Below are 72089 nucleotides of genomic sequence, written 5' to 3'. Positions count from 1 at the left end.
TCCTGGATATGAGGATAATACTCATCTGACCCGTGCTGCCGAACACATGCTTTTGTCTGTTCTTTGAAATACCGGTAGGGAATTATTAAAGTCGGGTTTAAAAATATTACTCCAGGGAGTATTGACTAGTTGCTGAGATGCCGTTTGATATCTAATTGTTTTCAAGGTGCTGGTAAGAAGAAATTCATCTACTTCATTCTCAACGCTGCAGGTAGAATAGCAGACCAACTGACTCGGGTTCAATGTGTCAAGACCTATTAACTCAAGTTCATTGTTAACCATACTTTCACTTTTCCCTAGTCACTCCCTGATTCATTGTTTCATACATAGCCAGACGCTAGTAGTTGACAACAAAATAGCCATTCATTCCTTCAATGGTGATTGCTTACAGGCCTTCAGTGAACCAGAAACACCCATGAACTAGATCCCCTAGATCCTAACAAGTCAATCAACTGATTATAGAAATGATGAAAGGGGCTCCTGACAAACAGTAACAGTCCAGGATGAGTTCCTATGCAATAAAAACCAGATTGCAGAAATCTACAATTCAAGAACAGAATACGTGAAAACAATCAAAGTTGATTGTTTTTCTAAGCAGAGAATGTTAGAAATCATCCTATTTTAGCATGTAAACATTTTTTTCAGCTGCATGATTATACTAGGCCACAGAAAGATATGACTATCCCCTTTTAGCTATTATTTTAAAATTTTAAAAGCTCTTCTGAGAAGTCCTATAGCCCTGAGTATTTCTCCATAGACTTAAAACTCTAAAGATGCACAGGAAAGCATAGTGGTTTAAATATTTGGGCTTAGAGGCAGTGAGACTTAGGTTCAAATCCCAGCTCAACCACTTGCTAGTTGTGTGACCTTATGCAAGTTTCTTAACATTCCTAATTATCAGGTGCCTCATCTCTGAAACGGTGGTAGTAATATTAGTTTTAGTGTAGAGTTGTGAGAATTGAAGATAATGAAAGCTTGGCACTTAGCACATTGCTTGCTTGGCCTATAGTAAGTGCTTTCAATAAAAGTTAGCTGTTATTATCCTTGTTATCACCACCACCGTCATCCTTATAGTCATTACCAATATGTGATCCTCAATCACATACATGGAGAAGCTAGAGAATAGGGAGGAAGTTTTCAGGTAGTTCTTGAAAAGTAGACAGTGACATTGTAGCCAGGACTAAAAAATGTACTAGATTTTAACTCAGAATGTCTAAGTTCAAATCCCAGATCCATATGACCATTAGAAATTACTTAGCATCTCGGGTGCTCAGTTTCCTCACTGGTAAAATAGAGATAATAATAACATATTTGCAGATTAAATAAGATAATGACACTAAAAACATCAAGCCCAGTACCTGGTCCACAGGGAGCAAACTTTCTTTCCTTTGCCCTATGACTGTCTTAGGGCCCTTGCCCTTTGTCTTACCCTTGTTTATGACTATCACCACCTACAGATGAGGTGAAGTTGGCAAACCCCAATTACGGATTCTATAGGGGAACATGGCTTCATGACTCTGGTCTTTTTATCCCATAATCCCGAATATAAAGAAGGCACTCAGAGGTTCTTTGCTAAGAGAAGAAGGCAGGTTATAGTGGCTGAAACACCTTGGGGAAGGCAGGCCCTGGAAGAACGAGGGATACCAGCAAGTTGGGCCATGAGCTACAAATTTGTGTAGGGGGCCAGAAGATATGAGATGGCTGGAGGACTGGGACCTGGTGTTACGTGTGATCAGTGCCCCCAACTTGGTGACTCGTCCTAGCTTTTGGCAGGCTAGACTGATACACCATTATTCAGCGAAATTTAAAGGCTCTCTGAAATAGGCAGCATTTTCTCTCCAGATGTATTTTGAAAAGGTGGCACAATTTGGACAGAACTTATTTTCCAACCTGAAGCAATATTTGCAGAGTGTGCTAAGTATTTATGTCAGTAAACATGTCTGTGTGTGTGTATGTGTGCGCGCGAGTGTGTGCGTGCATAGAGTACTCTACCACACGATGCATGCACAACACGCTCACACATGTAAGTTAGTTGTCTTAAAATGAACAGTTATTTGTTTGGGATATCACCCCAGAACTCTTCACCAGCTAGGTGAAGCCTGCTAGGTTTGCAGAGAGCAAGGTCAATACACACTATATTACTACTTAAATAACTAGGTCTTTGACACCTCCGCCAAACAAAACAAAACCAAACAAACCTACAACAGCTTCTAACCCCCACCCCCAAATACCACACTGAATGCTTTACCTTAAAGCCCTGTGCCCACAATGCCCATCCGGCTGGTCCTTATCTTCTGAGGAGAGGGAAAGCGTGTTCGCCCCCTAGTGGTTCCAGGGCAGTAATTGCACTTCCAGCCCTCATGTTTAAGTCACTCAGTCTGTGGTATTTTGTTATGGCAGCCTGAACAGACTAATACAAACAGGAAAGCTCTTTAACGAAATTTCTATAACCAGACCATAACACGGTTCTAAATTCCAATGAAGGAGGGAGGACAGAAACTAGTATGTATTGCAAGCTGACGAATGTGGCAGCACTGTGCCAAACGCTTCTCAGACATTCACTAATTGTCTTCTTATCTATTAAGCTCTTGTAGTTATCCATTCAAACGCCCAGGGATGAATCATTGCCCCCGTAGTCCCACTAGAACTGTCCCAGCTGCTGGCTATCAGTGATTTCATGGGGAGGGGAGCTTGAAGTCAATTTGTCACTAGGTGAGATGAAATGAGGCAGTACACAGCTCTCCCGTCACCCCGGGTGTTGCTCCTAAATGTCCCCATAAACATCTGCAAGCACCCGGGAGTGAGCACTGTGCCTTTCACGCTGTGTTGGATGTGATGGCCTTTGTTTCATTTTGATCAACAAAATTTAGTGAGAAAACCCGACTTCCTGTGAGGAATGAGCCAAAAGCAGTGTCAGGTTTTCGTCATGAACCTTGTCTTTCCCTTCAATAACAGGCATCAGACCACCTGCAAAAACATAACCACAATTACCAAGGACTTCTTAAAAAATAAATACTCACTACAGATTTGTGAGGGAAGAGAGGCTGTTGCTCCTGAACTCCAAGTGGGCCAATGGGAATCTTTTCATCATTGATCACAGAAGCGAGTCACGTGGGGAAGAGTAGGAGCAGTGGGGCCTTGCATCCCACGCGGGACTCTACTGGAGCTCTGACCTTGAATTCTGAGTGCGTGGACCAGTCTCCAGATATGAGGCCTTGAGCAGGAAGAGGCCTTAACTTCTTCCTATCTCAGTTTTCTCATCTCAAAATTGGTGATGATAATATCATAAGTATTCAAAGAGGTAATACATACAACACACTTTCAATAGTACATACGTACCAAAGAATAAGTATTCAATAAGTGTTAGTGGCTGTTAGAAGAGGAAAAGTGATTATTTAAAAAATGTAACCTCTCTCTATACACCAACAAAAATTTTACAAGATTTTTTTCTACAGCTTTTTTATTTGTTGGTTTACTTTAAAACTATGGAAAGTACACGTGGCAAGAAGTATTTTAAAATGTTAACATTTTTCCCCCGTGTTTCCTTAAGAGAACCCCTGCCTTGCCCCATTCAGTTGGAGGCCCTGACTGAGCCAGGTAAGGGTGAAACTGGAGAAAAGGAAAAGAATGCCTTTGGTGACTCCAGTCAAAGTTTTGATTTGTAAATCTTGGACCAGGACAGGAAGTCCATGAATAAACATTAGATTTGGGAGATTGTAAGGTAATATAAGAGGCAGTTTGCCTGTCCCAGAGGAGCAAAAAAATTATCTGGGTAGAAACGCAAAAAACAGAACTGAGAAGGTGCTCTGTGTTCTGCCCAGCCCTGCCTCAGTCCCCAGCCAGCCCCAGGGAGCAGGAGGTGACAGAACCCACAGGAGGGTTTGGGGCATGTGGGTGGAGCCCAGGAGGGCAGCAAGTACTGTGCAGCAAGGTCAAATGCAACGGCAGGTTGGCTGCAGGTGTCTCCAGGTGGCTAGGGCTGAGATGGCCTCACAATGTTCCCTGTTCCCTACAAGGCTCGTGGGGCAGCCAGATATTTCCCAGAAGGGCATAGATGTCCTGAGAGAAAACCCAGCCTAGAGAAACTCTGGACCAGTAAGCCAGTAAGGAGGCTCCAGCATCAGTCTGGTCAACCAATTCCCTTGGAGGTCAGATAGGAATCAGGGAATCTTAGCAAGGACCATGTCAGTGATGAAGACCTTGGGGACTCCCTGCCTTCCTTGCCCCCCTCCTGACCCAGTGCCACCATGAAAGCTTCTTGGAATTTACCTAAAACGCTGGATAAAGAAGTGGAGTCCTAAATTGGCTGAGCCCAGGACCACCAAATATAAGGATGCAGATTGTTCATTGCAGAGACACCCAGCCCAGGGAACAGGCAGAGACGAAAATCTAGTGTGAGTTTTACCATCATACCACCTGTGCCGGTGCAGGGCTCCGTCAGCCTGGAGGTGTCCTTTTTCCATTTTCCACAATGATGCCATAGGCTAGTGGTAGATTGACTGAGCAAACCTTGATTTAACAGAGATCCCTCTGAATTGACTGAAAAGTTTTCACCGCAAGCAGATTGGGGCTCACAGTAAAAATTAATATGTAGTATATAAAAATAAAGCTACATTTCTTGTACATCTGAGTCTGTGGCCTGTTATTCATGACCACTATGTAAAAAAATACACAAAGAAACCCACTCCCTCCCAAAAAACTCACCTCTATTTGTATTTTGGTCAATATTTTGGTATATTTTCTTCCAGTATTTTCTCTATGTAGTTTTCCCATAACTAATGTCACAAGGAATATGCTCTTTGGTCTCATGCATTTTCTACTTAAAATCATATCATAGGGGAAATGATATAGATAGGGCATCGCAACCTTGTCTGCATTTTTAAAACACCGAAGGTGCTTACACAAATGCCAGTCCCCAAAGCCATACCCCAGACAATGGAATCAGAAACTCAATATGTCACCAGGTACCAGAATCATTAACTCAAGGGACAACTGTATTTAGAGTAGAGAAGATGTCTGAAGACTGAATCTTTGAGAACTCCTAGATCAGTACTTTTCAAACGTGAATGTGGTATGAATCACCTGGAGATGTTAAAATTCAGATTCTGATTCTGCGGGGTTGGGGTGGGGCCTGAGATTCTGCATTTTTCACAAGCTTACAGGTGATCCACTCGTCAGTGGATCACACCGAGTATCACAGGCTTAGAGGTCAGAAAGATGAAGAAGAACCAGAAAAATAATTTATATTTTAAGCATTTCCCCAAGTTATTAAAAACGTTTTAACTATTATTTTTCATATTTACATATTCATAGAATGAATAGGCCGTATATTATAACTATTCCCCTATTGCTTGTCATTTAAATAGTTTTCAATTTGTTATTATAACCAATGCAGTGATAAACTTCTTTGTGCATATTTCTTTGCCCCCAGTTTTTAAAAGAGTAACTAATAGAGGAAAATAATGAAGGTGGTAAAGCAGGCCCAGTGAACCACAGCCATCCAAGGGACAAAGTTCCCTCCCAGTATGGCCAGTGTTACTACCTTATGTATCCTCAGGCAAGCTGCGCAATATATTCTTTGCCTCAGTTTTCTCCTTTATAAAATGGGCTTTTTCTTTTCTCATACCCTTGGAATAAAAGAAGTTCATCAAGCAATCTGCAACTCAATACTTCCTTCTGTGGAATTACTGTGTTATGAAATATTTGTCATAGCTCAGGGACAATGACTGGGTGTGCCAATTGGAATCCCTGGGGTCACCCTACCCCAAAGCCAGTTACCAGGTACAAAATCACTGGTGTCAAAATAATAAACAAACACTGGGACTTGGCCCACCCTTGGCGGCTGGATTTCAGTGCCAAGGGCAGGAGATCTGAAAAACATGAAAAGAAACAGCTGAATTCCAGGACACTCCTTCAGATAAAGTTTCCTTTAAAACATTTGTACCATTCTCCATCAATATTTATAAAGTGATGACTAGCTACAGCTACATTCCTCTTGGGTTATGCCTAGAACACACCCATAATACCTGATCAAAACAGTTGTTTGTTGTGGGAGGGGGATGTGTTTATAGGCAAGCTTCTTTCAAAATGAGGAACCAGGTCAGCCCCACATAGCAAAAAATAAAATCAGAATCAGCTACATGAGCACAGAAAGATGAATGCAATTTTTTTAAGGACAACAAGATGTGGTAGAAAAATTACAGGATTCAGGATCCTGGCTTTGAGTCCCAGATTGGCCTCTTTCTAGCAGACTCGGAACAAGTTAACTATTTTGAGCTCCAGTTTCTTCCTCATGAGGTACTATGGAAGTATAAATGCAGAAAAAATACAGCTTTTCTAGGAGTTAATGGATGTTTCTGGCCTTTCAAGCAGCAGAAGGTTAGAAACATTTGCCAACCTGTTGCAGATTAAGGCCCTTTAGGGTTTCATCTTGTGTTCTTGATCTGATCTTTGAGAAACACCGGAAATAAGGCCCTCGGTAGGTGCCATTGGTGCCTGGAAGTTCCAAATGACTCATCTCTGGGTTTGAATTCTCATCTCTTGCTTGTGTTAGAATTGCCTGGGGAGGATTTTTTAAATGCCAGTATCCAGGCCCCACCTCAACCAACTAAAGCTGTGGTCTGGTATTGTTTACAGAGCTCTCAAATGATTCTATCGTACAGTGTGAGCTCAGAATCACTGAGTTACAGTCTTAAGATACTGAAAATCCAAAGTGGCTAAAACTGTAAGTCATTTTCCTTCCAACAATCCCAGTGTCAAGTAATTTATCCCATTAGCTAGTCAGTTCCCCGGCAGTGCGGTGCAGGAAGGGACATAAACAGGTGATTCTGGCCCTCCAGATGATATACAACAGAGAAAAGCCCAGAGCACCATAGAAGCAATGGACCTCTACAAAGAGTCGGGGGAGGAGAGGCAATGTGACAATAAATTTGTTGATCCTCAGCATCATTACCGTGTATTGAGTCACTAGCAGGTCCCCGTACTATATGCCAAGCATTTCACAAACAATACTCATGTGGAGGCTGGAGACGGGTAGGGGCAGAGGATGTGGAGTAGTAAGACAGTGCAGCTTTTCTGGAAAACAAGTTGGCAATACATGCAGAAAGCTCTCCAAATATTCACATTCTTTGGCCAAAGAGCTCCATTTCAGCGTGACTATCCCATGGAAAGGGTCACAGATGCAAATGGTATTCACAAAGATGGTCATTGCAGCATAGTTTATAATTAGTCAGAAAGTGAGAATAACCTAAATACCCAACAAATGGGTGGTGATTACATAAATGTTGCTACGTTGTACACTGGAGCATAATGCAACCATTAGAGATGTTTTCCTCTATGAATAATTTTATGACAAGGTACAATTTATACTATACAATATCAATGAAAACAAAGGATTTTAAAAAGTATCTACAGTGTGATTCAAAGTTGCCAAGAGTGGCAAATAACGGTAACACTTTTATTGAGCAAGTTATGGTGCCGAGGAGTCATCCTGTTTTGGTTTGTGCACTAAGGCTTGAGTGTGCCTCCTCTATCCAAATAAAGCCAGGCAGGGAGGCAGATGTAAATTGTCAGCGGAAATGGGAAACAAATGACAACTGATTTGTAATACAACCAAAATATTTGTTTCACAAGTTTATCCACACTACTGGAATCAGGTTCTCTGTGGGTGTGAAAAAAAAAAGTGGAACTGAGAAAGAAAGGGAGATTTTCAGAGGGGAAAACAAGAGGAATCGGAGAATGGGAGGGGGGAGCAAACAGAATTAATTCCATTTCGCCTTGCTGAAGGAATTTCAAATCTCCCAGAGTATTGCAGAACCTGGTCTTTCTCCCACAGCCAGGTTTGCTTTGAGGATGTTGCCATTTTCTGACATTTTGCATCTGTTCTGGGACAACCTGAGCAAAACTGACCCCACCACAGTTTTCAGTCCCACGTTCTCCTGCTGAGAGCTTCCTTTTCCCTCCTCAGTCCCCAAAGCCAGCGCCTACAGTCCTGGGCTACCCACAACCTTCCTGTCTCCCGCCTCTGGGACAAGACTCCAGTCCCAGATCGGACAGTCCCAGCCTTTTACAATCTGAGACTGCTTTTTTATTTTCATTTTTTAAAAAGGAGGGAGGTAGTGGGGTGAAAGGCCTGCCCTCCACTAGAATAGTCGTGCTTTCATAGTCCGTTGACTGAGGACATAGAGAATGACTAAAGCTACCATAAATTCAAAACTGATTTTTAATGAAGTTGCATTTTTAAGAACCATAACAGCATCCCCCTTCTTTTGAAAAATGGAACGTGTGGGGCATTTTATTTATGCAGACTGCAGACAATGTTGGATACTGAAAAGGTTTCAAGTCCAGACAGGTCAGGACTCTTCGACCTGCCTAGCACTTCTCCTGTATCTGTCATAAGGATGAAAGGTGATATTCATCCTGATGCTCACATCCTGTCCCTTTTAGGAAGCCAATTACTAACCCTCCCAGGTAACTGTCCTTTCAACCAAAAGGGAGGACACTATTGAGCCTGTACTGAGTTCCAGGCACTGTAGTATAAAATATTCTTATTTTCTCCATTTTACAGATGGGAAAACTGAGGGTGAAGAGGTTAAGTTAGTAAATTGTGGAACTGGGATTTTGTGACTCCCTGTAACCTATCTGAGTTGTCCAATGGATCACCCTCCTGGCCAGTATAAAATGGCCTTTTATTTATAATGGGAATGTGGGCACGTTAGCAGAACTATTTTGCAAATCACACCACAGATGTGGGCATCTATATTTTGGGCCTGGTCACCTCAGGCATTTTGGGCTGCTGGGCCAAGCTATTTTAAATATATATATATATATATATATATATATATATATATATATATATAATAATGATAATTATGATGATAATTCTTTATTGTGATAATTACATAATAAAGAATATAAACATGATATAGCATAAAAATAAGGTAGTTGTTTCAGTTCTACAGTCTGGAAAGGTAGGATTTAATGAGGGCAGCAAAATTGGAATTATGGAAAGCTCAGCCTCAAAAAATACAGGAATTTGAACTTGTGTTAGGTTACTGTGCATTTGAATGTAAAATTGCTCTCCAAGTATTTCAGAGCCAGGCAGATGATTTTTTTTCAGTCTAAAACCTAACTGGTTAAATTAAATCAGGTTTTGAGGGCCTTTGAGAATACCAATGTTCTTTAAAGATTTCTTATAATCCAGATGTTTAACTCCTTGTCCAAATCTCTTTGATCAGAGTGAACTCAGCTGGGAATATATCAAAACGCTTCTTTCCTATGAGGTTTTTCTTTTTCTTTATCACATCCTGGTTCCTATTAAGTCAGAGCCCTCCCAGTGACTTGTCCCTTAGCACAATGCCTCTCTTGTTTCAAGGCTGATCATATGTACATTTAAATTAGTTATGAGTTCATAAAAATTGCACAAAGGATCCGACTCTCTTCTCCAATGTAAAGAGGTGCCACTGTTCTCCAGCCTTTGGGATCATCTGTGCTTTCAATGGCCGTACAAAATAACTGTAAGTTAAGGAAATACCGGGCACTCCACAAATTGTATGGGAGGACTCACATTGTGGTGTGGCTCATCAGTCACATTCCACTCCAAACCTCCACTCCTGGTCTCATTTTCATACCCCACCCCCTCTCCTCATCACTGCTCCTATCAGCTGCTGTCCTTTTCATTATTACTTTGCCCCCAATGTGGACACCCTACCCTTTCCTCATTCTGCAGGCAATGCTGTTTACTGAATGTTTGAAGGTAACAAGAATCATAGTACAGATTAAGAAAAAATCAAAGTTAGATAAGCTACATTAGTGTTCTTGGATTTCCTTGGGGATCCTGGTATTGCTTTGCCAGCTTGTTTTCTTGCCATCTGTAAGAAGTGGAGCAGAAGGTGTGGAAGAATCAGAATAAAGCCATCATCACAACTGCAAGACCAATTTTATGTCCCAAATGAATCCCAGGACTCATGCAGCCCAGACTCACATGGCGTTATATGCAAAGGAACAGTTTAGGAACCAAAAGATGCTTCAACCTCTAATTGCATCTGTTGAAGGATATGAAAGCCATTTGGTCCATAGCCCACTGAACCTTTCTCCTCTCCTCTCTTCTCTTGTTCTCTCACCTCCTATAGGCATCCTGGAGCTGTCATTCTCTAAAACTCTTTACTCCCAATTCTCCTCCATGACTCTTCCCAATGCCCAGCCAAAATGCATTTTTTAATCTATCTCCTTTTTCTTTTAAGTCTTTATTGTGTACATCAACTTAGCCTCTCAGTCTTCCTTTAGTTTCTCTGTTTGCCCAGTTCCAGGATTCAGCACTATAAAAAGAACCTGGGAGTTGACCATCAAGCAAGAATCTCCCTTCACCTAGAAGCTGGAAAGGGGAAGAGGAGCAGGAATGGTAGAAAGAAGGAGAAATCTGAAAACATACACATTGATTATTCCTGTCCCTGTTATGCATTTATATATATATATATATATATATGTATGTATATGTGTATATATATATATATATATATATATATATATATATATATATTTTGCTATAGTTCAGTGGACACCGCCACCCTAAGAAGTTAGGAACATGGCAATGACTTGTTGGAAAGCAGTATCAGCATCGTCTATCTAGCCATGGGGGAGCCGGTAATAGAGCAGTGGTTCTCAGAGTGCAGTCCCTGGACCAGCAGCATCAGCATTGACTGGGCGCTTGTTAGAAGTACAATCCAAACCTCCAGAATCAGACACTCTGGGGTGGAGCCCAGCACTCTGTGTTTCAACAAGCCCTGCAGGTGGTTCTGAAACAGCGAATGTTTGAGAAGCAGACTTTTTCTTCAGGGCCTGCACTTGTCTAGGCCAAGGAACCCACTGAACTTGCTTCCTGGTCCAGCCCTGCCTCTTTCTAGCTCTATGTCCTCCATCAAATCAATTAACCTCCCCAAGCCTGGAAGGAGACCACATCGAGCTTTCTGCTACAGTGTCCCAGGACTCCTTCTCCTGTCAAAGTCTGGCCCCAAAAGGATGATCTCTCTTGGTTCCCACCCACAGGACCTCAATGTGCTTTCTTTCTCCCTCTCTCTTTGGAGAGCAGCTATCACCTGCTGTGTCCCTTGGGGTACCTCTTTCCCAAGTTTGGGGACCACTTTAATAATAATAATGACAATAATAATTCCCAACCCCTCTGTGATAGTGACATTGAATGACAGCCCCAGAATCCACATGGTCTGCTCGTTCTTGGCCAATAAGAGGATCAAATTTGCTTCCCTAATGCAAGGATGCTCCGTGAAAATCAGCACCCTTGGAACTGGGGTAAAGCACTCTGAACACACATAGAAGTTCTTTTAGGTAAATGGCTCACCTATAACAGGAAGCAGACCCCAGAAAAAGATTAAAGCAAGGAGCTGAAACCATGTTTCAACTTTAAATACATTTCTCTTTACTCATCTATTCCTAACCTCTCCTTTTCTCCAACAAGCTCCTAATTATTATTATGGATTGGAGTCTTCAGCAGTGATTTCTTTCGTTTTGAATCATTTAAAACTTGCTCTAGAAGTTCTGTCACTGGAGAGTGCAGCCTTACCCCTTTGCCTATTAGTGCCAAAGCAGAAGGATTGTGGTGAGCCAGAGGACTGTTTCTGCTTGGTGTCTGATACTCTGAGCTCTGGACTTTTCAGGAGAAGGTGGCAATGAACCCTGGCCAAAGTGTGACACCTCCTTGGATGCATAATGAGCCAGACGCCACAAAGGAAGAACAAGGGTACAGTCCCAGGATGCCGAGAGATACACCAGGTACTGACTAGCACATGTGCTGCAAGGAAGAAAGGCAGGAAGGTGAAAATCATCTCCATGCTCTGGAAATGTGCTTACACTCTCCTAAACAAATGCTTCCTGAGGATCGTATTAAAATGTACATTTTGACTCTGCAGCTGTGGAGTGGCCCTGAGATCCTGCATTCCTCACAAGCTCCGTGCAGATGCTGGTCCTACTGGTACACGGACCACATAATGAGAAGCGAGAACATAGCGCCTCCATTGCTGAGGTCCTTGGCTAAGAGAAGGAACGATAAAAACACAAGAGCTTCGTTAGCTGGGAGTAACAGTAAGCATTTCTGCTGAGCGTTATCATCAACCCAACAGTATAAGTTAAAATATTATCTTACATGGAGTCTGTTTTCACCTTTTTTCAGAAAAAAATATATTTTAAGTAGTATGTATGTGCTGTTGTTTTGTGTGTGTGTTGGTGTGTATTATATTTCCATTTTCTTAGATAAGTTTTTGCCTAAATGCAAAACTAATTTCAGGGAGCATGATATAGGCGGACAAATATTATTCCTAGCCAGGATAGCAGTTCAGTAGGTAGAGCACAGAGTTTAGAACCAGACGAATAAGGTTCCCAGCCTCTGCCACGTTGATCACTGCTTCTCAGAATTCTTGAGAGGGTGAGTGCTTGGAAATCATGGTGCTTCTTGAAAGGCACAATGGATGAAATACTTATATAGTTTACGTAATGATATGATACAATTTACTGGCAGAAAATCCGGCTCTAATAAATGAATGCAACAAAAATAACAACCTGCCTGCCCTATGTCTGTTTGGAAATGAGCCCGCTTTTATTATGGGTAAAATGAGGGTAATAAACCCTACCTCACATATGGAGACCTCTGACCCTTCAGTTAGAACTCAAGACACACCGAAGATCTTTGCTATCAGTACTTGTGTCGTGATCACCCTAAGGCACACCTCACGGCAACCATGACTTCCCCTGCGACTGGCTACCATTTATTTAGTGTCTACCGTATACCAGAAACTCTGCTAAAGGCCTTGTAAACATCTCATTCAACTTGACAACAACTCATCTAGATAAGTATTTTTATTATCTCTGTGCTATAGATGAGGGAACTAAAGATGAGAAAGATTAAACAAATGGTTCCCTGATAGAGTTCATCAGTAGAGTGTGCTCCTCACTCATTTTTCAAGGGGCCACTTACCAACCCATTCTCCCAACTCTTTCTTCCATGCTAGGAATTTGCTTTCTTCATCAAGAAATTAACAAGAAATGTAGCTTTTGACCAAGAATGTCTCCATGGCAGCATTAATCTTGTCTGAGTCACAATCCCTTTGATCATCCATTGAAGGCCATAGACCCTCTTCCCAGAAAAACACACATTAGCAAACATACCATCTTGCATTCAACTTCAGGGGGTTCGTGGGTCCCAAGCAAAGAACTTCTATCCTACAGAGTTTAGGAAGACAAAGAGGGCTTTTTAAGGCTTCAAGCTGAACTGGACCTGCTATTCCAAGCACTGTTCTGAAATGTTTTCCTTAGCCATTTTCCCGACCATTTTATTTTTCAAATATTTATGTTGATAGAAGATTAAACAAACCCTAAATGTCAAAAATATTCCCTGGCTCCAGGGTGCCTATAGAGTTTCCAATTTTTTTTAGGCATCAGTCATCAAAGAGACTATCTTTTTTTATTAGTAGACAATATCGGTTCAGATTAGTGAACATCCAGAGAACACTTGTTTCTCTTTCTCTTGGTATTTGAATGAAATAAGATATTTAAGTAAAACAACATATTGCTCCCTCCTGGTTTTTTGACATAAGAAGAGACTTGAGCTGTTGACAAAAAATACAGAGGTGAGAAATACAAAGTTTGGTGGTTTCTATAACCTCCATAAATACATATATATGTATGTATATATATGTATATATGTGTGTATATATGTATATATGTATATGTATATGTATGTATGTATACATATATGTATATATATTTGGTGCAAAAGTAATTGTGGTTATTGCAATTATTTTTAACCTTTTAAACCACAATTATCTTTGTACAAACCATATACATATATACAGAGGGTGCCAAAAAAATGTATACTCATTTTAAGAAAGAAAAACTATTAAAATTGTAATACTCAATATATACCGATAACAAAAGATGAATACAAGTCACATTTGACTTCTTCAATTACAAAAGGTGCTCCCAGTGGTTACCATCAGCGTCCAGACACTTCTGATTACGGTGAACTACTGCTTGAGCAACGTTGACCAAAATGTCCTCTTGTATACATTTTTTGGCACCCCCCATATATATGGAGTGGGGAGGGCGGGAGGACAGGAGGGGAAAAAGACAGGTCAGATATTTATACTTAGAATAATTTGAAATTAACCTTCTCATTCATCTTGTAGATCCATAGTTCTCAAAGTGTGGTCTCTGGACCAACAGCAGAGGCATACTTGGGCACTTGCTAAAAATTCAAATTCTCAGACCCTACTTCAGGCCTACTGAATCAGAAGCGTTAGAGCTGAGACCCAGCAGTCTCCTTCTGGAAAGCCCTCACGGTGATTCCAATGCACACGAAAAGCTGAGAAGCATCGTTATGGCCAGATCGTCTCTGACAGGAGTAACCCTTCCTGGTGGTCCTAAATCACATTCCTGACCCTGATGAAAGGGGAGTGTGAGGAAGCATAGTGTTCACTGAGCAACAACTACCAGTCAGGCGCTGCATGTTTCTGATCTCATTTCATCCTTCCATAAGCCCTAAGAATGTTTATGCTTGTCTCCATTTTAAAGATTTTTTTAAAAAGAGAGAGAGATTCCAGGAGATAATGTAGCCATTCATGCTTATAGACCTACTAAGTAGTTGGCTCACAATAGGAAATTGGAAAAGTCCAAAAAGTTATAAAGAAGAATATACGAATTACTGACGACCTCACTCAAAACAACTGCTAGTAGTATTTAACACACCTCCATACAGTATTTTCCCGTATGTGTAACCCGCCCATCTGGATTCAAAAGCTACTTTGTACCCTCTCACAGAGTTCAGGCTCCGAGAGGTTCCTTTCTCTTGGATCTGAAGACCCAGGAACTAATGCCTTAGCCCCCACTTTTGTCCTGATCTCCCTCTAAAAGCAGATGTCTGGATCCTTTGGTTCTCCCTCCATCCCTATGTGTGATACTACACAGCAATTCATAGCTTAGGAATGAAACAAATGAGCTGAAGTAAATGCTGAATGAAGGCTGACCAAAAAGGCAATGGGAGCTAAGACCCTACTTTAAAGATCGAGCAGAAATGGACTTTGAGCCAGATTTAGAACGAACTATTTATGCTCAGTTCCCTAGAAAATGGATGGAGATTTGTTTTGAGACATGTGCTCTTGTGCTGGGGGTTGAAGAGACTGTCTCCGGCAGGACATCACCGTCTCGCACGGCCAGCCAGGCATTGTGCACCAGAGTCGGGGGATGGAAGTCATCAACGTGCTGGACGGCGCCTTGTGATGTTTGGATGGCTCTCTGTTTAACCCCCTGCGGAGGCTGGTGTGTGTCTGTTCCATGCCAGACTCAGAGAAAATAGTAAAGATAAAAGACGGCAGGCTTAGGCTTATAGATGATGTTTTCATAAAGTGTTTGTTTTCCTTACTGTTAAGACCACTTTTCCAAGTGAATCATTTTGAATTGCATTTTATTAAATACCTCAAAAAAAAAAGCCAAAATGTTTTTAGAGTATATAGCTGTGGGAACCCCAAAATAATTAGCTTCCTCTTTTGAGAAAGAAAGAAAAGAAAGCTTAGTTATTCCCCCCAACCCTGCCACTGAATCTATGAAACATGGAAGCAATTGCTTCCCCACTACCCACCTAGACCTTAATTTTCACCTAATACAAAATGAAAATGAAGATAACTTGCAAGGATTTATATGACAAAGATTTGTCGTATTTGGCATGTGGGTAATTGAAATTTATAATTAACAATTTTGTCAGAAGAGTGCCTTTTAGTCTCAGGGGTCCTTTATTATGTATGCTAATAGGACAATTTAGGATAAAGGCAGCAAATGGGTTCTGGAAAAAAAACACCGTTATGTAAGCTAAGGAGTGATACAAGATATTCCTTTATGAAAGAAAATTTTTAACATGTTTTACTTATCTATTTTTGAATAGACAATACATTCAGATCGTTCAAAATTCAGACAGTACAAAAGGATATAGAGTGGAGAGAATCTTTTCACACACCTTGCTCCACTCCCCAGTTTTTCTCTCCAGGGGTATTTAGAACCACAAGAGTCTTTTGTATTCTGTCAGATGTATACTATGCTTAACAAGCAATAGACATATATTCTTAGACCTATTTTCTAATGCAAATGGGAACACACTGTTCAACATACACTGTTCCATACCTTGTTTTCACACTTAACAATGCATCTTGAATATGTTTACATTTCAGTATAGAAGGAACTTCCCCATACATAACCCCTACCTTAAAATTATGTGCCATAATAGAGGTTCCTTCTACTTGTCTTTGTTTATGCCTTCTTTGTCCCCTTGTTTTATGGTTTTTCTGTCACTGATTTCATTGTAAGCCTTTTTTCTTTGTTTTTTTAAGGAGAGCACAGCTCACAATGGCCCATGTGGGGATTCAACCAGGCAACCATGGTGTTATTAGCACCATGCTCTAACCAACGGAGCTAACCAGTCACCCATAAGCCTTCTTTTCTATTCCTCTTACATTCTATCTGGCTGAAAGGAAGAAGATCAGATCTTTGTACTGCAGTGACCCTAAGTTTCTAAGAACTCTGGTGATAGCAGGTCTAACGAAAATTCCTGGGGTTGGGAGACTGTACCTTTTTGGAGAGACAGATAGAAACAGCATGTAAGGAGCAAGGAGTAGGGACAACTGGAAATGGAACCAAGATTACTAATCGTCAAGGAAACGCAAATTGAAACCACAATGAGATACCACCTCACACTTGTTACAATGGCTGTTATAAAAAAATCAATGAATAACAAGTGTTGGCAAGGATGTGAAGAGGGAACGCTTGTACACTGTTGGTAGGAATCTAAATTAGTGCAGACACTATGGAAAACAATATGGAGGATCCTCAAAAAATCACAGATAGAACTACACAAGAACAATTGCTTGTATCACCCAGCAATTCCACTTCTGCGTATTTATCCAAAGAAAATGAAAACACTTATTTGAAAAAGATATATGCACCACTGTTGTTCATTGCAGCATTTTTTACAATAGTCAAGATATGGAAGTAACCTAGGTGTCCATAGATAGATGAATGGATAATAAAAAAGTGGCACATGTATATACAATGAAATACTATTCAGCATAAGAAAGAATGAAATCTTGCTATTTATGACAACACATGTCAATCTAACGGGTATTATGCTAAGTGAAATAAGTCAGACAGAGAAAGACAAATACCTTATGATTTCACTTCTATGTGAGATTCTAAAAAAAACAAAACAAATGAATAAACAAAAACAGACTCATAGAAACAGAGATTATGATGGTTGTCAGATGGGAGGGAGCTAGGGGGACGGGTAGAAAACATGAAGAGTAATATAGTCAATAAGTGTGGTAAGTTTGTGTGGTGACAGTTAATAGATCTAATGTGATGATCACATCGTGAGATACATAAATGTCAAATCATTATATTGTTCACCTGAAACTAATATAATATTGTATGTCAACCATACTTAAAATTAAATTAAACTAAATTAAAAAGTAAAATAAAGACAAAGGCAGTGTGAAAGAATCAAACATTTGAGATACTATATCCCAAATATTTCAATCACTGATACCGATTTGGATGACCACACTAGAAAAACTGATTTTGTATGTGAGGAGTTTGCTTAAAGTGAGAGGTGGCTAATATGTTAAAGTAGTAGAAGAGGGATTGTACTAGATAGGCAGACCGAAATGTGCACAGTAAGCTACAGAAATCAATCTAGTCTTTATCAATGGGAATGGAAGGTGATATATTTCTAGTCACCAATTTAGGAAAAAATATCAAAAGAATTAAAAATGCATGCACCTTATGAATTATTCAGGAAAAAATAGAAACCATCTAAATATCAAACATAAGGGATTCATGAAGTAAGTTATAGTACATCAATAACCTGAAACACTATCAGCTATAAGACATGTTTACAGGTATGAGATAAGGTCCTCCATAAATTTCTAAGTTATAAAAAAAATGTATAACAGCAAAAAGGCTCACTCTGCACATTTATTTTAAGTAACAATAGCAAATGTTTATTGTGACTCACCATGTACCAGATGCTCTTTGGAGCATTTCAAATATCTTAACTCATTTAAACCTTACAACATAAATTAGGAGCTGTGACTCTTTCCAATTTGCCCACGAGAAAACTGAGGCACAAAACAGTTAAGTAATTTAGATGAGATTGCCATTGGCAGATGGAAGATTGGGACCTGGATCCAGGTATTCTGGCTACACCCACGCGCTTAACCACACATGATGCCTACTTATGTACTGAGTAACCTCAGAGATAAAACAAAAGCGGGCTGTTTTTGTGTGGTGATCACAGCAGGGGACATGCATCTCTGCATGGAGAGAAGTCATCCTATGAAAGAAGCTCTGAGGGGTGTGGAGGGAGGTGGGTCCAAGGCCAGTCCTCCTGTGTTACAAGGTAAGAATGATATGAAAAACTGAAATTAAGGGCAAACAAATAAATCTAAGGCAACCTGGAAGAGACCAAAATGTGTCAACTCGGTATCTTAAGGATAATTGAATCACAAACTGGGCCATGAGACCCACTAGATTAGAAACACAAACAATGTACAAGTGTGTACAAATCTGAATTTGCAAACTGATCGACTATTTATTTATTCCCATAATAAATTACTTCGTCAATAATGACTGCTTAGGATGCCCTTTAAAAGTGAGCTTTCATCATGCACTTAAATCAAAATATTCAAAAGAAAGGTAAAAGGAAGCTCTTTTGTTATAAGCCAAAACAAAGGTTAAAAAAATCCCAATAGTTAGATTACATATTGAAAAATCATGTGGAGAGAAATTGGTCCTATTTTGTAACTTTTGCTTGGAGATGCTATCAAAACCACTTTTGTTTTGAATTTATTATTCTGCATTGTTTTTAACAAAAAATAAAAAATCATCTCACCTCCATCATTTACCATACTTGTCTCCAACGACTGTGTGTCCAGAATTTCAAACCCATTGACAAATGACGATGATCTGCCACCAATGGAGGCTATTTTTATTTTTTATTTTTTTTTTATTAGTTTCAGGTGCACAAGACAAAGTAATACTTAGACGTTTATCATCTCACACTATGGACCCTCCTCCCCCCATCCACTGTCTCTCTGACATCGCACCGAGCCATTACACTTCCACTGTCTCTATTCCTAATGCTGTACCAATGGAGGCTATTTTTAAAAGTGCAATTGTGCTTTTCAAGGACTCAAAGAGATATAGCCACGACCTAATTAGTAACGTGAACAGTGTTGGGAAGAAAAGTAGATCTTCCTAAGATGGCTCCTGAGAAATTCTGACATTTTGTTTAAAAACAAAACGAGTCACACTACTTTATTATCATGTATGTAGCTTTGGTTTTAAAAATCTATTGTATAAATTGAGTTACATTTATATACACAGATCTAGAATTTGTTTCAAGGCGTGCGAGCACTCTACTCCTTAAAGTACAATAAACACTGTTTTCCTCTTCGTTGCATAATGGCCTGGGGCCATGCACAAACTAAAATAAACTATGCTAATTTTTCAGTTGTATGTTAAAGCCTTGAATCCACCACATAAATATTCCAAAACCAACTCTGAGCGGTAAGCGGATGGCTGGATCCAAAGCACCGAGGGATTATGCTAAGGCTGTGAGGGAGCGGGGAAACACGTTTCTTGACCTTCTGTACTGAAAGGCTCCTTTTCATCTGGTTTCAATTCTCTTGTTTGTGCACCTTGCCATATTTATTATTGAATTCCTGATTTCTTCTTCTTGTTTCATGTTCCATGTTCCAATGATTTATGAGAAATTGCTGATCTAGATATTATCTTTGGCATCCAGTCCATGCACAGAGCCCCTTAAGAATGCTGAGGGAATAAATGTGTTTTGAGCTGCACAATGCCCAGGCTGAACAGATGTCCATCAATTCATGAAAAATGCCAGCTGAAGATGCTTTCAGAAGACGCATTTTTCTTCTTAAACACAGCAGTAGTAGGGACGTTCTCAAAATCACAGATAGTTTTCCCTTGGTGGTGGAAGATTGTTGTTAGATGTAAGACTTGGTCCGAAAACAGTGATTTGAAGAGAAATCTGGTCAAAGAGAGGTTTGTTTGTTTTAGTTTAGCTCAAGATAAAGTAGCATCTTTTCTAAACCAGGGGTCTGTCTTGTTTGGTTTGACTAAGAAATAAAATATGCTAATGATATTTCAGTTAAATCTAAACATGTCCATAAAGATGCTCTGGTTTATAAGTGTGTAGGGAATGAAAGTTTGTTTTTGCTTTTTAATGGCCTTTCCAGCATTTTACTTAACTGAGTGAAAACCAATTCGCAAGTCTAATGTGCTTGGAGAAAATCATCTAATTAGTTAAGTTTTGTAGGCTAATGAACATATTTTGGGAATTTTCCCTACTTTTTCCTCTCCATTGGAGGGCATTAAACACATCCCCAAAAACACTGCTCTCAATGAACCTTATCTTTCTAGGCAAGGCCTGTGTATCGCCAAAATATTGCATCAAACACCCTAGACATGTATACAAATTCCTTAGGAGGCTTTGTGACTTTGCCCATAGAACTTAATAATTCTTTTTGTGACTACATAGTGAGATGGCTCAATATATTAAGACTTAATTATTTAAAATTAGATTCTTCATTCATATCTATCTTATTTCTCAGAGTAAAATCAGAAAAGCAACACATCGAATGCATACATCATGTAAAGACGTTAAGGAACACTGTAATAAACAGTGCACTTGCATTAAAAGATATAGAGTAGTAAAAGGAGAAAAGAAGTCCCCTTTTTTTCATGATAAGGGCAAGAATGGATACTTTTTTCCCATTTCCTCACGCATCAGTATCAGCTGTGATAGAATACCTGGAGCGTCACATACTTCTCTAGTTTGGTAGTTAAACAAATTAAGCAAGGGAGTCATTAGCTAAAGATCATTTTAATAAATCAAATGTTCTTTTCTGCAGTTCCAAATACTTGAATTCCAGGGTACTTAAGGAATAATTAAAAAAAACAACAAAACAAACAAACAAAAACAACTAAAGCTATCTCCTACAAATTTAAAGAATATTTAAAGGACATATATACACATCAATCTCGGCTAAGGGAAAATCTTTGATTTCCAAGGTGGTTCTTTATAGAGGTCATCAACTTAATTTCAAAAATTCAACGTTAAACATTGTAAGCCACAAAACATTTATTTCTGGGTTGTGGAATTAGGTATGATTTTCATTTTCTTCTTTATGCTTTGCCATTTGTTATTGTTTTCATAGTTTTTAATCTTTATAGTGTTTATTAGTTTCATAATTTGGGGGAAGGATATTGAAAAAAACAAAAAAACCCAAAAAACTCCTGGATTGCCAAACAGACACCCAGATTGCAGTTCACAAGTGCATGGCATGATGACAAAGAAACGAGTTTTGCTGAGACAGGTTTTCCGAAGGATGGCTACTTACCTACTCTATGTTCTGAGATTCAGAAACACAGCCATAAATGTAATCTTGTGTCCATCTAGGTTAGGTACCTAAGTGTCTTTTCTAAGAATTTTATTAAAAGTTTAATTAAGAAAAACCAGTCCCATACTAAGGAATGATTTGTGATAAAGTTATTAACATTTAAACAAAGTTCCAAAGCAAAACCAAAACAGTACCATATAAATAGTATACAAAAAAACCCTGCATTATCCCCAAACTGTTCTCTCTAGGATACAGAAGAAATGATTAGAGAAACTACCTGGGAAGCCTTGGTTCCATCTAGATTCTCAGCCTAAGATATTATCATCCATGGCTATCACATGCTAATCTGAATTCTCACTCAAACATGTCATTTCTTAATATTGTGCTTGAATTCTTAGTCTTTCTGTCTCTAATTGTTCAAGTCTCAGACTTTAAGAAACAATGTCTTCTTTAATTATATCGCTAATTGCCAGCTCCTTCAGTCTTAATTGCTGCATCACAGGCCTTTGCAGATACAACTCTGTTCAAATGCCGTAAATGTCCACTGTTGTTCCCTGTTACAAAACACCTTCTTCTCTCTCAGACAATGGGTGCAGAGGGGTTTTTAGACCCCTGGACCTGCCAGGCAGTGTGCTAAGTGTGTTCCTTTGTAATGAAGATATAGGCTGTCATTCATCCTTACAGGCCTACTCTGTCCTCGGCCAGCACCAGGAACTACGCAGGCCCCTGTCCTGTTTTACACAAGAAACACAGTCATTCCCAGCATTTTGAGATTTTTCAAAAATTGACTTTACTACAGATTTCAAAGGGGCAACAGAAAAGAGGTTTTTATATTACACATCCTCAGCAAATTGCTACAAACATCCAAATCAGAGCTGACTCTCCTCCCACCCTGTCCAGCTTTCTGCCAGTTAGTTTGGATTTTCCTTGCCGCCCTTCATTCCCCAGAGAGCCTTCAGCCCTACGAGCTCCCTGTCCTTCCTCCAATGTCTCACTCCCAACCTGCATACTTATATACCTAGACATCTGCAAATTAAAAACCTTCTTTATAAAGTAAGGGAGATTATGAATAACAATTCTATTTTCTCCTGTTCCATTCACATCAAGTGCTCACAACAAGCCTTCATGATAGGTTTTATCATCTCCAGTTTACATTGAGGGCAGTCCAGAGTACAAACCCAGGTTCTCTCTCTCCAGAGCTTCGTTCTAAACTACTATGCCACATCTGTTTCCTTGTATAATAGTAAGATGTCTGTATAACCCTCACATAAATGAGTGTGAAATATCGAAACATCAAAATCCAGGCAGCTATAGACACAGGGATGGCTTTTATAATACAAGAGAGGAAATAGCCACAGAATTACACTTTTGTTTGTTTGTCTCTTTGTTTTAACAAGGAAGGAAAACATCTCAAGGTCAAGTCCAACTTTGAAGTTGTTTCCCTTAAAAAAATAATGCTAGGTCAGCCTGTATACCCTACTTGTAAGTCACATGAAAAGAAAAAATCCTTTTCAGGCAGAGTAACACTAAGCCACACATTCTTAACCTCCAGCATTTATAAAGAGGCATGCTGTAGTAAATAAATTGTGTGGCAGGGCACTAGAAGTAGAAATACAGTTGGTGAAGATTCTACATTAATAATCTAGACTTGAGAACTGTAAAAAGAGAGACTAAGGAAATTCACACTTTTATTATCAGTCCTATCAAGTGAGGAAACCGTGACTTGCCTGCGATGTGAACAACCATGGGATATAGAAGAATAACGAGGAGTGAACCTGGGTGAAAGGGCGGGGCAGGGGGAGGGGAGAAGGAACAGGTTCAGCTCTGGGGAAACAGTAGTAAAAATGTGTCCTGATGCAAACTCTTGTCTTCCCCCATACCACACTCCCAGCTTTGTTCTCCATCCTTGCACATAACCCAAAGAGCTTCCATTATCTTGCCTTTTAATAGAGAAACACAGTTTATAAAGCAAAAGCCAGATATGACTTGGTAAGGGGAAAGATGGCTTATGCACTTTGGAGAAGAAAGGGATTGTACAGGAATGAGATGACACATATGCTCTGACTCACCGTAGATGGGGAAAGAGGCGACTTTCCCACGTGAAGTTAGATTGTAAGGGGTGTATCCATCAGAATGGGCTAGATTCTGCTGCAGAAACAAACTTCAAAAATCTCAGGGGCTTGAACAACAATATTTATTTCTCGCTCAGACTTATGTATCCATCGCAGATTGGCTTGCTGGATGTTCTGCTCACTGATCGTTCAGGGACCCAGGGTGACAGAGATGCCCTCTCAACATGTGCTTCCACAATCAACAAGGCACAAAAAGGGGAAGTGGCAAAATGTACACTGATTATTAAAGCTTCCACCTGCAAGGGACATCTATCACTTTGCTCACGTTTCACTGGCCCGAACAAGTCACTTGGCTACCTTAACTTGAAAAGGAGTTGGGAATGTGCAATGTGATCATGTGCTCAGAAAGCGAAGTGCAATGTTTGGGAACACGCCTAATGACTGTTACAAAGAAATTTGGTGCTAATTTAATAAGAGAGAGATGGCAGGCTGTCCTCCCACTGGCCCCATACTGTGCATCAACCATTTTGGATTAGTTTCACCATTTTTTAATGAAAAAGGATTAGCATTAACATCAGAAACTCTCTGTACTTCCAAGTGGGTATTAACTAAAACCCATATATCAACATTGGGTTTAGTAAACTGCATGTCACTCATTATAAGGGTGGATTTAGTCACTTCCAGGTAATGCTTTTAGTGATCTTTAAATAAAATTCTTGAGTAAAGAATCCTATCAAAAAGTGTCAAGAAAGGGATCATCCTATTTGGGTACCTGACTCAAGATCCTTAGTACCCACTTTCATATACTGCTGGTTAAAATATATTTTGACACAATCCTTTTGGAAGGAAATGTGGCAATATGTATCAAGAGCCTTATATTATCCCTCATTCTTCTACCTAGCAATTCAACTGTTGGAAATCTATCCTAAAGAATCCCAAGTGTTTAAAATCAAAACATTATGTTCATTGCCATATTGTTTATAGTAGTAAATAATTTAAAAATAAACAAAATGTCCAATAACAGAGAAATTATTTAAGAGAAATTATGGTAAATCTATGTGAGACAAATTAGAAATTTTGGATTTTTGTCCTAATAAAAATTATGTTTGTTGGGAAAGCGATCTCATTATAATATGAATATACATGAATAGAATATTCATGTAGTGTGATCAAAACTATGTTGATTGCACCTATATCTCATAATATAAGTTTTTGTACTTATTTTGACATCCATTGTGAACAGACTACTTCAGATAATGGTCCTAAAAAGACCTGCTGCCCTTTGGATATGATTCATGTTACGAATGCACAACCAAAGGACCAGTATTGTTTCTTAACTAATGACACAGACCACCACTAACTTGCTACCGTACTGTAGCAACATGAGAGCATGTATGTAATAAGATTTTAAGTTGATTTTAGAAAGTTGGAAGATAGAGACAAAACATGAATATAAAAAGGGAACATTAGGCAATTCATTTGGCAAAAACCCATTTTCAAAATTATTAGAAGAAACTGATTCAGTATAAAAAGAGTTTGCAGGAAAAGACCTAGTAGCCACACTGTAAACACTGAGACCGTTCTGCAACATGATTTTTGGATGTGTATATATATTTAAAAATGCCTACAGAAAGATAATCCTCCTATATATTATGCCTTTAATACATCAATGCATACAAAATTAAAGCTAGTTATTGTAAAATAACAAAAAAGTTTGTTAAATGGTTATCATGTTTCCCCGAAAATAAGATGTTAGATGTAGCTGGACCATCAGCTCTAATGCATCTTTTGGAGCAAAAATTAATATAAGACCCGGTATTATATTATATTACATTACATTACATTACATTACATTACATTACATTACATTACATTACATTATACAGACCCGGTCTTTATTTCGTATTAAAATAAGTCTGAGTCTTATATTAATTTCTGCTCCAAAAGACGCATTAGAGCTGATGGTCCAGCTACGTCTTATTTTCAGGGAAACTTGGTAGAATGGAAAATTTTTGAAGAGAACTTAGATTATTTAAGATGGAAATAGAAATCTGAGAAGAAAATCAATAGATATTTAATAAAAGAAAGGCATACTTGTGAAAATGTTGATGAGCCATTATTTTCATGGTCATTAACATTGACTCTTATTAAACATCTAATGAAAGCAGGCAGGTTTTAACATAAATAAGAAAGCATTTCCTAAGTAGCAAAGTTAACAACATTCTGGAATAGAATGCCAAGGGAGTTAGGCATTCTCCCTCCACAGGGTTTGTTTTGTTTGAAGGAAAGGGAAGATGCTACCTCTCTTTCAGAGTCTGAGGTGGTTTGGTTTTCGCTGGGGATGACTAACTGGTTTCTCCATTGTTTTCTCAGTTTGAACTGCAAGTGCCCTCCCTGTCTGCTACATTATTTTTCTGAATTTTTTGAAGACAGCAGAAAACCAAGACACTCTTTTCAAAAGGAAATTAGATGGTTTATTTCCAGTTACATTACCTATCTATAATGAACTAATTTTGGATTTTTAAAAATTTCATACAGTACTGTCAGAAACAACTTTTTGCATACTCATTTTTCTTGCTTACTAAAAAAACTCATCACAGGTTCATAATCTCTTTTCTAAAAGCCTTGGAAACAAGTGCTGTGTTTCCCCGAAAATAAGACCTCGCTGGACCATCAGCTCTAACGCGTCTTTTGGAGCAAAAAATTAATATAAGACCCGGTAGTAAATAAGTAAAATAAGACTTATAGTAAAATAAGACCAGGTCATTAATATTATGTAATATAATATAATTAATAATATAATATAATATAATATAATATAATATAATGCCAAGTATAATATAATACTGGGTATATAATATAATACTGGGTATATAATATAATACCAGGTACAATATAATATGCCAGATCTTACATTAATTTTTGCTCCAAAAGATGTAGTAGAGCTGATGGTCTGGCTAGGTCTTATTTTCAGGGAAACACGGTATTTTGGAATTTAGTACTTTCCTGTTTTTAAAAATAGAATATGGTACAAATATCATATACTATGTAACACTTCCAATGGAGTCAGGGCCCTATCCTTAATCAAATACATAAATATTTCTGCAATGATACATACAAATATTCACACTAAGTGGGGTAAAGAGTATAAATTTCCTCATCGTAATCTAGGCTACACCTTTCCATCAAATAAGTTACAAAAATCTTTGGTTTTCAGAATGTGTTGCGAGATAACATACAGAATGCTCAATTATGTTTGAATTTCAGATAAACAACAAATAATTTTTTTAGTATATATCCCAAATATTGCATGGAACACACGTACACTAGAAAAGTTATTCAATGTTTATCTAGAATTCAAATTTAACTGCGTTTCCTGGGCATTTATTTGCAAAATCTGGCCTTCTGGATTTCAGAATTACAAACCAATGATCGTGGACCTGTATCTAGAAATATCCTAATTGAAATATTGTTAACAGCTACTCTTTTAAGAGTAGAGTCCGACTCTTTGTTAGAGACACACACACACACACACACACACACACACCCCACAAAGTTTTATTAAATATGCTTTGTATCAACAGAGTGTGTATAAGATCTGTGAAAAGGCACCCATATTAACAATTCATTTCAAAAAATTAGAAATAACATGGCTACTCTAAAAACAATTTTAATTTGTAGTTCTGTCCTGTTCCACTTTAAAATTCATCATCTATAAAACATTCCTTTTATAAACTTGTCCTATAACAAAGATATGGCTCCATCTAATGGAAAAATATCCAATTACAGCCTTTCGTATTTCTTTGTGGAATATTTCCACGAAGTGTTAGAAAAATATAAAATGTGTGTACAATAAATACACACACACACACACACACACACACAGGATGCTTTTCTGTGCCTTTCCATTTTTTGATGCCAGATAGTATCCAAAGGTACTTAGTCATAGTTTTTATAAGATCTATTCTTTTCCTTAGATCTGGATCAAGAAATGTAAATATATTCCCTAAGCTCATTCCTACCCTATGCCCTTGTCACCTACACAATGTAACCATCAGGGTGTTTCATTTTCTGCCCTAGAGGATCACAACCTCTTCAGAGGTGGAAAAGGGGCATTAGAGATTATCTATACCAGTGGTTTTCTACCTTTGCTGAGTATTAGAATCATCTGGGAAAGTAAAAAAATACACCTGCGTTGGGCCCACCAACAGAAATTCTTATTTAACTGGTCTGGAGAGAGGCCTGGGCTTGGGTATTGTGTAGAAGCTCCCGGCAGTAATTCTAATGTGCAGCTAGGGTCAGGATCAGAGAATTCTAAGACACCTGCATATTTTACATTTGAGGAAACCAAGCACCGTCGAAGGGAAGTGCTGTTCTAACCTGTGATGTTAGAGATTGACGTATAAGAAATCACAATTCTTCTCTTCACATCAGAGTGTCCTAACCATCCACCCCTTTATGTTAAACTTTCATCTAAGAAGACATCGCAGGAAAAAACTCAAAATTCACAATCAGTGACATAAAATCAGAAATAAGAATTGTCTTCACTTCTGAGAATCTGACTTCTGGGTTCAAATTGTTTTCCTTCACCCCTTTGTCCATTCCATCATCAAACCTGTTGGTGCCTTTGTAAGCTCTGTGAGGGCAGGTCCTGGGTCTGTCTTGTTTATCACTGGAGTCCTAGCCATGGGTAACATGTTCGGGTCATGGGAATTGGTCAATAAATATTTGCTAAACTAAATAAATGACATCAGTGTGTCTTGGATCCATGCACTCCTTCTTCCCAGACCAAACCTTCAATTTCTCCTGGTTGGGAAACTGTTAGTCTCTTCATTAGTTTTTTTGTTTTGTTTTATTTCCCTAATTTCCTAGCATTTTTGCTAATTTCAGTCTTCATTCTCTCCCAACTACTACATTCTGCATGTTACTTTCAGACTAAATTGCCTAAAACATGACCTTCATCATTTCATTCCCAGCCCCAAAACACGTATCTCCATTTTTGTTTCCTCCTCACTCTCATTCCACTCTAACTATCCATCCAACCTTTTCCCTCACGATGCCCCATTCGCTTCCATTCATGCCATGTTCATAGCTCCATTTCCTTCTGCTCATTCATACCTTAGTGCCTTGAAATAGTGGAACAAACCGAGGCCATGGAATCAGACTGATAGTAGTGGTTTAGATCCAACCTCGGCTTCTTAATTGCTCTGAGCTTCAAATGTCCTCATCTATAAAAATACAATACATATAACATAAAGAGAATACTTTAGCCCTGAATCTACCTTTTTGCTTAAGTCAATTTGATTTGAGTTTTTTGTAATTTGCTGCATCCTGAGTCTCACCTCTTGAAAAAGAGAAAAGCAGCCAGGAGCTGGCCTGTCACTCAGAGCAGACCAAGGTATTCTGTTAAACATAAACAATTTCATAAATTATTAACATCAGTCAGTCACTTTGTGACCAGAGCAAGACAAAAACAAGGCAATTTGGTAATTATGTCTGAACACAGACAAAAACAAGAACACTGTTCAAACCACAAAAATGATCAAATGTTCCCCTTTTCTGGCTAATATAAGGGACTGCTGTTGCTTTATTGTTACAACTTCAGCCCTAAGTTATTCTTTCCACCTCCTATGTAAGAAACCCAGTCACAGAATTACTAATTTCTGATAGCACCTAACCTTGAGCAAATGCCTGTTGCCTTAAACCCTCCCTGAATCACCTAACAGAAGCTGCAATCCTACAAGACCCTTTTAACAGCCTTAGACTGAGATGTCCCCAGGTCCCTGATGGTGTGCTGACTCTCATTGCAACATGCCACCAAACCCAACTTGGTTGGACTACAGGTGTGTTTGTAGAAGTCTTTGGACTCATGGGCATCAACATTCTATAGAGTGTTTACTGAAGAGATTAGTAATTCGGGCTCCGGATCCAAAGTTCCTGGATTTGTATTCTGGCTTCTCCACTCCCCTGGGAAATTACTATGCCTGGTTTTTTTATCAAATGGGATAACAAAAGCACCAACTAAATAAGTTATTACAGATAAAGCCTCAGGAAATATTAGTTATTCTTTGTAAGAGTTCTGGCCAGAGACTCTTAACATATCCCAGGTCCTTTCCTGCATAAACCCTCCAAGCCAAGGATTTTAGAGGCCTATAAAGAGTTTTATAAATTTGAAGGGGAGCAGAATATGCCACCCCAAAATATGCCACTTTGGCATATTAATTATTTTGCATTAAAGTTCCCTGAGAAACAGCCTGTGCAAGAAGAACACTGTGATGTCCTTTGTCCCTCTGGAAGCAGGAAATAAAACTCCAATGGAAAGTACCCTCCACGGACCAGGAGGGTAAATAGCATCCTTATCAGCAGCAACAGGGCATTAAGGGCCAAGAAGTCTGTATAAACAAACATAGTTACTTCACTAATTTACTACTTCAAGCCCAAACCCCTTTCCCTTGTCAATTCTTCACAAATTTGTTTCCTTTTCTAAAAAATATTAAAGCTTCCTGCCTTGGTCACTTCTTTGAGTCTCGTATTTTTATGGGGCTCCCGTACACACAAAATTAGGGTTTTTTTCCTGTTAATCTGTCTATTGTCAATTTAATTTTAGACCAGTCAAAGAACCTAGAAGGGAAGAAGGGAAAAGTTTTCCTTCCCTACAAATTGTATGAAAAATATTGTATAAATTGGGTGTGTGCACTTTTCTGGGGAGAGATCTAGAGTCCTCATTAAGAGAGTCCATGATCCACTAAAGGTTACAAAGCTTTTTCTGTACTACCGCCTACTTCCCCCAACACTAGTCACCTTTACTCCATTTTCCCCAGAATGAGCGCAACCTAATCTGTACCAGAAGCGCCCTCTCAGCTGAGGGTCAGAATGAAAGGGCGTCAACATAAAAAAAAAATCTATTCCTTCAAAATTTTGAGTTTATCTCATTAGCCTTCTTGTTAAATAAGGATAATTCAAAGTTTTCTTACTGATTTTATTTTTTCAAAATTTATATGTATTTGTCACACCATTTAGAAGGAAAAACCTTCCATTCTGAAAGTACTTCAGTTAACAATTCTCAGCACTAGTATTATATACAATCAAGCTAAGTCTTCCTTGTTTAAAGTACTTGAATAAGAACTTTATAAACAAAGGTCAATTTATTTTGAAAATGTCTCCCTCTTGAGGGCACTACTATTTATGCATCAATATATTGTGAACGAGCACTCTGATTATACTGGTGGGTGAAAAGGAGGGGTAGATTAGTACAAACATGTTGGAGGACAATTTGGCAATATCTATTAACATGTCAAAACCCACAAGTACCAAGACCTATGGGCAAAAAGTCCTGAAAGCACTATGTGGAGTCACGAAAACTGTAAGCCGCCTAAATGTCTAGCACTAGGTGACTAGTCAAATCAAGTACGGTAATGCAAACAGTGAAATAATATGTGATTATTAAAAGTTAGAAAATCTGTGTATACTGACATGGAATTATCTCTAAGACATGCTTGCATACACACAATTGTTCACGTATAAAAATACCTACGGATGAATGCTGGTGACAGTTACTGCCTCTGAGAAAAGAAATGGGTCAAGAGGGGCAGGGAGAGGAAGACATACTTTTCACTGTATGCCCTTTTACATATAATCTGATTTTTTAAACCATCTATACTTATTATTTGTAAATCATAAATCCAATAAATTAAATGTTTTGTAAAATTTTTGAAGCAGAACTTATATACAAAAAGTACAGAAATCATAATTATGAAGGACAAAGTTTTAAAAAGTTAACATACCCATCATGCAACAAAAATTAGTATCAAGGAAAAAAGCACTACCACTACATATTTAAAACAAAATCCAACACATTTTATCATTTTACTTGTAAATACAATTGTTCCTCCCTTATCTGTGGAGGATACATTCCAAGACCCCCCAGGGGATGCCTGAAACCGCAGACAGTACCAAACTCTATATACATACTATGTTTTTTCCTATACATACATGCCTATGATAAAGTTTAATTTGTAAATTAGACAGGATAAGAGATTAACAACAATAAAATAGAACAATTATAGTAATATAATGTAATAAAAGCTATGTGAATGTAGTCTCGAAATATCTCATACTGTACTCATCTTTCTTCTTATTATCATGTGAGATGATAAAATGCCTATGTGATGGTATGAGGTGAGGTGAAATGACGTAGTTACATAACGTTAGGCAACGTTTTGTAACGTTAGACATAACGTTAGGCACCTACTGACCTTCTGACAATACATAACAAGCACTTTACGGCTTCTCTTTGGGATATCCGAATTGCCAGCACTACTCTTGAGCGTTGGGGCCATTATTAAGTAAAATAAGGGTGACTTGAATACAAGCACCCTTGGACTGTTACTAAGTGATTAATGGGCAGGTAGCATACACAGCTTGGGTATGATAGACAAATAGATGACTCACATCCCAGGTTGGAGCGAGCCGGACGGTGCAAGATTTCATCATGCTACTCAGGAAGGTGTGAAATTTAAACTTAAGAATTCTTTATTTCTGGAATTTTCCATTTAATATTTCCAGATCACAGTTGATGGAGGATAACTGAAACTGCAGAAAGTGAAACTGTGGATAAGCAGAGCTGTTGTATTTCAGTAGGTATCTCTTGTGAAAGAAATTCACTCTAAAATGGAAGCAGAGAGTATAAAATGGAGAATCTCACACATACACTCTCAAGAAAATGAAACTTAAGAACTGAGGCACTGATTTCCCACAAATGCCTGATTTACAGAAGACAGAAACTTACCTCCAGACCAATGAATATCCACCAAGTCTTGCCCTATTCTCAAGCCAATGAACTTACTGCTTAGACTCTGCATGGACTTCCCTCACTTTGCCTTCCTCGCCCATAAACATAACTCACCCCAAGCCTTCAACAGACTCACCTGTAGCTTGCTATAGCATGCATTTACCATATTGCAATTCCTGTGCTATTTCTGAATAAGCTCAATTTGGCTAATTTCAGCTTACCTAAGTTTACCTCTTTATTTAAATTGACACTCTTAACAGATAAAAACATAACAAAAATATCATGATCATACCCAATAAAATTAACAATAAATTTTAAAATATTTAATGCTTAAATTTTTAAATACCCAATTCATGTTCAATTTTCTTTGCTCATCTTAAAAATGTCTATTTACATTTAATTTGTTTGGATCATGATCCAAAAAGGCCCACAAATTGTATTTGGTTGATTTTTTCTGTTAAATAGAAAGTTCAAGTCTTTTTCTTTCTCTCAAAGGACACATTTCTGAATTTCTCAAAGATTTATCACTGAGAAGCTTTAGCTGCAATATTTGTGACGTAGGCAATGCATTTTCATAGATTGCACATACTACCTGCAGCCCCTGAGTATTTGGTAGACTATTCTACACATATTCTTTTTGTTTGGGGTTCCATCTCTCACAAATAGTTCTCTTTGGTGAACAAAAACATCTGGTCCGGAGGAAATACTCATGCATTCTTGCATCTGTGGAAATGCACTTCTCATTGCTTTGCTACAGGTAAACTGCTCCAGCCACTGCCCTTAGCCTTTGTTTCTCAAGGATGAGTCAAATACCCAGGAGTCTTAACTTCTGTGTCCTGGAAGTAGGTAGCCAACTAAGGCTTACAAACTGGAAACTGAGCAAACTCTGCAGACTGTAAACACCTGACTTTGGAAAGTGAGACTATTTGGCACCTTTAGTTTTGTTCTCAGTTTTGGGGACCTCAGCTAAAGAGAAAAAGTCCCATTGTAAAAACTTGTTTCATGCCTAAATGAAAAGTATAGGAGTGGTGAAATAAAGACTCTTTGATGCTGTTTCTAGAAAGAAGGGGGCAGCTCCCATGATTGACTTTGTTACAACCGAGATGTGTGCCAGACATCTCTATCAAGCTAGTTTGTGGTCTCAAGCAGAAAAAAAAAAAAAAAAAAGGCTTGGGGCCAGTTGAATGGGCATCACTGTGAGAAGATTGCTAGCAGAGAGGGAAGCTTACAAACATTTACACTAAGGCATTTACAGAGCACTGAAGTCAGACAGACCTGAGTCTAAATTCTAATTTGGAATTTATTAGCTGTGTGACCATAGGTAGACTGTTTAGCACCCTAAGACCTTGGTTTTCAGATTTGTAAAAGGGAAATAATAGCTAACCTGAAGGATGGTTATGGAGATGAAATGAGATGTAGAGTCCCGTCCTCCTTTCTTTGGCGCAGTAATTCCCACTCTTCCTTAAGGTCAGCCACCTCTTCCAGGTTTTCCTGGATGTTCTTTCCCACTCATTACAAGCATCTTGTGATCCAGTGTGGCACTAACCACACTTACCTCAGGTTGTCCCCACATTTGCCTCCCCCTTTAGAACTGTGGGTTCTTTGAGTGCAGAGAGCACATCTAAGTCACTCATAAGCTCTGAGGACAGGACCTGGCAGAACAGAAATCAGTGACCATGTATTTCTAACTTGTGGGGTCTGTGTAATTCACACCATCCAAAAACAGGGAAAGAGCAGTCGTATGGTTCCCCTTGGGAGAAAACATATCCAGTCAATCCTAATTGAGATAGCAGATTCCTGATTCCTAGTCTGGTTCTTTGAATCAACTTTAGGGCAGGAAAAAGCTGTAGAAAATGCCTCTTCATAGGGTGGGTAGGAGTGGAGGGACATATGTTACTTTCAAGGAGCTTTGTATGTCTTAAAAAACACATTCAACATTGTATTTATTGGGAAATTGAAGGAACCTCACTTTGTTGTTTTAGAATAGCAAGCCCCCCAAACCTTGTTTGATGGGGGACATTTATGCATCAGTCATACCACGGGAAGGGAAATCAGAACTGGGGCACAGAAACATCTGTTTATCAAGACAAGCCTGGGTTACTAACATCTGACAAACACTGATCTATTTCCAACCACTTCTTTATGTACAGATGAGGAAATTGAGGCTCGGGGGGGCGGTGAGGAGGTGCATCTAAGATCACAAGGCTAGCAGACATCAGAGGCAGGTCTTCCGACCCCCTATCAGTGCTCCTCCTGTCTCGCAGCCTGACCTTCGCCTTGTGCGGTGAAGTGGCACAGTCCTAGGGGGAGGAGCCCTGGCTGAGGGCTGAAAGGTGGACAGCCAGGTGTGGTCTTGGGCAAGCCAGTGTATCTGACTCAGTTTCCTCATGTGCAAAATGGGCAAGATGATAGTCTGCTACACGGGGCTGCTGAAAGATCAAGAGAGAAAACAAAGCCCTTTAAAAACCACAATGTATTATTTTAAAATGTCCCTTCTGGTTTTTAAATCATCCAGTTTGTAAAAGAGCAGCACACTGAAACTATAAACGCAGACTCTCCAACCACTTCAGCATAACCACAAACAAGGATTTCTAGACAAGTAGGAAAATCAGTGTTAATCAAAACTTCCTGAGTACTTTTTAATCAGGGTTAATGTTGTGAGTAGCAACATGGAAAAAAGAAATGTAAAATTAGATCTACTTCTCAAATGGTAAACCTGGACACATTCCAACTAGAACCAAGACCTACATTTTAAAAATGAAATCATACAAGCATTAGAAGAAAACATGAATGAATTCTTCAGTAACGTGGAAATAGGGAAAGCTTTTCTAACACTGGCTCAAAATCCTGAGGCAATAAGGAAGAGCAACAGACTTAACGGCATACAAAAAAATTCTTCTAACACAACAAAAAAACACCATAAATATGGGGCAAAATCAAACAACAAACTGAAAAAAAATTGCAATTTAATCATAGACAAAGGCTTAATACTGAGGAAACTTCAAAAAATAAAGAATAAAAAGACCAAGAATCCCATATGTATCCTAGATATATAAACAGGCAACCCACAGAAGAAGAAATGCAGATAGTCCTTAAGCGAAAAGAAATGCAAAATAAAACTGTCCTGATAACCATCTCACCTATCAGATAGAGCAAAAAACTCAAATTGGACAATATAATCTGTAGCGAGTCTCTGGGAAAATGGACATTTCCATACACTGCTGGTGGGAAGGCTAGTGGGAAGGTAAAATGACAGCCCCCATGGAGGGATGGCACGATATATTGAAATTGCACATTTCTTCCTTTTCTGAATCCCTAGGAGTCTCACTTCTAGGACTCCACTCCAAAGATTAAATGGAAAAAATAAGAAAAGGCATGGGCAAAAGGCTTTTAATGCAGCACTACTGACAGCAGCAAATTTGGAAACAACTCAAATGCCCATCAGCAGGGAACTGTTGGAATAAATTATGGTACATCCACACAGAAGTGATCAATTGACTCCAGGGTATTAAGTGAAAAAAAGGAATGTGGAGAAAACTGAGCACCGTAAGCTATCACTTAACTAATGGTGCATCTCTTAAAAAACTAGATAAACCATACTTTTCTTTTTAAATGGCTATCTGCAAGGGGAGGAAACAGAATGGAGGGGACTAATATAGGAATTAAGACCTCTTTAAACATAAATTACATGTTAAATAAATGTATTTACTTGTCTCAACTAACCTGCCAACTCTCTTAAAGTCACACAAATCTTATTTGGCACAATGTACTCAGGCCCCAGTACACAATATTGAAAGTTAAATTAACTGAATAATTTTAAACATGTGACTATCATCACATAACCACGTTTCTGGAAGATTCCTCTAAGGGAGGAATGAAGGTGACTCGGTGTTTGCAACACTTGGGCGTCACTGTACTCTCTCCATAGGCAATTTACCCCCACTGCTTATTACTACCTATGTGCGTAAGACTAGCAGACATCTTCACCTAGATCCTTCCTGAGTGCTAGACCTATACCTTCAACTTCATACCTGACATCTTCTGGATCTCACATTCAGCATGGCCTAAACTGGAACTGTTCCCCTACTCTTGCCTTCTTCCATTGTGCCCAAACTCAGCAAAGGCCACCATATAGCCAGTTGTGTCACCCTTGACACACTTCTCCTTTACCATCCATGTCCATCACCAAAGTTCCACAGATTTTATTCTATGAAAAAATCTCTAAAATCTATCCGCTTCTCCCCATTTCCAACACCCCAGTCCTATAATAATCCACAGGACACTGCCATAGCATCCTGTTTCCTTACACCCAGTATGACCCCACTGAAAACCATTTTCCACAGCACAACCAATCTTTTTCAAAGTGCACCTCTCATTGGATCAGATCATATCACCCTCCACTTAAAATACTTTCCACTGCACTCGAGATTAGACCATGGACATGTCCTGCACAGGCTTAAGAACGCAGGATGTGGCGAGGCCAAACAGGAACACCCACGGAGCCATAGGTAGGGGAGTCATACCACTATGGTCTCACTGGAGGCTGGGTTCACACACGTGCGACCTGCTGTCCGCTTTGCTGCCAACCGACCGACTCTCCTCCCCAACGTAGCCGCGGCATTTATACCAGTGGCCAGCGGCTCAATTGCCACAGCTGGCGGCCATCTACTGCCCGAGTGAGCACCTTTCTACGTGAGGCCGAGAGCCTGGAAACTGCACTGTTGGCTGTCCCCACAGGCTGGTTTCTGCCTACATTTCAAGATTCTTCTAACTTCTATTGCAACCAGACATCCTCTATGCCAACCAGATTCCCAACATCCCAAGCTTTACCAAGCCATTCTTTGCATGAACACCCGTTTTCCTTTATCCAGTTAATACCTTGCCACTTCCAGGTCAGCTTAAACACTTCCTCAAAGCCTTCCTTGACTAGGTCAAATTCCTTTTATAAACCCTTTAAGTTTTTGTGATTTGGTCACCGTTTCCCTCACCATACCACAGAGCATGTTGAATGCTTTTGCTCCATTTATCCACAAGGCTCAGCAGAGGAAGCACATAGTAAGATCTTGTTAACTATTGGTGGAAAACATGAACAACTCGAAGAACGAGACAGTTAAATTAGGAAGTTATTACAATCATTTGGGAAAGAACCAGAGTTGCTGCCCTATGGCAATGCATTCATGTTGTAGAGTTCTTCAGAATTAACTCATTTCAAACACTCCCAAAACCAATTATGTAAATCTGTATTAGAATAATCAAGATTTGGCAACATAATTCTACTGTGTGAGGGCCCATGATCTAAGTACCTGAGTTATTGAAACCACCACTTTCAGGTGAATGTAGAAAAGGGTGCCACATTTGGGACCACAGGAAAACCAAGAAATAATAGTGCTAGCACCTCCCTCCCATTATTCTCTAATCTCTTGCAATCTGGATTTTGTCAAACCATTCTGCTTTACTAAATCTAAGGCCGCTTTATTTGGTAGAAAGGGCTCATCAACTGTGAAGCTTTAAGGGTAGAAGACTTACATTTTTAGAATGATCAGTGAGGGGGATGGTTTTTAAGTGAACAAGAGTCCAACTGGCTGAGTAAATTATTATAATTTTTCAAACAAGGAACACAGAAGCAGATTTAGTGGGTATGATAAAAGTTCAGCTTTGAAGGTTTTCAGTTTCTAGTGCCTACAAAGCATCTGGTTGGAGATCTCTGACAGGTGATTCAACACTGGTTTAGAGCAGCACAGCGCTCAGCCTTTACGCTAATTAGAAAGTCAGCACCCTCTGGAGCAGACGGCAGGAAGAGATTCAATACTCAGCACCTGTGTGTAAGAACTGTTCTAGGCACTAAGGATTGTACTTACAAACTGTACAAAAACACTTGGGACTTTCAAGAAAATTTTAAATGTCTTACTATATAGTTATACCCCAAACTGTGCTTCATAATTTCTTATACAACACTACATACTTTAACCTGAGGAAATTTGTAAAAGCAACACATTTCAGAAATCCTGGAAATAAATTCTAGCTATAAGCTATTTAAATATTGCTTACAGAAACTATCAAAGAATAGCCAGCATCATGTAAACAGCATATACTTAAATAAAAGAGATGAAAGCTTACACACAGAGTATGTTTTTTTTATTCACTGATAAACTAAAAGTCCATTTCTGGATGTTTCTTTTCATTTGTTTGAGTAGTAGGCAAAGCCCTACAATGGGTGGCTTCACCTAGTCCTCAGACTCGGATCCATCTTCATCTTGACTAATCTGGAAGTAACGAAGCTCGTAAGTCTCCTTGTCAGATGCAACCACACGAAGCCAATCACGAAGACTGTTCTTCTTAAGGTATTTCTTGGTAAGATACTTCAAATATCTTTAAAATAAAATCATGAGTTTCATGAATACCTATTTTGCAAAACCTTATTATATAGATGTGCACCATTATACTCATCTTTTGTGTTCCCAGTTCCCTCCAAAATACTTTTATTTGTATTAAGCACTGTGCAAGATTGCTAGGGATACAAATAAGGCAGCCTCTCAACGCCAATTAGAATCATTTATGACTATAAAACCCTTCTTCTCCCATCTCCTTAAAATAAACTAATATTCTTACGTTGGAAGCCAGTTATGTAGGAGAGTAATATAGTGGCTTCCTCTTCAGTCTTACCGCCACCATCAGATTTTTAATTAAACTATATGCAATGTCATTCTTCAAATATGTACTGAAATGTCAACATTCACTTCACCACTATCAACCTCCTTAACCTCAATCCCTTGCTGGATCAAAAGTAGGCAACCTGTCTACAGGGCTAAATCCATTGACAAGTTCAAGAGTATCGAGAGCTATGCAACTAGCATGGGGCTCAGTCCTTATAATCTCATCACTCCAGCCATTCTCTCTTCCATTTATACTTTACAGCAATTCTTAACTACCAAGCATTCCTCTCAAGCCCCCTTGTCCTGTTAATGCTGCTCCCTATGCTAGGATCACCTCATCCCACTGGCAACTGTCCACTCTCAGGTTCTCCGTAAATTCTTGTGCCATCTCTATCTCTACTTTCAGTATAGCAATTAAGAGTATTCCATTTTATAATATTTATCTGCATGTCCATCGAGGACAAATAGTACCTCTCATGTCCGAATCCCTAGTGATTAGCTTATATACAATTTGGATTACAGGAGCTGACTGGACAAGAGGCCTGGATATAACTTGCCTGTACTCTTGCAATAAATTACACCTACCGACAACAAGCCGAAGTAACTACTGTTACTAACTATATTTTCCATTTATATAGGACTTATTAGAGTTCTTTTGATATATCTCACTGACTTCATCATCGTATCTATTCCACAATTTCGCTAAAACATCATGGAAAATACGAACCTTTTTGAGAACTGTTTCTCGGAAACAACTGTGATTTTATTCTTGCAGCGTTCAATGTGAACAACATTCCCAAGATTTCCAGTTTTTCCATTGACTTTAACCTTCTCCCGTAGAAACTGTTCCTATTTTAAAAAAAGAAAAAATGCAAAACTAGGGAAGAAAACCCTAGATACTCACTAGGGAAGGTACCCTAGGAATAGAGCTTAGATTAAAATCAAATATCACATACTTACAGACCTTAAGAATAACGATAAAAACAGAGTAGAATGATACTTACAAAATTTCCGGAATCAAAAATACCATCTTCCACTGGATGAGTAAGGTCCAAACCAAACTTCCAGACTGACCTCTTAGGCTTCTTGACTTTCTGCTACAGAACATTAACATAATTATGATTCTTTAAAACAATTTATTCACTTGATACACAAACTTTAAAAATCTTTATCAGAGCAATGATGTACAATGTACTAGTATAAGATTATATACATGAAATGGTGCAAAATTCTAAAATAATTCCTTAACATCTATCGGATACTCCCTAACTTTTTTGAAACTAGACTATCTGAAGGACAGGCTTGGTTTAAAACAAGTTTCTGTGAAGTCTGATGGAAACTTCCTGTTGGTCATACAAGTGTCCCACAAATGCAAAACTCAACAAAGCTCGAAGTATATGGTTTCCTTCCCCAGAAGATTACAAATAATCCTATTTTTACCCTGGAAAAGATTAAGATCAATCTACTTTCTACTGCAAGGTAAAAGTATAAATATGCACTAAGGTTGGTTTGAACCTCTAACCAAGCCCACTTTGTTCAAGTTACCAAGAAAAGTTTTAATGAACTTTTATTATTTGCCAGATCACTGATGTCCAATTTTAAATTACCGGGTACTTTTTTCCTATAGGCCAGGCCCTGCTTTACTACTGCCACTCCCACGGCAGATGGGGAACAGATTAGTACACTTGGTCCAAGCTCAATTACAAGCCAGACCACAGTATTACCCCCACTTATGTTCAGAGAATTCAATCCTTATGCTGTATTCTGGTAAAGATTTTTATTTTAAATATACATATAACTTTCCATACTCAAAACTTTTAGATCAATGGCACGCAATAAGGCTACACAAGTAAAATGGTGCTGTAGCTACTAACAATATATACTCAGACAATGTGGGGAAAACAGACAAATCAGTACTTATCAGAGAATGTCACCTCTAAATTAGATCCACCCACATGGATCGCAAGTACTAATAACCAATTTGCTTCCCTAGGTATTCGAGGAATCTGTGTCAATCTTACTCTCCCAAACGCTTTTTTCTTTTTGGTAATTTTTCAAATGCTCTTTTGGAACGGTTATAGCATCTTTCTGGTAATTGTTAATAACGTAAACAAAATCTTTGAAGCACATTTCTTTTATACGACTTGTACCTTCCCAATAATTCCTTCATGAGGTAATGGAGAAACTTCTTCCCCAACGCAGGTCTAAAGTTCTCTGGCACCTTCAGGACAGGGCTCTCTTGGCAGCCCCGTGCCTCGGAGATCCATCCGCCTAGACCAGGGGTGCCCAAACTTTTTTCAACGGTTTTCATCAAGGGCCATATGCGGTAAAATACACAAACAGCCGGGCCACTCACTGGAGGTGACGTACATATTGCCTCACCTGGTTTATTTCAGTAAACTAAATATATTTTTGGAATTTGCTGTGGGCCAATTAACAATGGATCATGGGCCGCAGTTTGGACACCCCTGGCCTAGACAAAGCCGTGAGACCTGCCCGATTACCCACATTTCCTTTACTGGTGCAAATAAGTGGGTAACACCGGCATTACTAAGCGCGAGGGATTAAAGAAATGGTCCAAAACGCTGTCTGTCTCACTAGCCCCGTTCGCCGTCGGGCCGCCTTCCCTGCGCTCGCACCACCACCCATCCTAAGCCAAGGCCGGCCCGGGTCTTACTCCACCAGACCGCATGGCAGTTGCCAGAAGTCTTGGAAAAACAACTTAGAGCTGTAACATCTTGGTTTACATTCCTAACCCAGTCTCCATTTCGACTCTCCTCTTATCTCTAATGAGACATCTCCAACTCGCCAGACGCAAAAATCATCTACACTCAAGAAAGACATTCCCAGCGACACCACGACCACTCACCGGCGCCATCTTGAAGGCAGGCTGAGCTATCAGAAAGGAAGAGGCTGCCGTCTGCACGTATTTTTATCTATGCGTGCTGCGTCACGCGCCGGGAACGTAAGATGTTCGCCTGCCGGAAAAGAACTTGCAGAACAGCGCGGGGACCAGTAACCCAGGAAACCGGGGGCGTGGCCCGGGGAGCATAGGATCAGTGAGCAATTAGGTTTCCTAGGAGCGCCCTCCAGCGGCAGTGATTGAAACGACTCGTGGTTTTCCGCTGGTGACGCAGTTGACCTTAGTAGCTCTGCAATTACCCGCCCCCAGATACACCAAATACACCACACACATCTTTCATTAATCGCCTCGGTCTTCTTTCCAATCAGGGCAACGCATTGTCTCAGGTTGCTTTGAGCTCTCCTGTCTTATACTGCAATTATAATCCTTCAGCGAAAAAGTTATTTCGATTATCTATGTTTTGTCCATGAATCTTGTTTTCTAAAAGACTGTAGAGGAAAATCAGTATTTGGGGGAGTCAAAATAAACTAGGTTCTCGGGGGGAGGGGAACCTTTAAGAGAAAACCATGGAGTGCTCACTTGTTCACACGTTGGGTGTAATTTATTCTATTTTTATCATGGATTTTAGAGTTAACCCAAGGACTCACTTCCATCCAAAACACCTGCCAGTTAAAATTCAACGAATGTTTTCTGACACCTAACTACTAAAACGTGTAATACACGAGGGTCGATGGTGAACGACAAAAGGAAAGAAAAAAAAGCTTTTGAACTTTGAAGGATTGTAAATCGACGTCAGATTATGAAAGTGGCCTGCCTCTCAGAGCTTTGCAATATTTTTTGTGGAAGTGAAACTATCATACCTAGGGGCAGGGGTAGGGGATGGGGTGGACTTTTGTTTGTACTTTAGAGTAATCCTAGAAAGTTTGACAACTGTGTATGTCCTTTATGAGAGAGACTAGTAATAGTGGGAACTATACTTTAATGAAGCATACGACGTGTAAGGTCTGAATAGAGGTATCGAATTCCTAGAAATCCATATCAAGATTTTTTGGTTCTTTGCCTCAATAGAGAACCATAGTAATTTCTTTTCCAAACGTTAAGGGGTAAAAAGGAGCAGTTAGCATTTCCTCCTCAAGCGTTGCCCCATGCTGCAGAGCAAAAATAATCCTTATATTATTGGATATTTTGAAAATAAGCCACAAATCGAGGCATTTATTGTTTATTTTGCTTGTTTTTGGCAGCCTTCCACATTAGGACAAAAAAAAGCACCTTAAGAACTGTTAAGCCATTTGTACAGTGGGAATATTAAAAACAACATGTGTTTCAAAATAACTAGTAATCTCAAAATAACTACTTAGAAATTACAATGGAAAAAATTTTTCTCTTAGGAAGAAAAACTTAAAAATATTAAGAAATGTGCAGGCGGTAAGATTAAATATTTGAAATAACTCAATTCTTCCCAAATCTTACACTCAGAGACAGTATATATTAACACAATGCCTGTCAGTGTCCCACAGATACTTATTTTGACAAGGAATTCTAAAACATACGAAATAATAAATGTCAGAAAAAAGCCAAGTCAGTTTAGAACAAAGAGGGGAAGTTGTCTTTCCAGTTATTAAAAAACATAACATACTGTAATATATGATAGATATATTTCCAATACATTATAAACTTCTGTCATTTGATCTACATGACACTGGTGCTTGAACTGGTCAGTAAAGTAAAATATAGAAGGACAATATGGCAGATTAAATTCACAGAGAATCCCTCCATATGTAACCACCATAAAAACTGGCTAAAATATGGTTTTATAAATAATTACTAATGTATGGTTAAGCTGGTGAAAAAGTAAAAGTAAAAGTAAAAGTAAAAAAATTTTTTGGGAGGCAGAATTGACAAGTCACCATGCTCATAGGAGTTTAGGGCTAGAAATAGCTGCTCAAATAGCATGAAAAAGCTGCAACCTAAAAATGTAGTTTAAAGTGTGCTTGGATTGGTAGTGCCAGGCAGAAGCAAATGCAAATGCTCTCTGGAGAAACGCACTTTACATCCAAGCACAAAGGATTCCTTGAGAGAAGCTTGCAGAAACGGAGCTGACATTTTTTTAAAAATCACTAAATAATACCAGTTGCTGTTGCCTTCTTTTTTCTCTTGAGCAGACAGTTCAGAAGTACATTCCACATCACTACATGGAAGATCCCAGTAGAATTAAGCCTCATTTGTCTCCAGCACATTTCTTTTTGCTTTTGCTTCTCCCAGTTTCATACTTCCCTGTTCTTTACTTCCGTTACCTGGGATCATTTCCCAAAATAAAACAATGCATGCAACCAATAGGCTAAGACACCAATTTTACACAAATGCTTTCAATCATCACCTTATTTTATGAGGCCAGTATACCTTTGATAGTAAAACTGGAAAAGGACATTTTAAGAAAGGAAAATTATATTAGGTTGGTGCAAAAGTAATAGCGGTTTAAAAGGTTAAAAATAATTGCAAAAACCGCAATTTCTTTTGCATCAACCTAATAGTTCAATGTCATTCATGAAAAACCATATACATATATGTATGTATACTTTATATATATTTATAATCATCAATAATATGTATATCATATATATCATATATATTTTATGTTCGCATATATATTCTTAGCAAACCATATCCAACAATATGCCATGCAGCAAGTTGGGTGATAATGTCATTATTTGTAGTTTATATGTAATTGTATATGCACAAAATTTAAAAGAATCTACAGATAAATTATCAGAATATGTAAGTTTTTCAATATTGCTGGATACAAAGTTCATGTACAAAAATCAAATGCATATTTATAAACTAGCAATAAATTAAAGATAAAATTAAAGATGTCATTTTTAATGACATAAATATGTCAAATATCTAAGGAAAAAAATAACAAAAGATGTTATTTATGCAGAACTTTATGCAGAACTATCAAATATAATTGAGAACTATCAAATATAATTGAGAGAAATTTAAGAACAATAGATGGAAATACATTCAATGTCCATGGATTGAAAGATCCCATATAATAAGGATGCCAATTCTCCCCAAACTGAATTATAGACTCAGTGTGATCACAAACAACAGCTTAATAACCTCCCTCCCTCCCTTCCTTCCTCCCTCCCTCCCTCCCTCCCTCCCTCCCTCCCTCCCTCCCTCCCTCCCTCCCTTCCTTTTTTCAAACCAATTGGAAAATTTGTATGAAAACACAGATACTAGAATAGCCAGAATATACTTGAAGAAGGAAAAATAAAGTGGCAGGACTTGTTCTATAGATTGAGATTTATTTTAATGATACCATAATTAAGGCAGTTGGATATTGTTTCAGGTTAGACATATAAACCAATAGAATAGACTAGAGAGCCCAGAAACAGACTCACACAGATGGGCTTTTTGCCATTTAGGGCAAAATTGCACTTCAGAACAGTGGAGAAAAGACAGTTCTCAAAACCATTATTTTTTTTAATTGAAAATATGTAAATCATTGCACACCTGCAGAAACATAAAACCTGTGGTCCACATAAAACTTTAAAATCCACACCAGTGTTTTGTACTGGAAAGACTACAAGTATTTTAATGAATGTAATATTCTAATAAACATTTATCCATGTAAGTACTAATGTGTATTTTGAACCCTGAAAAGATGCTATGACATTTAGTCAAACAAGGCTCCGAACAGAGTTCTTTGTCATGTTCCATCTGTATTTCATACATCTGCTCCTCCTACAGCTCTGTATCTGCCTTGGGTGTGTGCATCACACATAGTTTCTTACAGGATCAGATGGTGTACCTTATTCTTACAGTGTTCTTTTGGAAGATCTCAGCTCTATTAACATCACAAATGATCACATTGTAACATAGAAAGTAGACAACATCTGCATCTCTGATATTCACTTATTAGTTATGAAAACCCATCTTATTTGTTAGAAGCTGATTTATAAAACAGAAATCTGTAAATTTCCCTTTACCCAACAAACTTTCCAGTCATCAGTGTCACTACCATTCAAGCATTGTAAAATAAACAAACAAACAAACCAAAGATTGTGTATGTGTAGTAAAAATACCGTTGGTATTTTTTATGGTATTTCTTTCTTTCTTTCTGTGCCATGTACTACAAAGGGGAGCACGTCGAGCATCATGAAGCTTCGCACTACCCATCTCCAGAAAAATATACTTGAATGCTGTTGCAGCACAAACAGTCCCATGAAAGCAATCCACAGCTTTGACAAAAGATGTGCTACTGCCTTCTGTGCGAACAACATTGTGGCAGTGAGGAAAGTTATTACTACTGAAGAATACTGCTTTCAACTCCTCTAACATAGGAATGTTCTTTATTAGATACTTATAAATGAAAGCCAAGGGCACCAGGCAGGAGAAATAGGAACCGAAGTCACCTCTGCTTGCCCTTTCTTTACTAATTTGATTAGAGAGCATTAAAAACTATGATTAAAAATGTATGCTTGTTTCAATGCACTTTTTCTCTCAGTGTGTAGGAAAACCTAACTTATTTGTTTTTATTATTTTTTTTAACAAATGCAGTTTCAGGGTAAGATTTTCTTGGTATACAATGCTACAGGAGTTCTGAATAATTGATCAACCTTTAAAATGAGAAAAAGCACGTTTTTCCATTGCTTAATTTTATTACTTGTCATTTTTAGCTTAGTCATTTACTTTTTGGTGGGCATTTAGATTACTTCCATTTTTTTCACTACTATAAGCAATGCTTTGAGGAACGTTTTCAGTTAACAAAATGATTATCTTCTTATGTCAAAAGAAATGCTCGTGGGGCCGACCCGGTGGCTCAGGTGGTTAGAGCTCCATGCTCCTAACTCCGAAGATGCCGGTTCGATTCCCACATGGGCCAGTGGGCTTTCAACCACAAGGCTGCCAGTTCAATTCCTCCAGTCCCGCAAGAGATAGTGGGCAGCACTTCCTGCAACTAAGATTGAACACAGCACCTTGAGCTGAGCTGCCGCTGAGCTCCCGGATGGCTCATTCGGTTGGAGCACATCCTCTCAACCACAAGGTTGCCAGTTTCGACTCCTGCAAGGGATGGTGGGCTGCACCCCCTGCAACTAGCAATGGTAACTGGACCTGGAGCTGAGCTGCTCCCTCCACAACTAAAACTGAAAGGACAACAACTTGAAACTGAATGGCACCCTCCACAACTAAGATTGAAAGGACAACGACTTGACTTGGAATAAAGTCCTGGAAGACACACTGTTCCCCAATAAAAGTCCTGTTCCCCTTCCCCCAAAAAAATCTGGAAGAAAAAAAAGAAACGCTCGTGAAAGGAAATATGAAGAAGCAAAGAAGCAATTGCATTAAAATACCTAAAATCCCCCTTGTTCTTTAATGCTTTGGGGGCATGAATGTCTCTGAATGTATGTGAGTATGCATGCATATCCTTTAGATTACACAAGTAATTACATACATTTATAAAATTGAATGGTACTATACATACTTCTTTGAATTTAAAGAAACTTTATTTAGAAATTATTTCAAACTTACTGAGAATTATAAAAATAGTTTAAAGAATACATAGATACATACGAATACATAAAAATATGAATGAAGGATATATAGACATGTATTTATACGTCTATATATCCTTTATCCAGATTTTCACCTATTAACATTTTGCTCCTTTATCATTTGTTCTCTCTTTCTCTCTGTATCTAATTCTATAAAACTTTTTATTTTGTCTGGATTTTCAGTTATAGTTGAAAACAAGTTACAGAGAAATTACCTAAGTTTTCTCTTAAGACTTAGAGAGTTTATTGTTTTTATTTTGACCTCTGCTTCATTCAGAATTTATTCTTGTGTGTGTTCTATGTAATTCATCTTCCTTTATTTTTTCCAGATTTATTTTTCCAATTGTCCCAGACCAATTTAATCTTTGCCCAGTTATTTGCAATATTACCTTTATCATATACTAAATTTATATATGTATTTGGGCCTGTTTCTTGACTTTCGGTTCCATTCCATTGGTCCTTCTAATCATTTGCCAGTACCTCACTCTTTTGAGAATAGAGGCTTTGGGGTATGTATTAATTCCTGCTAATTCTAGGCCCCACTCACAGCTCTTTCTTTTCAGTGTTTTCCTAGCTGTTCTTGCATGTTTTTGTTTCCATATAAACTTTTTAGCAACTTGTTTAACTTCATAAAAAAGCTTGTTGGTATTTTTATTGGGGCTATCTTAAATTTATAAATTAAATCAGATTGAGCTATCATCTTAATAATGTTGAGCTATCAGTCAAGTATTATATAGTGAATGTCTTTCCATTTTAAGTCAACTTTTTGTCTTTCGGGAGTGTTTTATACTTTTCTTCCTATAGATTTTGAATATTTCCTTGTAGTTTTCTTTATCTTTTTGTTGCTACTGTAAATGAGGTTTTCCTTCCATCATGTCTTCAATTGGTTATTATTTTTGCATATAAAAGCTGTTTATTTTTGCATGTTAATCTTATATCTTGCTACCTTGATGAATAATTTTATTGAGTTAGCTTTATCATTATTTGGGACTTTCCAGGTCTACTATCAGGTCACCTGAAAATAGAAATGTTTTATTTTTTTCTTACTTTTACAGTTCTAATGTGTTTGTTTTCTGTTGTCCAATAGTATTGGCTGCTACTTCCAGAATAACATAATAGTGGTCAAAACAGTAAGCATTCTTGCCTAGTTCTTGACCTTAGTGAGAATGCAGTTAGTGTTCTTCCATGAAGGCTAGCTTTTTAAATTTTACCTACACACACAGTAAAAAAAAATATATATATATACATATATATATATACATACATGTGTACACACAAATACATATGCATGTGTAAGTATAACCTTTACATATATAATATTGTGTATGCTATTAACATATACAAACATATATATAGTTAAGTTAAATAAGTATCCATCCACTTTTATTTTCTCAAGAGATATTTTGAGGATGGTTATGGATATTGTTTGATCTAAAGATTTTTTTGTTTTCAGTATCTGGATAAAATAATATGATCTTTCCCTTTAGATTTATTAATATAGTAATATTAAGAGAGACTATTAAGAGAGACTTCCTAAGACATTAATCTATTTCCCATGGAAGGGAATTATAGTAATAGATTTTCTAATTTCAAACTATTCTTGCATCTGATATAAACTCCATGTATGTGTATTATTTTCGTCATGTGGTATTTAAGTCTAATTACTTATAGTAGGATATTTACATGAATATTTAATTTTTTTGTTATCTTTATCAAGTTTAGGGTAAAAATTTAATACTTGTGTCATAAAAAGAATTTAGTTCTCATTTTCTATGCTCTAAAACAATCTATGTAATTTGGGGATCATCTGGTCTCTAAAGGTTTGATTAAATTCTTCTGTGAAAATATTTGGACCTGGTTTTTGTTGAATAACTTCTTGATAACTTTCTTTTATTAAAATTGTTCCATTGAAGCTTTATATTTCTATTTCTACTGAGGTTGATTCTGATAATCATTTTCCTAAGAAATTAAATCGTCTAAGTTTTCAAATTTATTTGCATACAATGTTTATTTCTTCTGCATTAGTCTTTCCTCCTTGTCATTTTCTTATTTTTTACACTTGTGTTGTTTATTACTTTATGTGCCTTAGTGGTTTATTTTGTTAATTTTTTAAAGAACCAGATTTTTTTTTTTAATTTGCTATTTTCCTATTCACTTTCTGCTTTTGTATCATTTCTTTCCTTGTGCTCTTTTGGTTTATTTTGCTGTTATTTTTCTAGTTGTATGGTTAAGGAATGTCTCTTATGTTCATTCTTTCATTTTTATTGATATTGATGTTAAGGCTATAAATTTCCTTCTATGCTGCACTACAGCAATTGTGATATATAATGCTTTCATTATCATTATCTTTCAGGAATTCTTTAATTTCTGATTGTAGTTCTCCTTTCATCCTGGAATTATATAATAGGTTATAAGATTTCCAGGTAAAAGGGTCTTTTTATTTTTAGTTTGTTTTCAATTTCACTTAAGATTGGTATTAGTGTTTTTAATATTTCTACTTTATAGAAATTAGTTTTCCTTGTGCCCTAAATATCCTTTTTTCTGAGAGTCCCACTTGCCTTTGAAAGGAAGGTATATTGGATATATTCTTTACTAGCAGCATGCTATTGATATACATATATTCTCCAAAAGGTTTGCCTCATTGATTGTACAGCAATTAAAATGAACTAGAGTAACAATTTAAGTGAAACTCACACACATTAATTGCGAACAAAAAGTGCAGACAAACTATCAGTGTTAGGTAGAAGAACCTCCATTCTCCCAATTACAATCTGTGTTGGGGATCTGATAGCAACTAAAGTTGCCAAGCATTTTTGGTCTTCCTAAACGCTAGGACACAGTCATTATGAGGCTGGGAAGTGTCCAAAAATTATTTTGACTAGATTCAGAGATAGCTCTCAAATTGGACAATGGATTGATAATCAACTTGTAGGTGGGTCCTTTTAAACCAATACATACTCGGTGGTTGTAACTGATACACCACTTAATGTATTACGGGAATAGATGTTTTAAGTTCCCAGTGGACACACACTTTAGACAGCCAAATGGGTTTTCTTGCGTCAATGTCCGGAAAGGTGCCCAGGAAGAGGATGAAGAAGGGAAAGTATTTTTACTCTTGTACCTGCAGGCTATTAAATTATGTGACTATTTAACATATTTGAAAAGCTACTAAAATTTAAAAATAAAACCAACATTGGACCTAAATCTGGAACTAAAACTTAGAAATTAGCATTCCCAACCATAAAGCTAAGTCAACTCTCTACTAAGGACCTAGAATATAAAAACACAATAAAAACAAAGGTTACACTTTCTTTTAACAGTGACATACTTATAAATTTATACGACTTTCTAGTATGAAAATGTTTCTAGAAACGTATATATACAAAAATAGTGCAAGCTATTAAATTAACTTTATTTTTATCTAATATAACTGATGAAGTTAACAAATATATTTTAACATAACAAAAAATTATAATTGATAAGTTTATCATCACATTTTAAAGGATGTTAACAATATCTTTAGTATAGCCAAAAACTTAACATTTGGATTTTATCCATTTTTGAAATGTAAAATGCACAAGTATAATACCCATACTACATATCTTACAATTTTAACATTTTAGCTAAAATATGAGTCTCTGCAGGTAAAAGCAAGAGATCTTCTATACCTAAGACAAATAAAATGTATTATTAATAAACTGCCATTGGATTAGACAATGCTATTTCAACTATTTCTTGTTTGGAGAGGAGGACAAAAGTACGTAATAGTATAGAACTAGTCATTTTCATTATTCTAGTTTAGAACTAGTAATTTGCATTACTTTGTAACGAGCACACGTGCTTATTTATATTAGATATTAACCACCATAAAGAATTCCTCTCAAGAAAGGTCACAACTATGACTTATGGCAAGCTGTACAGTCATCACTGAATATAGTTTAGTGTCCAGAGTTTTTAAAAAGTACAATCCTGAACTAAGATAAACCTAAGTCTAGCAATACCAAGAAATAGTTTTAGGGATTTCATATAAATAAAAGAACTTATCTTTCAATTGTAAAATAGGTTTCAACCTGTTCTAAGGAGAGAGGAATAGTGGTAGATGGTAAAGCTTGGCAACAAGTATGCTTCTAGCAGGTAAAAGTCTGATATGCATTGCTATAAGAAGCATCTTTCACATAAGGAAAACGTGCTAATTAAATGTATACATTACTTTTCAGGCACTTGACTTCACTTGGTAGTTAAGCTGATGTTCAGATATTTAATGGAAAAACATTAAATTATATAGTGACTTCAAGCCACGTACCCACAGAACATGTGTTCCATTAAGTCAAACCCAAATGTTCCCTGCTAAAATCAAATAATGACATATAACCAATTCAGAAAAAACTAATTTAATTAAATATATTGAATTCTCTCGATTTTAAGATTTTTCACAATAATTTTTTCTTAAGCCTTTGTTGCCTACTTGTCTGAATGCTAGGAGAAAGAAGCCTTTTAAACTGTAAAATATTATGCCTAAATGATGTTAGGAAATTTTAAACTGTTGATCAGTTCAATATATTATACTATTTATGGAAATATGCCTATAGTTTGCTCTTACACTTAAGAGCCATATTTTCTCATGGTAAGTCTGTTCCTAGTTCATATTATAGAATTCAATATGTAAACATTTTAATGTACCCAAAAGAGCATTATGAATTTCGCTGTTGTCCCTAAATATGTTTGAGAACCACTACACATCAATGTCTGGCTCTGAAACTATCTTTGGGGTCCATGCTAAAGGAATGCTTTCAGATATATCACTAAGGATACGGTTTTAAGACTATCAAATTCTATTCTAAAATGAAAAAAATATGGCAAGATTCCAGTATAGGTGTTAACAATGTCCCCATTTGTTTTCTTCAATACTTTCCATATAACTTACGTATGTTGATATTAAGGATTTTTTTATTTGTATGCATTATAATTTGGGAAAACTCTGCAATATACTTTCAGGCAGTTAGCTTTAAAATAATGAAACTTCAGATCTTTGCACAAACAGCCCTGAGAACAATGCATTCAAATTACAGCTCAACTAGAAATAATCTAATTGAGAAATTTTAAAGTATAAAAACAAATTCTGGAAAAGTTGTAAACTAAAATAAAAGTTACCAACATTTGAGGCACTACCAGACTACAGTACTTGTAAGAGTTAGAAGGACTTTGTAAAAAGAACAAACATACAAAGCTGTGTGTGCACATGCACACACATTGTGCTATAAAGGAAAACAGTGTCCCCAAATTTTATAGCCTAAACATTTTATTGCAGCATCTCCTAGTAAAGATACCATGCTCTGGCTGTAGGAGAGTTTTGGTAATTGTTATAAAGCATTGGTATTGAATTTTATATTATCAATGGAAATAGATTCAAGAGCTTGGTTAACAACAATTTCAAGTGACTGACAGCCCTTGGAGGGGAGCATGAAATAAACATCATAATTATGTTGCAAATGCTAAGTCAAAGTAGCAATGATTTGATCTATTTCAGAGACTATACAACTTTGTAGCAAATAAGGTATAACAAGTCTTCACAGTAGAAATAAAGCATGTTATTCTAGAAAAAAACACATATTCCACTTGGTAATTTAATATTGTGTATTAATTGGTGAAATGCCTACAGACAAAAGTGGTGTATCACTGTATAATCTATCAACATGACAATCTACATTCTATATACATGGTAACTTGTGATACGTAACATTTGCTACAAAAAAGTACAACAAATACTAGGAATCAAATATTAACATTTCTGATGTCAAAAAAAAAAAAAATGAAGTCACTTCTGTTTTATGTTAAAAATGTTTCCCTGCTTCTTTTTAATACAATTTATAAAGCTTTACTAAATGAAATATTTTCTTCTAGAGAAACATGTACTGACTTATGTGAAAATAAACAAGCAGTCCCATATCTTTAAAATCTATACTTATATTCCAGAAGAGTATTTACACTTCATTATAGTACTTAAAATGAAATATTTATGCATAAATAGCTTTTGCCATTCAAGGTATGAAGACAGCAATGTGTTATTATAATTTATATACACTTACCTTGCAATTGAAAATATACTTATGTGAATTTGATAGGTTAGGAAGAATAAGGGCATGCTGATCCAGAATTAATACTAAACCAGAATACTAGCATGGTTAACTGGAGTCATATGCATGACCAGCAAGCAGCACAGATTGATAACTTTCTGGAATTCCTGTGGGTAACAATGCCAACCAGTAGCAAGTAAGACACACATTACAAAGTAGTAAAAAAAAACTGAAACTGAAGTAGTATGTAGTAGATACTTAGATGGAATACTGGAAAGAATTTAGCCTAATTCCTAACTGTGCTTTAGATGGGCAAAAGCTAAAATGTTACACTAAAAATGATTAACTACAACCTCAATATTTCTTGTGCTTTAGAATTCTCCTTGCATTTCCTTAAAGAATCTTGCTTCTTCTCCAAATGCATTTGCTGATGCTAGGATTTAAAAGTACGAGCAAATTAAGTAATTAAAACTTTGGGAACTTCAGTTCCTAATGCTATTTCCCGTCACTATTTAGATCAGTTACAGCATCATATATGTTCTCTAGATGATAGGAATAAAGGTCTTGTATAAGTCAAGGCATGACGGGAGAGGTCTCATTATCAGTCTCGGAGAATGAAGGTATTACTGAAATAGTAACTGTTCTATGTTTCACTCCAATATAATCATTGTTATTGAGTCAAAGGTCCTCACAAAACCTGTGACAATGTTTAGAATTCTGGAAATAAGGTATATATGATCTAAAAGCCTAAATAGAAATGTAGCAAAGTCACCTAAAACACTTTTTTAAATAAATTAGTTTATAGAATTCTTTCCTGGTTATATTTCACTCGAGTAACTGAATTAAGTCACATGGCAATCAGAAAAAATACATATATGTACTTAAGTTAAATATGATTATCACATAAAGTAACTTTTCTTCCATAGTTAACTTTCATTTCACTTTAGAAAAAAATGTACATAAGTTTAACAAATGTTACACATCAATTTGAAGTAAGAATTTCTAGATTTTGTCTGCCAAATACTCTGATGCCAAAAAAGTCTATTTACAAATGGTTGGAAAGGAGCAACTACTGTAAATATCAACATTTATCAACATAATTTATCAATATAATTGATAGAAGAATTTAGCAAAATAATTGATAAAAACACTGCATAATATCCTATAAAGCAGGTCACTCACTCCTTTAGAGGGAGAGAACACAAAGTTAAAAGCAAAAGTACAACTAGAAAAAAACTTTCTATTTTTATGATGATTACAAACCTATAGTTTTGGCCAACGCCCTTTGCCACTGTCCCTTGTGTCCACTTTACAGTATGACTTGCTAATAGTTACCCAACAGTCTAATGCCTCTGTCAACCACAAGCAGATAGGAAAATCACCACACCAAGTCTGACAATTAAGTTCATGAACTTCATGCAATAATGTTGCTAACCTTTTTTATCAGAGGGATTATTCATTATGAATTTGTACCAACTGGATAAACAGTTAACCAAGTTTACTATTTGGAAGCGCTGAAAAGGCTGCATGAAAAAGTTAGATGACCTGAACTTTTTGCCAACAATTCATGGCTCTTGCATCACGACAACGTACCCGCTCACATGGCACTGTCTGTGAGGGAGTTTTTAGCCAGTGAACAAATAACTGAACTGGAACATCCTCCCTACTCACGTGATCTGGCCCCCAATGACTTCTTTCTTTACCTGAAGATAAAGAAAACATTGAAAGGAAGACATTTTGATGACATTCAGGACATCAAGGGTCCTGAATGTCAGCTCTGATGACCTATGATGACAGCTCTGATGGCCATTCCAGAAAAAGAGTTCCAAAACTGCTTTGAAGGGTGGACTAGGCACTTGCATTGGTGCAGAGCTTCCCAAGGGGAGTACTTCGAAGGTGACCATAGTGATATTCAGCAATGAGGTATGTAGCACTTTCTCTAGGATGAGTTCACGAACTTAATTGTCACACCTTGTGTATAAGGTTACGTTAAGTCGGCCAGCTATTTGGCAAAGAGTAAGACCAACGTAATACAGGTGGCTACACATAACTGACACTTTTTGATAACATTTTTAAGTATCTGTGCTTGCCACACACAGGCTGAAACTGTGAACGCTCCAATCCATAATCTACTTACTCTGACATTAAGTCTGAAATTAACACAGAGCAATTCAACTTAAATGTGGTACTTCAATACCACTAGATGCTACATTGTTTGATTTTAAACCCTGGTTTATCATTTAATTCATTCTAGAATGATTTGCTCAGACAAATCATATCTGCTGAAGCTACCTTATCTGATTCTTAGACTCACATACTGAAAAACACAGGAATGTTATAGGAAAAACAGCTACAAAATTTAAAAAAAAATTATACATCTTGATTATTTTTTTAAATTACCAACTGCCTGCAAAACGAACTCAGCACAGTTTGAAAACAAATGAAAAATGAATGAGGTTGCTTCTGAAGGCCATAGCTTTGGTGACAACTTAGAACCAAACTTTGGACCCGCGGCTGACCCCGACCTAATGGCTTGCTCATGCTTGGTCCCCACTTATTTGCAGGGCTTTATGGCCACAGCGTATTCTTCACTCATTGCGCACATGACAGAAACCTACAAGGGAAAATGAGAGCAAAAGTTAGTCAGATATGCACATATGACATATTTAACTCATTATATATTGTATATTTGTGGACATTTTATACATACTGACTTTAGAAAGAGGTATTCCAAGACCAAGTAATCTAGTTTCCTAAAGTGAAATTTCTCAAACTGTGGTTTTTAAGACAACTTCCAGGAAACAGGCAGAATAAGGGCTACAAATGTTTTAATACTAGTTAGGTGTTATGTACTCACATTCCCCTAGCATCCTTTCTCATACTTGGAAGAGTAGCTCAGACACTGATCTTCAAAACACCTTTGAGGCTGATTGTGTCTATGTAGCAAAAAATGAACTTTGATAATTTCTTTAGTGATGGGTCTCTAAGTATTATAGGAAAACTGCTGTATGGAGATCATTTTCAGAATTTCAGGAGTATTAAGAGCTATACTTCATATATAGTATTTTATGTAACTAGTTTAGGCCAAATTTTTATAAAATAGTTAAAAAAAAAAATCTTCCCATAGGTCTTTACCTGTACATCTTCACCTGCATTGTATTTTCCTTCTATTTCTTTGCCTAGTTCACCTTCTGGCAGCTTAAGATCCTCACGAACTTCACCAGTTTCTGTCAGCAGGGAAAGGTAACCATCCTGAATGCATATCAGCTATTAAAAGAAATTACATCATTTGCACTGATTAGATTATACCCACTACTTTGTAATATTTGCACAGTTAAGTTGAAATATACATTCATTAATATAAGTACATGATAATACATTAATATATTCTTGGTGCTTAAAAATGCTAGACATACAAAAGTATAAAACATATATAGACTAAAAGCATAAGTTCATTCTTCCCTGCATCTCTCATCCCCCAAATTTCTGCATTATTCAAGTTTTGGCTTCTTTATAGTGTATCCTGAAGCATTTACATATATGTACAAAATACAAATATAGTTATTTAAAAAAATAGTGTATTTTTCAGCAAGTTTTCACTTAATAACACGTCTTAGAAATCTTTCCAAATTGGAAAATATGGACCAACTTTTGTCTCTTTTACCACTTTACAATTGCATCGATACACTGTAACTGACTTAATCATTTTCCCATTAATGGGCATAAAGGTAATTTTTAATTTTTCATGACTGCAAACAATGTTTTATAATTTCATTATGAACAAAGTAGAAACTTTTTAGTCTCCAACTTACTGCTAACAGCACTAGATTTTTTTAAAAAGACAAACACTAGCTTGCTGATGACAAAATGAAACAAATCCAGTCATCAACCTAATTTACAAAAGGCAGTTTTGATAGAATTGAATTTCTTTTGTTATAGGCATGAGGAAACAGCCAGGCTACACTCATATATTCTAAAAGCATGTACACCATCAGTGTGCCTAGAGTTCTAACAGGTTTTACAGAAGGTAATCATCTAGGATGCCAGATGTTAACACTGACATACACAAAAAAAGTCAAAGACATGGTCCTGGAACCCCTTTAACCATAGGACACAACACAGGCACGCCACAGTGGCGGGTTTCAGATCTCTCCTCTACAGCACTGCCAAATCTGGCTATGGATTCCACACAAACCCCAACTACCACAGATTTCAGTTTTGCGCATGTCTAAAATCTCAAAAACAAACAAAAAAATTACCGTACAAAGCAACCACACTTTTAATTAACTTTTATGTCCCTCAAATGTTTGTGAGGTTGTTGGGAGAAGAGTGAGGAGCAATGAGGTTGATGCAGTAGTATAATTTTTAAATGATTAACTACAGGCTCACAAGGCAGATCTTTCTGATTTGGGCTCTTTACCAGAAGTGGAACTTGTCTATTTCAAGGTTCCTAGTGCCATTAGTGACTGAAACATAAAAGCCAATAATAATACTGGTATTTTGATATTTATATAATGGTGGTACTTTTTGAAAAACACAATTTTTTTATTGGGGAATATTGGGGAACAGTGTGTTTTTCCAGGACTCATCAGCTCCAAGTCTTTGTCCTTCAATCTAGTTGTGGAGGGCGCAGCTTACTGGTCCACCTGGGAATAGAACCGGCAACCCTGTTGTTAAGAGCTCGTACTTTAACCAACTGAGCCATCCAGCTGCCCTGGTACTTTGTTTTTTGAGTTAAGAATTTGTAAAATAAACTCTGGGTTGAAATATAAAGCATTTCAAATATAAAAATGTATAGATATAGTATAAAACATCTTGTAAAAATGTATTTATGTTAAACATCTTATTAAAATAAATTGCTTTACGAAATAAAATTAAAATTTTCAAAAATGAAACTAAACAGAAAACAAAATTAAATGATGAAAATGAATTATTGATCTTTCTTGAATTATTTAAAAATTTTCAGATATACACAAAAATTAAAAAATAATGCAATGAAATCCCGTATCTTTTATTTAGATTCATTCATTGTTAACATTTAACCACAGGTGCTATGTATATTTTTCTCTCTGTATATATGGAGTATATAAAATACGTATCACACACATTTTTATTCTTTTCTTATTTTTACTGAACCATTTGAGAGTAAGTTTCATACATCATGACTCTAGCAACAAATACTTCAGTGTATTTTTCCTATGAACAAAGACCTACTCTTATATAACCAGTTTATTTTTCAAAAATCAGGAAATTCAATATGGCTACAATATTTTTCAATATGTAAATTTACCAGTTGTCCCAATATATTGAAAGTGGGATGAAAGTTTTCATCTCACCTCTAGAAACACACCTTGTATTTCTTTGGTTGTCATGTCAGTTTAGTCTCAAATTGAACAGTTCCTCACCCTTTGTCTTTCATGACATTGACATTTTTGAAGAGCACAGGTTCACTGTATTACAGAACGTTCCTCATTTTGGGTTTGTCTAATTGCTTCCTTATGATTTTTTGGAGGGAACACTACATAAGTGATCAGAGTATCATATCAAGAGACAATGTCAATTTGTGCTATGGTTTGTGATATTAACTTTGATCACTTGGCTAAGGGAGTGTCTGACAGATTTTTCGACTCTTAAAGGTATACCATTATCCCTTTTGTAATTAAAAATAAATAAATAAATAAAAGCGAACGGCATTATTGCTGAGTATTAAGCATATTTTTTGTGCAACTTTTTTTCATCTTCTCTCAAAGCCCTGACTAAAGAGTTAGAAGGAGAGGATGGTGAGGGGACAGTTATAAGTCAATTTTAAGTATTTCCTTCCTTCACCTTTAAACACATCTACTCATTTGATAACTTTAAGATGCCTTTGAATAATTCTTTTTCTTTTTTTGGTAGAGAGAATATGTAATCATTTGTTATTAGCAAGCAGGGAGACAGGAGAGGGCAGGGTCAGAAAACTTGTAATAAAGGTATTAGGCATGTATTATGCTGCTGATTGACAAATGAAATTTTATTATACCCCCAAAATACTGGTATCAGAATGTGGTATCTATTATTTCCCAATAAAAGCATCCAATGTATGGTGTTATTTCTCCCATAGGTACTATTTCTCTCCATAGGCCTCTTTGGAAAAATGAATAATTGCAGGTCCAGAGTAGGAAGTATACACGATGAACCTGGGGCCAGCTGTTACACTAGAAAGCATGGCGCAATCAAAGACCACCAGGCCCACACTAAAAGTAATCTGGAGCTTAGCTGAATAAGATCCCCTGGCCAAAGATAGGACAATTTGAGAATCGATAAGTATAATAACTACGATGGATTGAAATGCAAATATGGTTAAAGTTCATAGTGAAAAAAACATTTGATTGATCATCTTCAGTGAATACTAGGGAACCAACTCATTTTGAAAACTGGTAATTAAAGAGAAAGAATCAAGTATTTATACTGCTTTTACTGTTATACATTGTACTACAGGGTACACAAATAAAAAAGGATGAAGGGAAGTTTCTCTTCATAGAAGTGTTCTGGCTAAAAAAAAGGAATGACAGATTTTGTCTCCCTAACGAATTAACGAATTAACGGGTTGAGGCAATTATCATGTATCTAATGACATCACAAAAAGAGAAACAATCAGACTTATTTACCTGATGGTTGCATAGAATATCAACTATGGAGTAGTTTATATTAAAGAAAGAAAAGGAAGAAAATAAAAATCTAAACTATATTTGATTAAGCCTCTACATCAATTATCAATTTTCAGGATATATATACGGGACAGAGGAATATGTTAAACAACGAGGAAATGTAATTACCAAAATACAGACTGTGGAAAGTCTACAGAATAAATGATATAGTTTCTTTATCAAAAAAGTGAAGAGGGAGAGGGGGAGGGAAGAGAGAGAAGAAAGAGAACTCCAGCACATGAGACAGGAGAACCTACAGATTAAAGTAAATTTAAGAGATACACCAACCAATTTCAATGTGTGGATTTTATTTAGGTCTGGATTTAGACGAACTATAAAACAAAAACAATAGCCATCACATCCAAACAGAAAAAAAAAAAAAAGACAGGAAATGTAGATATTGATTGGCTATATTTAAAGTTCTTATCTTTTAGAAATGTATAACAAAGTATTTTCAGATGAAATGATAAACGATATAATATCTGATATTAGCTTCAAAATAATCAAGAGGTAAAGGGTACAGGAACTAAAGATAGGTGGTGGGGTAGAGATGAAATAAGACTGGCTATGTGTTGATAATTATTGAAGCTGAACGATGGGTATATGTGGGTCATTACATTTAAAAATTTTCCACAATAAAAAGTGAAAAAGAAAAATGTTTTGGTATGTCAGAATTCTAGAAAGAGCACTGTAGCCACTAAATGGTTGGAGCAAAGCATGAACTACAAGGAAGGATGTGTAGAGCAAAGGATGAACTACAAGGGGAGGGGTAATGACCACAGATTCTGTCCATGATGTGGTCAGAGTAAGAAAGAACATTGAAAAAAAGGAATTATGGAGAAACTTTTTTTTTTGCCTGTATTTCTATTATTGGTCTATACCAGAAAGCTGGAGAAGGCATAGCACCCCTATAGGTGCCTTCTCAGCCCTAATTTCTGACTTTAATTTCATTCCTCAACCTATTTCAAACTATCAGACTTGTAAGGCCTCTTCCTTTCTCTTTCTTCCTTTTCCTCTTCCCCCAGGCTCTCAGGCTACTTCCTTGGAGCTGCTGGTCCCTGGTAGAGACCTGATGCTTCATCATCGTTATTGTAAAAGCTAAGCAAATAACACTATCATCAACTGGAGCCATCTTCTGACCCACCAAGCCATGAAGTTGGGTATGCACAGCCGCACTCCATCATCAAGTGGAAGTAGCATATATGAGATCAACTTGAGCAGGTCCTAAAGGCACAAACAAGTTGTATGAGAAGTAGCTCAGACTGAGAAAGCAACTTCTTCTGCTACACCAACAACTTCTCCCTCAATTTATACCAATGGCTTTACAGGAAGTGCCCCTATGACCTGCTGACTGAAAAAAAGAGAAAAAAATCCGAATACTTTCTAGATGGTTATGCATGGTCTGATGAAACTTCAGAGGTGGCCCTGAAAGATAGTGGAGGTAAGAACTTCATGCAATGGATGTAAAAGAGGAGAGAACCAGAGGTTTGGATTTACACTGATTATGGGCAAAGCCTAAGAGTTTGGGTGGAAGGTCAAGGTCACTGAAAGAACAATACAGGAAAATTGGTGATAATTACGTAGGTGTGGGGAAGTGGTATGTGGAAGGACTTCTCCAAATAGTTAGAGAATGTGCCCATATGAATGCTTTCTAGAGGGGTTCTGCTACAGAGAAGGCAGATAATTAGGTGGACAAGATGACTGTGTGAATATCTTTCAGCTTCTTTTTGTAGTCTTCCCAGTCCTTGCTCAATCGCCCTATGAAGCAAGTGGCCATGGTGGCATGGGCTCAGTGACACAGACTCTCACCAAAGCTGACTGACTAAAGCCACTACTGAGTACCTCACAGCACAGACCAATACAGAGTCCTTGATATGACATCATTCCCCAGAGGTTAAAGCCGGCCACCTGGTAACACTGTATCCCTTCCATCATGGAAGAGGCAGCAGCAATTTATACTCAATGCATTAGATTCTTTTTTTAAAAAAAATTTTTAACATTGGAAAGAATTTTTTAATGTTTTCTTTTTTTTTAAATTAAAGTTTATTGGGCAGACAATTGTTCGTACAGTGACACAGATTTCAGGTGTACAATTCTGTAATACATCATCTGTATCTCACATTGCGTGCTCACCACCTTGCATTAGATTTCTTACTTTACAGAGGGATTTGCCTCCCTGGCTGGCAGTGCTTCTGCTAAAGGCTCATCTGTGGATTTATAGAATGCCACATTCCTGTCACTGTTGCACATGGGATCATTTCTGAGTAAAACCCTCATTTGACAGGCAAAATAAAAAGGCAACAGGACCATGCTCAGAGAATTCACGGGTCCATGCACACCATCATTCTAAAACAGCTTGCCTGTGTGGATTGGCCTATTGAAGGTGTCATTTTTGCCACTTGCTGGCTGGCTGATAGTTTGTGGGCCTAGGTGCTGTTCTATAGTTTGCAATATATTTCAATACATGGTACTATTTCTCTCATAGGTAGAATATATAGACCTAGGAACCAAAGGTTGTGCCTCTTCTCACTATTACCCTTACTGATACTACAGCAAAATAGTTGCTTCTTGTTGCTACAATACCTTCTCGTTTAGAAATGTGTTATTCCCAAAGAAAGACTTCTACTAGAGAACAAAGATTCCACAGAACAGGTGAAAATTATAAAAAAACTTTAACCCCAAGGAACTGATAGCATCATTATCCTCTTTGTTGTTGTTCTTTTTTTAAGTTGCAACAACAAAATTTAACTCACATATTCCAATATCCAAAAGGCATACCACTTATTTGAAGAATATAGTAGGATTTAATATTCATAGGTTTGGCAATTTAACAATAATCCAAAGGTCCACAATATACCGGGGGGTGCCAATAAAATGTATATAAGTGGACACTGGTCAACGTTGCTCAAGCAGTAGTTCGTCGTAATCAGAAGTGTCTGGACACTGCTGGTAACCACTTTGAGCACCTCTAGTAATTGCAGAAGCTAAACGTGACTTGTACTCATCTTTTGTTATCGGTATGTATTGAATATTACAATTTTAATAGTTTTTTCCTTTCTTATATACATTGTTTTGGCACCTTCTTTATTCTTAAACATATCCCGTAGTTATTAGCTTTCCTTCTGAAATATGGTTTTCAAATTACAGGTAAAACTTTAGTAAATGCCAAAATAAGAGTTTCTATATTTAAAAATTGGGGGATTCCCGAGTAATTGGATATATTTACATTTTATACCATCAGAGGCCCAGAGAACCATAACTACTTTTGGAAGGAGTAATGTAAATTAGCAATTCTAATCCTAGCTACATCATCTGGAAGTCAGGAGACAATTTTTATTTTATTCTGAACTTATTTTAAAATATACAAAATTGAAATTGTAAATATTCCTCAACAAAGATTTACTTTTTAATTTACACACACATCTATATATACGTGTGTATATATATATATAGATGTGTGTACATAAATATACGTGTGTGTATGTGTGTGTGTGTGTGTGTGTGTGTGTGTATATATATACATATACATATATATATATATATATATATATATATATATATATATATATATATATTCATTTTAGCTGACTGCCAAACTGGCACTTGAAATACTGAAAAAAGCATATACAAAGGACTTCATGTAGCCAAATAATAAGTAGGAATTTAATGAAGGCACTTGGCTAGGTGAGTGAAGACCACTGTAGCACAATAAAATATAACTGGAAAGGCTCACAGAGCTAATTATTTTCAATGAGCAGATGTAAGTATTCTATGGTGACTTGATAAAGAAGGGATGTGATCACTGAGTATTTACTATGTAAGGCCCTGTTCTAAGTATTAACTAATCAAACCTCACAATGATGCCATGAGTTGTTTGTGATTCTTATCCCCATTTTATAAATAAGGAAAGGAAGGCAAGAGGTTAAGTAACTTGCCAACGGAGGTCATACAGATAATGCCGAAGCCAGAAAGTGGACCCAGACTGCCTGGTTTGAGTCACTCTCTTACCTACTCTGCAGTACAAACTATGCACCACAGGCTGGGACTGGAGTGAAGCAAGTGAAGCACTTGTCTCGGGTGTAAAATTTAAGGTGGCACCAAAAAGAACCATCAGCAATCAGATAAATATTTTAATGAAATATTTTTAAAAAATAGAATTAGGATAAAAATTCCATAATGAACAAAATATCAAAATTTTAAACAAAGACAGAATCACAATTATTGATTTCTCCTTTTGCCTTAGGCTCCTACATGGGTTGGCATTGTTTCTGGTCCTATCTTTATTTAAAATTTTCTACTCTATGTTAGGGGGCTCACTAACCTATACCCCCTCACCCTAGTCTGGGCCCGGCTACATCCCAAAACAAAACCCAAATCAAATTTTTCCTTTACGTTAACTCTTGAGCTCTAATCAATGATTGGCTAAATTGATCACAGCAGTAATTATCTGAAATACTGATACCATCTTTCTGAAACACCCAAAGGCAAAAGCATTCTATGTTGAATGCATATTAATGAATATTATGAATACTGAATATTCAAAGCATTCACATGTCAAGGATGAAAACGAAATTCATCTGAGGCAAAAGGAAATTCTATGCTTGTCTAAATTAGGTACTTCAAGAATAACGGAATGATTAAGTGGAATTTTTATACAGGAAAAGGGGGTGCAGAAAACAACTGCTTTTTGATATATATCTACTCAGGAGGTGATTGTGAGGTACATTTTCTCATTTACTCCTCACATTATCTCTCTTTTGGAGATGGAAAGAGTGAGGCTCAGATAGGTTGTGTAATTTATCTAAGAACATTCAGCTGGAAAATAGTAGAACTGGATCCAAACCCAGACCTGATTGACTAAAAAACAACTATTATTATACTAAGAAAATTCAAATTTCTACAAAGACTTCGATGCAACCTAGAAAATATTTATGATAAATGGGAAAGTGAAAATATAAAACTGCTTATTAGATTAAAACCATGTAAAAATATGTTTACATGTGGACAAAGAGTAAAAGGAAATCATTGGGTAATTACAGTTGATGGTAACATTCTTTAAAAATTATACAGTACAATAAAAGGTATAAAAGGAAATCAATTTAACTGGATAAAACAAATCTGTCAACTCACATTTTTCACTATGTAAAAAGAACAGAAAGGAGCTCCATATATGGTATGCTAGATATAGAAATTGAAGACTTTCAAAAAAAGACTTTAATTATGATTAATCTGAGCTCCCACATCCTATGAGGTCAATGGTTTGGTTACTATCAATACTCCAAACAACAAAATGCTATCATTAAACATGACCTACCCAAATGTATAATTGGAACTAAAACTTGAAGTTTATACCTATAATTTAACAAAAGGTCACAGCATGGTCACTGAATATAAATAAAACAATTATACAGTTTTTGTATTTTCTTCACCATATTCAGTGACCATGTATTTTATCTTTTATATTTAAGGCTTTTACCTTATTTCCCTATTTAAGAATACCAAAATCTGACTCATATTCATTAATACACAAACTTGGTTGGTGAAACATGAATTCCAATCATTTCTTAATTTCTTAAAAGTCTTAGGTCTGACAAATGAAAAGAAATAAACATCTGGGAAAGAGTTATCTAAAATTGAAGTATTTTACAACAAAGATGGTAGTGATCTTATTAGCGCTAAACTTGTTCAGTCACAACATAGTTACTTGGTTTGTGAAACAATAAGAAGTGTTCAGCTTTTTAAAAATGCAAGAATGTTTTAAAAAATAGCAAACTAGAATAATCCTAAATAAGGTACAAAAGTTAAATATAATTATTTCTCCAATTTCTAAGATAAGTGGTTACTAATAATTGGTTAGAAAAGCCTACAAAACTACTACGGCCTTTTGTTAAATTACAATTGATAGTAGAATGTATTCACACCTTGAAGAAACAAGTATTCTATAGGAAATTAGTACTTACTTGATAATCATTTCGCTTAATATTTGGAACATCCATATTGTGAGTAGAAGGACAAATATCTTCATATTTTTTGCCGGTGAAAATATCAATTCCAACAAGGTGAACCTAACAAAGAAGGGAGAACAGGAAACCTGTTTAATCTTTGCCAAGTATATCACTCATTACATACACAGGAGCACAATACCAATGCTGATTATAGCAGATTATTTCTCCTTTCAAGGTCATCTAATTTTACTTTCTTAAAAAAAATGTCAGCGGTCATAAAATTGAGAAGCAGTGAACAACTAAATGGTATCATGACATATCAAGACTCAAATCCTATGTAGCGCAGTAATTCAATTATAAGCGTGCACAAGAAAAATGAACTTAGGTTCCTTGGAATTATGTTAGAACAGGGTTTCTCATCTGTAAACTGAACAGATCTTCTGACTCACTGGGATTCAGGAAAGTTTCAGTTCCCAATTAATGAAACATTATAAGAGCTCAAGAAGGAAACGCTACCTTTCAGTATTCGAAACGATAGTTGAACACCCAGTAATAGTGGGAGGAAAAAAAACGTGCTTATTACAAAGTTCTAAGCACAGAAATCTCATGTGCTGTAATGTAATACAAATGATCAAAATCTCAACGTGAAGACAGACCTGGAAGGGCACCCACCTTGGCGTGACCGTGTTTTCCAGTTTTGGAAGTTGACATCTCCACTATTTTGCATGGTCGTCCTTTGAGCACCACGAAGCCGTTTTTGCGCAGGGCCGAGCACTGCATAGGGTAAGTGCTGGAAGCCCCAGCATCTCCAGTAGTGAAATCGATTTCATCCGCCATGGTGGGCTGGGGAGATGGTAGCTTTCCGGAGGGCACTACGCAAAAAGTTTGTTTGCTTTTTAACAATGGGCAATCAGGTAACGAAAAATCTCATTTCCGACAGGTTACGTGCCAAGCATCGTGGATCTATTATTTTTGCATCTATAGAAGACCCACCCAAGAACAGTGGGCGCTTTCTAACTCTTGGCCTCTACAAACTTTTCCATCCAGTGGTGGGAAGATGGGGAAGGAAGTCGCAGAGAGCGAGCTGGGGGCGGGGAGGATACCCGCCCAGGGGGCTCACCAGGCTGGGAGCAGCACATCCCGGCCCCCATCGCCCCACCGCAGGCGGAGCCGCCGACCTTTCCGCACCGCGCCGCACCGCCCGGCCCTCCGCCGCCGCCCCGATCCCCACTGCGGGGACCCAGCCCAGGCCGCACGTCCGCGCGGAGGATGGGGAGAACACGACCAGGCCAGCAGCACCTGGCCCTCGCGCACGGGGCGCGCACTCCGGTCCCCGGCTGCGGCGTGGGATCCCCGGCCTCTCAGGCGCCCCCTCGTCCTGCAGGCATCCTCGGCCCGGCTCGGCCCCGCGCGGGCCTGAGCCCTGGCGAGTGCCGCGCTCGCCTCCGTTCTCCCATCCAGCCTTCCTCTTTCCCTCGTTAGGACTCCCGTCGCCTTTCCCGGCCCTGCCTCGCTCCGGTCCCAACCCCACCACTTTCCCCCCAGGTCTTTACCTTCCAGCAAAGAAAGAGCTGCTTTCGCCTGCGCACCCGCGCCGGTCCCCTACAGCGGCGGCGGCGGCGGCGGCAGCGGTGGCGGCCGCGGTAGTTCCAAGAGACAGGGCGGGGCCGCCACACTTTCCACACCCCGGCCTCCCCGCCCTTTCCCGCCCCCACCTCAGCCCCATTTCCGGGATAGGTCCGGCGCGTCACAGGCACCACCCTTCCAGGCTACCATTGGCTACAAGCTTCCTGAGGCCCCGCCTAGTCACGTGAAGAGCGTCCTGGCTACCCCACGTGCTGCGGCTCAGGGCACTTCCGGCGCGTGAAGTGCATTTTCTGGAGGCGGATTGCGGAGGGTGAACTCGCTGGCAAGGAAACTTGCTGCCGCAAACTTTTAGGTTCGTTGTGTTCAAGTTTCAGTGGAAGTTGATGGGAATCGGCCACGCGCATGGTGGCCCCTGCCCTCAAGTGCGTGCCAGTTGTCACTTGTAGGTTGTCAGAACTCGAGAGGCCAGAGATCTCAATGGGCGCCGGTGTGGCTGTGGAGGAAACTTTGGGTTCCAACTTCTGGCCCATCTTGCAGCCCTCCTTGGTAATCCAACCCAGCTTGTTCCTCCAGGAAGAGCCCAAGTGCGGTATTTTATTACCCAGATGCACACTGCATGCTCTGCAGACAACCCCAGCCACCCATTATGACTCAGGGCAGCGACTGCCCCTGGGTGCCCTGCCCTCTCCCGTGGGAGGGAACTCGTGAGACATTCTTGAACTGAACTAAAAGGCAGTGGTGAAATGACCTAACTCACTTCTCCCTCCGGAAGCTCTTAGGGAGTTGTGGAGGCAAGTGGATGTCTAACTCGTACCACATTGCCCAATCCAGGAAGGTGTTCTGCCAGACTCAGCTCTTTCCTCCTGGCGTTGGCATTCTATCGAGTTAGAGGTACGCCCCTCCTCCTTAGAATGGTTGGGTTATCTGTAGCCAGTAGAGACTTGTATAGGATTAAGGACCAAAGTTTTTTAAAAAAGATGTGAGCCCTTTTTCATGGTTTCATTTCACAACCCACCACGTTTTCCTACCTTGGAGAGGTGACTTCCACACCCCAGTTTAGGTGGCCCTGTGATTTCGTATTGCTGTCTCATGAACAGTCCTATTTTTCACATTCCTATGTGGCTCTACAGTTACACAGATATTTCACACATGCTGTGTAACTTAACCTTTGCGATAAACTGGTGAACTCCCATAAACAACTCAGCCTCTAGCTAATAGAAAGAGCCAGATTAGAATCCCGGTTCATGAGCCCACTCTGCTTTTCCTTACATCACCTAACCTTTCCCGTCTGTTGTTACTAGAGTGTTTGCTAATATTTAGAGAGTATTTATGTAAGCAGGTAATGAATTAATTGTTTTACGTGCATTATTTAATCTTGGCTGTTACTCTCTTTCAACCTCAAGTTTATTAAGTTATTTATACAAAGTAAAAGTTACCGGTTTTAGTTATATGAGTGTTGAAGAACATAGACATTTGTGTAAATACCACTACAATCAAGATATAGAATATTTCCTCATTCTAAAAGGTTTCTCCTGCCGTCTTCTGGTCAGTCCCCTCCCCCACATGCAGCCCGTGGCAATCATTAACAAGTATTTTATTTATATTTTCAGTTATGGAAAAGGGCAGAGAAAAGTTAAGTAATGTGCTCCAAATCACACAGCTAGCAAGTCAGAAGGCCAACACTGAACTCTAGCCAGTTTGGCTCCACAATCACTGCTTTAACTACCATCATATGCATCATAGTAAATTCACATAAGATTTGGATTTGGAATCAATATGATCTAGCTTCATTCATTCAATAAATACAGGTGAGGCTAGTGAAGTCACCGGAACACTAAATCATTACTTCTAGGAGAAATGCAAAGTTAGGTTCCTGTAAGCCTCTTATCACAACATTTTCATCAACTGACCAATATATTATCTTGTATTATATGTGTTTATTTAATCTATATTGATTCATTAACATTTAACTCACAGCCAACAGCACTACAGTTCATGTCCAAAGGAGGCTTATCTAACACATGTATTTTCTCTGTAAGGCACATCACAGCCTTCTCATGTTTAAAAACACTAGACAGCACTTCAACACTATGCTCGGGGGTCATTTTAAACAGTCAAGTCACCAACATAAGTCAAAAAAAAGGGAAAAAGTGGCGCTGATAGACTGAAAAAAAAAACACTCATTTACCATTTGACAGTTGAAAATAGAAGGCAGAGCACGGCCTTATTTGACCTTAGTCAGGAAAATATGTGTTGAATGACTCAAATCTTCCACTGTTCTGTGCATGCCCCCAAATGATTGTGAAAGCATCTCACGTATTGATTTTGGGGTTATAGGTAAATTTATCAAGTAGGGAAATTCATAAATATGGGACCCACAAATAACAAGAATTGACTGTTTTTATTTTAGCACCCTTAGTGCTGAAATTATCAAGTTGACCAAGACATCCTCTTGTTTTTTAGGTACTGGAAGTCCAGTGCAGGATACAAGCTAGCATTTTAGCAGCTATAATACATGCTACTAAAGAAATAACTGTAGGATGCTGAAAAAGGGGGCTCCTCATCTAGTCTAAGTTTTGTTCAATAGAAATATGATGCAAGCCACATATAATTTGAGTTTTCTTGTAGCCACATTAAAATGTAAAAAGAGATTAAATTAATTTCAATAATATATTTTAAAATTTAACCGAGTACATCTAAAATAGTATTTCGCATGTAACCAGTATAAAAATTATTAACACGATTATTTTATACTAAGTCTTCAAAGCCTGGTGTAGAGTACATCTCAATTCAGATTAGCCACATTTTAAGGGTTCAGTGACTATGTGTGACTGGTGGCTATCATATTGGGCATCACAGGTCTAGAAGATCTTGAGACTGTCTCTCTGGGAGTGATATCTTAATTTGACATCTGAAAAATAAGGAATAGTAATCAATTAATAGGGGTTTGGAAAACACATTTTAGGTAGAGGGATTAGGGGTACAAAAAAACCTATAAGTGACAGAATTGTGGCATCATTTTGGACTACCGCTGGTTTAATGTGTAAAAGAGGTGGGTGAATCTGGATTTTCTCTCAAGGGCAATAGAAAGATATATAAACTGTATATAGAAGAAAATGACAAGGATGTATTTTTTTAATTTAGAAAGACCATTCTGATCATGATATGGAGAATTTTTTGGGGGGAGAGAATATTGGAAATAGGAAACCAATTAGGGAGAAATAGTTAATGTTGGTGAACAAAGGCGGTGACTGTGAGAACATAGAGAAGACAGATTCAAGAGAATTACAAGGGAAGGTGGAAAGAATGTTCTTAGTAATGTTGGAAGTCGAAATGAGAAGGGAGACACCGGGTGTGAAGAAGAGGAAAGCACCAAATTAACAACTGGGGGAATGGTGGTACCATTCATTGAGATAGAAAATATAAGAGAAAAAGCAAGTTTCCATGGCAAGTTGAGTTCACTTTTGGCCAAATCGAGTTTAAGATTCTTGTGGGAGAGAGAAAAATCTTAAATAGAGAAAGACATTTGTGAATCATCAGTATATAAATGATGGTTAAAGTAAAAGTAAGAGACTCTCTTCAGCTTTAAGGACACACGCAGCCTGAAAGTAACAGGATGAAAAAAGATAATCCATGCAAATGGAAACCAAAAGAAAGCTGGGATAGCTATACATTATCAGCCAAAATATACTTTTATACAAAGACTGTAATAAGAGACAAAGAAAGTCATATAATGATATAGGGGTCAATCCAACAAATGGATATAACGTTTATAAATATTTATGTACCTAATATAGGAGCACTTAAATATATAAAGCAAATATTAATAGACCTAAGTGATACTACAAAAATGCAAAGGATCAGAAGAGACTCCATGAACAATTTTATATGCCAACCAACTGGGCAACCTGAAGAAATGGATAAATTAATAGAAATATACAACTTACCAAGACTGAATCATGAATAGAAAAATCTAAACAGACCTATTACTACTAAGCTGACTGAATCAGTACTCAAAACCTCCCAACAAAGAAAACTTGGCTTCACTAGTGAATTCTACCAAACGTTTAAATAATTAATACCAGTTTTTCTCAAACTTTCCCCAAAAATCGAAGAGGAAAGATCATTTCTAAACTTATATTATGAGGACAGCATTACCCTGATACTAGATATCAAACAAGGACACTACAAAAAAAAGAAAATTACAGGTTAGTATCTCTGATGAACATAGATGCAAAAATTTTCAACAAAATATTAGCAAACCAAATTCAATAGTACATGAAAAGGATCGTATACCGTCATGGAGTGGAATTTTTTCCAGGAAATACAAGGATGGTTCAATATCTGCAAATCAATCACTGTGATACACCATTTTAACAATGAATGA

General features: G+C 37.6%; 2 protein-coding genes across 4 annotated transcripts; both read right to left on the bottom strand.

The window, feature by feature from the left end:
* Positions 1–28887: 28887 nt before the first annotated feature.
* Positions 28888–43853, bottom strand: RPL22L1 (ribosomal protein L22 like 1). 3 transcript variants are annotated; one of them, XR_013994644.1, is made up of 5 exons: positions 41859–43853; positions 39994–40086; positions 39717–39838; positions 38454–38705; positions 28888–34765 (listed from the first exon to the last, which is right to left on the bottom strand). XR_013994644.1 is itself a non-coding variant. In XM_081068791.1 (4 exons), exons 1-4 carry the CDS (start codon positions 41865–41867, stop codon positions 38561–38563), a joined length of 369 nt encoding a protein of 122 aa, XP_080924917.1. In that variant the 5' UTR covers positions 41868–43853; the 3' UTR covers positions 38450–38560. The 3 variants fall into 3 exon arrangements, 2 of the variants coding, with proteins under 2 accessions (XP_080924917.1, XP_080924918.1); XM_081068791.1 differs by lacking the exon at positions 28888–34765 and having other exon boundaries at positions 38450–38705; XM_081068792.1 differs by lacking the exon at positions 28888–34765 and having other exon boundaries at positions 38450–38705; positions 39994–40083; positions 41859–41948.
* A 6949-nt stretch (positions 43854–50802) lies between these two features.
* On the bottom strand, positions 50803–67833 carry EIF5A2 (eukaryotic translation initiation factor 5A2). The gene is made up of 5 exons (XM_081027589.1): positions 67669–67833; positions 66788–66987; positions 66131–66235; positions 56620–56751; positions 50803–56098 (listed from the first exon to the last, which is right to left on the bottom strand). The coding sequence occupies exons 2-5, from the start codon at positions 66950–66952 to the stop codon at positions 56039–56041; spliced, it is 462 nt and encodes a 153-aa protein (XP_080883715.1). The 5' UTR covers positions 66953–66987; positions 67669–67833; the 3' UTR covers positions 50803–56038.
* Positions 67834–72089: the final 4256 nt, after the last annotated feature.

This window comes from Rhinolophus hipposideros, assembly GCF_964194185.1.
Source record: "Rhinolophus hipposideros genome assembly, chromosome: 2".
In the NCBI taxonomy this organism is placed as follows: domain Eukaryota; kingdom Metazoa; phylum Chordata; class Mammalia; order Chiroptera; family Rhinolophidae; genus Rhinolophus; species Rhinolophus hipposideros.
Note: the sequence above shows the minus strand (reverse complement) of the source record. Positions and strands in the feature narration are given on the sequence as shown.

What these genes read in the sequence shown, in the direction of transcription:
- RPL22L1 (XM_081068791.1), bottom strand. An exon ending in TTTTTGATTCCGGAAATTTT is followed by an intron (nt 39,839 to 39,993) that starts GTAAGTATCATT and finishes TTTTTAAAATAG; the next exon opens with GAACAGTTTCTACGGGAGAA. An exon ending in GAGAAACAGTTCTCAAAAAG is followed by an intron (nt 38,706 to 39,716) that starts GTTCGTATTTTC and finishes TTTATTTTAAAG; the next exon opens with ATATTTGAAGTATCTTACCA.
- EIF5A2 (XM_081027589.1), bottom strand. Translation starts at nt 66,952, where the DNA reads ATGGCGGATGAAATCGATTTCACTACTGGAGATGCTGGGGCTTCCAGC. An exon ending in GAAAACACGGTCACGCCAAG is followed by an intron (nt 66,236 to 66,787) that starts GTGGGTGCCCTT and finishes CTTCTTTGTTAG; the next exon opens with GTTCACCTTGTTGGAATTGA. An exon ending in TTAAGCGAAATGATTATCAA is followed by an intron (nt 56,752 to 66,130) that starts GTAAGTACTAAT and finishes TTCTTTTAATAG; the next exon opens with CTGATATGCATTCAGGATGG.